The 64,727-nt window shown below is 53.1% G+C and overlaps 3 protein-coding genes across 4 annotated transcripts; 1 reads left to right on the top strand and 2 right to left on the bottom strand.

Annotated features, from left to right (window-relative positions):
- Positions 1 to 29,723: 29,723 nt before the first annotated feature.
- Positions 29,724 to 34,495, top strand: TMEM9 (transmembrane protein 9; the record flags this gene model as incomplete). Its single annotated transcript, XM_084275755.1, has 5 exons — positions 29,724 to 30,208; positions 31,259 to 31,350; positions 31,771 to 31,879; positions 32,341 to 32,472; positions 34,346 to 34,495. The coding sequence occupies exons 1-5, from the start codon at positions 30,116 to 30,118 to the stop codon at positions 34,493 to 34,495; spliced, it is 576 nt and encodes a 191-aa protein (XP_084131881.1). The 5' UTR covers positions 29,724 to 30,115.
- A 2,311-nt stretch (positions 34,496 to 36,806) lies between these two features.
- On the bottom strand, positions 36,807 to 39,879 carry LOC311201514 (alpha-1,6-mannosyl-glycoprotein 4-beta-N-acetylglucosaminyltransferase-like). The gene is made up of 4 exons (XM_084275906.1): positions 39,799 to 39,879; positions 39,163 to 39,285; positions 38,752 to 38,899; positions 36,807 to 38,001 (listed from the first exon to the last, which is right to left on the bottom strand). The coding sequence occupies exons 2-4, from the start codon at positions 39,274 to 39,276 to the stop codon at positions 36,857 to 36,859; spliced, it is 1,407 nt and encodes a 468-aa protein (XP_084132032.1). The 5' UTR covers positions 39,277 to 39,285; positions 39,799 to 39,879; the 3' UTR covers positions 36,807 to 36,856.
- A 7,462-nt stretch (positions 39,880 to 47,341) lies between these two features.
- TMEM183A (transmembrane protein 183A) lies at positions 47,342 to 62,802 on the bottom strand. 2 transcript variants are annotated; one of them, XM_084275867.1, is made up of 8 exons: positions 62,669 to 62,802; positions 61,965 to 62,054; positions 58,387 to 58,542; positions 54,966 to 55,125; positions 53,832 to 54,012; positions 50,523 to 50,603; positions 49,098 to 49,253; positions 47,342 to 47,662 (listed from the first exon to the last, which is right to left on the bottom strand). In XM_084275867.1, the coding sequence occupies exons 1-8, from the start codon at positions 62,763 to 62,765 to the stop codon at positions 47,477 to 47,479; spliced, it is 1,107 nt and encodes a 368-aa protein (XP_084131993.1). In that variant the 5' UTR covers positions 62,766 to 62,802; the 3' UTR covers positions 47,342 to 47,476. The 2 variants fall into 2 exon arrangements, with proteins under 2 accessions (XP_084131993.1, XP_084131994.1); XM_084275868.1 differs by having other exon boundaries at positions 61,965 to 62,048.
- Positions 62,803 to 64,727: the final 1,925 nt, after the last annotated feature.

Here is a 64,727-nt window from a genome sequence, read left to right as displayed (position 1 = left end):
TTGCATTATCTGTGTGATATTTGGGTTCAGCTAAGGGTAAAAGACAACCAAGGATTTGGATTTTTGCTGTATATCCTATGGATAGGCTGAAGAAAGTCCTAATTCACAGGATTTCTGGGTCAAATTCTGAACCAAAAGAAACCCTACTTTGTCTTTTCATTAATCAGCAGTTGCAAATAGGAAAACAGACATCTCCACACAACACATCACTGGCCCCACTGTTGACCTGAACACAGGGACATGGGGCTCTGCACACTATACGTCTTATAAATGATTGGTTACTTAGAAAATCATGCTGCTATCCTCACTGCCTGCAGTGGAAATGCATGTGAAACAACTGGAATGGGAAGCAGTACATGGGACTGGAACAACAGCCAAGTCCTCCTTTCTATCACCTGCCCGGTCTGGGGTCGGAGACATTTGTTGCTGTCCACCAAAACAAGAGGTTTCATTTCAGTGTTCCAGATTTTGTGTGTTGATATTCTGGCATATCCCAGAGTTACATCTGCAAACAACTGGTAGATGTGTTAAAAATGGCAAATTAAGGGAGTGAACAGCTTGTGGGAGGGAAAAGACACAAATCTGTAAGGAAAATAAGATGATTCCAGGCATTATGCCCTACACCAAGCAGGACATTGCACAGCAAATGGCAGAGGTTTTCAGAGACTCTTGATCACCCTCCTGTGATGGATTAAATTCATCCTCCAAATCACTGACCTGCATTAACAGCAAACATCATAATCCCCTATTGCCATTTGCGTTCTTGCATCTTCTTAAACACGTCACCACTTCTGGAGCTAAAATGCCTCATGCTTACAACTTTCAACAAGCACTAATCCTTGGCATGAGCTTGCAATAGCATTCCTGGGAGATCTTTTGATGTTACACTCACAGTTATCCTGCATTACTCCAGACTTCTCACCCCCACACTAAGCAATACTGACGAGCATCCGCGCTGACAAGGGAACATGCTCCAAACTGGCAGCTCTGAAGCCATCAAGAACTGGGTTGGTTTCTTATGTCACCAAATGCATCACGACCAGGAGCTGTCCCCAGCCAGTGGGACTGTGGATATAATTTAACATAATTATCTCTTCTGTGGAGAAGGACCTGGGGGTCCTGGTGGGTGACAGGGTGGCCATGAGCCAGCAGTGTGCCCTGGGGCTGAGAGAGACAATGGGATCCTGGGGGCATCAGAGGAGTGTGGGCAGCAGGTGACAGGAGGGGATCCTCCCCCTCTGCTCTGCCCTGCTCAGGCCACACCTGGAGTGTTGTGTCCAGTTCTGGGCTCCCTGGGATCAAACAGACAGGGATCTCCTGGAGAGAGTCCAGAGGAGGCTACAAAGATGATTAAGGGCCTGGAGTATCTCCCCTGTGAGGAAAGGCTGAGGGAGCTGGGGCTGTTCAGCCTGGAGAGAAGAAGACTAAGGGGGAACTTATTAATGGTTATCAATATCTTCAGTATGGGATGCAGGGGGAATGGGCAGCCCCTTTTCAGTGTCTGTGGGGACAGCACAAGGGGCAATGGCTGCAAGTTGGAGCACAGGGAGTTCCACACCAACCTGGGGAAGAACTTTTCCCCAGTGAGGGTGAGGGAGCCCTGGGACAGGCTGCCCAGGGTTGTGGAGTCTCCATCTCTGGAGAGATTCCAGCCCCGTCTGGACGCCGCCCTGTGCAATATGAGCTGGGGAGCTGCTTTGGCAGGGGGGTTGGACCCCAGGAGCTCTCCAGGTCCCTTCCAACCCCTCTGGTTCTGTGATAATTGTAACCTGAGTTCAAATCTAGTTGAAAACAACACAAATACTGACAATATTTGTACAGGCAGTGCCAGGCACCATGTATGCATCCTCTCAATGTACAATACACACTATGCACACTATGTGTAAACTGCTGAGTTTACAGGACCTGAAATATTTCAGAAATTCCCCTGGATTAGAGATAAGCTGCTGTGAGTCCTTAAACTCCCAGGGATTCTTGCCTTCTGGTGAGTGAGACAGAAGCATGTTAATGCCACACATTGATTGCACAGTTAAAATAATAGTACCAGGACATGCAAGAGAACAGTCCTTTAGCATAATTAATCCCATCACATTGCATCTCTGTGTTAAATAAGGACCAGAAAATGACACATCAGCTGGCAGAGAGTCATTCAGACCCTAAAATTTCTCTCCTTTGTTACGTGTTTTTGCTTTGGATTCAGTTCAATCCTAGAAAAAGAAATCACAGAACTTTTAAGAAATTAAAGACAACAAAAGCCTTTTAAAAATTGTCAGAGTGTAATTCATATCTTCTCTTACAGGTGGTTGATGCATAGGTGTCCACACTAAGCTGACCTCTGAGGCTGCTATTTATTCAAGGGAGGCAGACAAGTACTTCCAAAGGGCAATCTACCTGTCCCTAGCACCAACATCCCCAGGGCAACAGGGGCTAACACTGGAAGAAGCTCAACACACCCTCACTCTGAAAAGAAAACATCATCACAATGCATTAACCCTGTTCAGGCAATTCCTCATCCCAGGCAGAAGTGTTTCTGCTTTGCAGCTGTGGAGACATTCCCTTTGGAGCCAGCAGCAAAGCTTCCACAGCTTTGAATGCAGAGCAGGAGCAAGCCCTTGACTACTGACATTTTTAATCTAGCAAAATAAAGCAGATAGCTTGATGAGATGGGAAGTCTGCCCTTCATCTTGTTTATCCATCCATCTGTCTGGATAAGGCAGAGCAAGAGCCCATTCCCTTTTGCAGCCTGACTGGCCACTAGTGACAGGGACATACATCAGGGAAGGGAATAAGCAAAACATTTGGGAGTCACAGGGTTTGGAGGGTTGAGCGGTGTCACAAGTGGTTATTTATGAGGTTCAGACAGTGGAATGCACAGACAAGACGTGACATGATTGTTGGCAGGGAGTGGTGAGCAAAAGTAGCCAAACCTGTAGAGAAGTGACAGGCAACGAGTGGTTCACATAGGGGTGGTGGGTCCAGAGGCACGGGATGTACCACAGGCATTGGCATAAGCGCGGTAGACGTGGAGTACAAAGCCATCAGCAGAGACCAGAGCAGAAGGCTGGACTCATCCTTACAATAAATTAATCAGCAACAGATGCAGCATTCTATTTCTCTTTGCAATTCAGAAAAATCAGGACAGTCCTGACACAGTGAATGCTCTAAACACAACAGCAAATTGTTGTGTTCAGTGCTAGTCTCAGATTCTAGCTGTGCTCTGTACCAGAGAGCCAGGCACTCACTGAGAAGAAGGGAAAAGTCCCTTTTAGCTTTGGGTCAGCTGCCTTTGCTTATTTTTCAAACTTTAAGTAATATTTTGAGCTTGAGTCTTTCCCATTTGAGATGATTTTTAAAGGAAAATCTCAACCCCTTTGGTTAGAACACCCAGGCCTGAAGGCCAGCAACTGCAGAAGTCCAACTCTGTGAAAACTTCTGAGCAGGTCACAGAGGGGGAACGTCACAAGCACTCCAGTGATGAATGAAGGTCTTGTGTAGAGTGGGGAGGAATGCCCACAGATCAGGTTTTGTGTGACTTATCCCTTCTGTAAATCTATACTTGACTTGATCTTCTCTTCTGCCTCAGGGATTATGACTATAACACAAGCTCCTGCTGTCCATACCCCAGATACTCTATAGCTATTTATTTATCAAAGTGGCATTGCTACAAAATGCCACAGGGAGACACACACATCTATACTTTCTGAGTGAAGGAAAGCAATTAAGCCCTAACAGCAGTGAACAGGACAGTAAATTCCCATCAGTTAGATGGACAGGTATGGGATGGGCTGTCCATTTCCATATCCACAACATGCCCATTCATTCTTTCATAACAGACACACATTTTTATACTGTTACTAAACATAAAGCAAGTATGGCAGAGCAAACACAACAGAGCTTTACTAAAGAGGGAAAAAAGGACATATCCCTACTTACTGTCCCAAGAAACATGCATCCAAGATAAAATAAGGGTAGAAGCTGTAGTGCACCCGTGACACGAGTCCTGTGTTAGTTCCACAGGGCAGTTACAGGGGATCTTCAGCAGCCTGCCATCTCATCACAGAAATTAGCATGTGCTGTAGGACACCACTCCTCCAATTTTCCAATCTTCAGGCCTACAGGAACGTGGAGCAGTGTCTACCATGACAGTGAGGGCGACACATCGCACTCCCGGCTCGGTGTCACCCCCACACAACAGTGACATAGAATCAGAGAATGTACTGAGTTGGAAGGGACCTGTGAGGATCATCACCAGGTCCAACTCCTGACCAATCTCACTACCTTACAGGTGGAGCCTCTGAGATGATCCTGCTTGAAGTCAATACTGCATCTCCTGGAACCACAGTGGCTTTGTCCATTCACTTAGGCCACAGAGCTGTTCAACATGTCTCTGGTCACAGATACCAAGGACTGCTATGAAAGAAGCTGTGCCCCTCTATTAGTCTGTTGTAAATGTCACCAAGTAGCAAAAGAAATGACAAATTCTTGTCCCTCTCACACCACTTTCCTAAAAGCAAAGTCTGTGCTGAGTAAGTGTAGCCATAGTAGGGGCTCATTACACAGCCATGCTCCCCACAGCTCCTGGGGAGGTGCAGTTGAACCCCGAGCTTTGGCCAGCCTCAGACCAGGCAGTGGGCCAACTTGGTCAGATGTGACCATCAGTCAAGGCAAAACTGGGTTTCCAAGTGCCAGTTGGGTCAAGGCTTTGTGCCTCAAAGGAGGACAAACATTTGTGCCAAAGATGGCTTGTCCAAGGAAGGGACAAGCTGTACATCCAAGTTTTGTGGGGCACACCAGTTCTGAGAGGCCACGAGTCCCTAGGAGATCTCATGATTCCCTAGCAGAGAAGTAAAACCAGTGGATCACTGGACCATGGCCAGGCTTGGCCTTCACAAGTAGTCTTTCCACCTGTGCTATTCTGAGAGGTCTGAAAGAAACCCAGGTCCTCCTAAAGCACTGTTTCACTGCTCCAGCCACAGCAGACACCTCACTTTGCAGTCTTTTCTTCCAGCACAGCCACAGACTGATCCCTGTTCCCACGAGCAGCAACAAGGGCACTTATTTTTCTGGACAGGTTTACCCTAGAATTACAAGTGCAACATACTGTTCCCCAAAATATTTTGCTTCCAGCCTGCCCTTGTAAGTTTTAAACCTTCCTTCCTCTACTCAGAAAACTTACTTAGAAGCAAAGGTTCCTGATGTCAAGTCTGGGACCAAATACCATCTTATCTCAGCAGCACTACACACAGGCAACAAAACCTACTTTGAGTCTCCTTCCACTCCCTTCTAGCTGAGAGCATTCAATCTTTTTTCCTTTGAATTGCACACTGGATATTCATTTTGAATCCCCATCTTCAACTCTGCTGTGAAGGCCTGACTCCAGGAGTTCACAATGGAAGTATTTATATCATGGTGACCATGGTTCTCATGCTGTCTGGGTTGACAGAAACAGAACAAGGTTTTCCTCTGTTTTCCTATCAGGAGATTAGAGTTCTAAAATCTGTGGTTAATGGGGAAGGGAACATACAGCAAAAATCTGGTCCTGGGGCTAAGACTCAAGTAAGTTAGGATGAAGACAGGAGAACCTAGTGTTGGAAAGATGATCTTTGAGTAGAAAAGACACTGGTGTTAAGCAGAATGAACCATCAGCTGTTCTGATCTAGATGTCAAAGACATTTCCTTTCAAGGCTGGAGATCCCCACTTTAATCAGGAATTGAGAAGATAAATGTGAAAATGAAATTCTGGAGTAAATGTCTTCATTCCTTCTCTCTGTTTGACAGTTATTGCTGGTGATGGTACTTCTACCTTCCCAAGTGAGAAGAAAACATCATCAATAGAGGAAAAGGCAATTGTTCAAACTTGGGCTAAGATGATTCAGTTTGATATCCCTTGTTATGTTTGTGGTGATATAAAAGTAGAAGCCATTCCAAAGTCAAATATAAATAATTTGAAAGTTACCAAGAAGAGAAAATAAGATAAGAAGGGTTTTCCATCTGCTGCTAGAAAATCCTCTCAGTAGCAGGCACTCTTTTCTACCATTATCCTCATGGGTTTCCACAGCCCTTTCCTCCACCTGTTTTGGCCAGTGATGGTCCTGAGGATGCTTCCTTGAACATAAGTCTTACTGTTCCAGGACAGCAGTTATGTTACTTTGTTGATCAGATGCTGTAGCCTTAAGTACCTTTAATAAAACTCTCTAAAGACAGTAACACTTCATTACACCATGGGAACACTCCCAGAGGAAGCCTTTATTGGCTTCTACTGAAACCTGAATTCAGCTCTCACCAACTGCAGCTAGAGCCTTCCACTCAGCTGAGTTAGCCAGGCAAAGGACCTGAGCTAGCCTGAGCCCCGAGGCTGGCTGCTGATGCCCTGTCCGCGTACGCTCCCTTCCCAGTGCTTTGCTCTCCACTGAAAAGTGCACTGCTGATGACATTTAGTCTCAAATAGCATTTAGCTTTGGGATCTGATTGGATGACTGAGGAATTCCTAGCTGGACAGACTATTTGGTCTAGCGAGAATTTGCTCTAGGAAGTACCAGGAGAGGTACAAAACTCTGCCCTGGCCGGGCTTTGCCCTGTTTCCAGCCCCAGTTTTACTGTTTCCTGGGCAGGAGGGGGTGGGGAGGAATGGAGACCTCTCCTACAGAAGGACTGATAACTTAAAACCATCTGCAACAGAGCAAACTCCTCCAAGAGACTGACCTTCTTCCATTTCACAGCTTGGTTTCCATCCGCCCACCCCAAAGTCCTGTTAACCCCTGCACGCCAGTGGGTAAGCTGCTGCACAGCACTGAACACCTGCAGAATGTCATGATGAAGCCTGGTGTGTTCAGCAGCAGTCACTGGTCAGAGCCTTCACTGCAACAGGGGTGTGTTCTTCCCTGGAAGTAAGTTCAGCCTGGAGAAAAGAAGACTAAGGGGGAACCTTATTAATATCTATAAATATCTTAAGGATGGGGTGCAGGGGGAAATGGGCAGCCCCTTTTCCTGTCTGTGGGGACAGGACAAGGGGCAATGGCTGCAAGTTGGAGCACAGGGAGTTCCACACCAAGATGAGGAAGAACTTTTCCCCAGTGAGGGTGAGAGAGCCCTGGGACAGGCTGCCCAGGGGGTGTGGAGTCTCCATCTCTGGAGAGATTCCAGCCCCATCTGGACACTGACCTGTGTGCCCTGTCCTAGGGAGCTGCTTTGGCAGGGGGGTTGGACCCCATGAGCTCTCCAGGTCCCTCCCAACCCCTGTGACTCTGTGATTCATTCCCCTAACAAAGGGCAGTGAGGAAATGTCAAGAGGCATCAATGTCAGGACAGTTATTTCAGGACTGAATTTAAATTTATCTAGAAATGAGACTCTTCCAATCATCTGTTCTCCCTGTGATTCCCTGCTTCCTCAGCATTACCAGTATGAAACCCACCCACTCTGACTGGTGACTGTTGGCACACCTCTTCCTATAGACTGTCGGTGTCCACTGCAGGGCTCAGAGCAAGAAGAGAGGAAACAAGACTTGGTAGGGCCACAAAGCTGACTGAATCTTCCAGTGCATGAAGAGATGAGAAAGGTTGAAAGCTAGTCTCATACTTGAGTTACATGGCCAAGCATTCCCCTGCAGCATGGGTCAGTCCCTGTGCTGAAGGTCCAAGTGATGTCAGGGAGGCTTTTGGGCAGAAATATTCAGAGATATGGAATGGGTCAAGATATGCAAAGCTCAGTAGTCAGGTTCAAAGCAGAGAGCCCATAAACACTGAACAAACAGAAAGAGTTGTGTTCATTTAAGGACAGGCAAAGGCATGGAAAATGGAATAAAGGTCCAAATTCAGTGAATTCTACTAGTTACCTGCAGACCTACAACCACCCAACATGCTACAACAAATACAGTGACTCTGACAGTACTGATCTTGCTGGTCATGTATAAGTAAAGGGACATTCCCTGGTACAGATCAGGCCATGCACCTGGTGGGTCAAACAACTGTATTTTGTATTTACCAGCTGCTTGTCCTGCACCAGGATGAGGAAGAGTCACACTATGCATGTGGGTGCTTCAGATTAGTCCTCTGGACTCATAATAATATTACTAATATATAAATATTAGTAATATATATACATTAATAATATAAAGATATATTAATAAATTTAAATAAATGTGATGATGCACCAAATATTGAGCACTTGCAGCTCCATCTGATTTCAGGGGAAGATGCCCATGCTCAGCCCAGTCCCTCAACACAAGATCATCCATCCATGTTGTGTACTCTCCAGATGAAATCTAAGGGACTATTTTGAGGCTTGAAGCCATGGTTAATTTACCTCCCACACCTAGGATGCCAGTCTGCTCCTTTGTCACCAGCAAGCTGACATCTGTCATCACTGTTCACACAGAGCCAGGATTAGACCCACTGCAGTTACCTGGACTTTGACACACTGAGATGTAACTCAACATAAGGAAAATATTAGAATCAGGGTGATGAATTTGAGAGGCAGCAGTGCTCTGCTTTCACACTGCAGGGTAGTTCCCTCCTTCCCATGCTGCACAAAACTCCTTCTATTCCCTTGTTCAGGATTGATTTACTCTGTTTGCATCTCTGACCAGAGAGGTTTGCTAGCATGGTCCCTGATTTAGATGGAGCCTGGTTGCCTACAAACAGGACATTCCTACCTTCCCCTTGTGACAGCTGTTCTCCTGACTACCTTTCTTGCATGCTCCAATGCCTGGCTTGGCTAGTGTTGGAATTTACTTACCCTTTTCCATTCAGAAAAACAAATAATGGGCAACAGATGTTTAAGACAGACATTAAAAACATCAACATCACCATCCTACCAGACAGAGGGACATACAGAGTAAGGCATTCCTGCACCACTTTCATCTGACCCTATATGGCCATGGCACTTTGCCACATCTCTTCTGCTCCAGCTAAATTAACTAGGTATGTGTCAGCCACTTTGCATATGCCACTTTGCATGCCCTTGGACATGCAGGGGGTTAATCAAACTCCCTGCATGCAGTAAAATATTTGTGCTCTTTGGATGCCTCAAGGGATTCAAGTTATAAGGTTTCTTCTCATTTCTCTTGGCCCCTTCAAACTGGAGCACATAACAAATCCCCCAGTTTATTTATTGATTTGTTTTCCCATCCTGCCAGTAGCAACAGATGAAAAAAGCCCAGTCCTTGCCTGATGAGCTGTTTTACTGTTTCATGCCCTAATGTGCCAGGAAGTTTGACACTGAAACAAATAGTAAGAAAATGCATCTGAAACTCTAAGAGGCTGCAGCATGTGGCACCTTCCAACTTTCTTTTTGTGAGATGCCTGAATGTTATTTTCAACATTGTTCTAGTGCCTCCTGGCCTGGCCTGTGCCTGCACAAGTTAATGCCTGGCACCTCTCACCGCTGGGAATGTCACTCTGTTCCTTCAGAAGGTTGTCCTCTGTCAAGCTCTCATCTTACACAGCACTGAAATATCAGAATAAAATAAGGGAATAAAATAAATGTCACCTAGAGATGGAAAATTATGCCAGCATCCAATGGAGAATGACCAAACCAGAAATAATCAGGATGGGAAGAGAGGGCATCTCTCCCCTTTCACCCTACTTGCTCCTGGAATCCCACAGACTCACAAAAGTGTCTCAGTGTTCCCCTCTGTGCAGGGTCTGTCACTCCCCATCGGTCACCTTGTCTGCCTTGGGAAGGTGACCACAAAGAGCTCAAACACACCTTTAGCTCACAGCAAACACAGCTACTTATCTGAAACAGGTACACAGCACTCACCTGCCTCTGCTACCCCAAGTGCTGTCAAAGCTGCAGGTCACCCAAGTCCTTTCTGCAGTGGGTGCTCAGCCGTGGGATCAGCGCTGGGTCCCTGGGATCCTCTTCAGCTCCTCCCTCTGTCTTGCCTGCTGCCTCCCCTTCTCTCACTTCAACTCTCTCTCGCCCTCTCCCTCTGGTAGGTGAAGCCTGTCAGAGGGCTGTTAGCCTGTCAGACATCCAGATGATCTCTTTTATGGGAACCTGATGCACCTGCCTCCTATTCGTTAGTATTTTGGTCCATACCAGTAATGGTGCTGGACAAACTTGAGATTAACATAATTCTCCAACATTTCACAGGTCAGCTGGAGTGGTGCTTTTTCTGCAGATTGTGTTTCCCCTTCACAGTGACTCATTAAAAACGTGGATCCAAAGGAATGGCTCTACATGTTTTAAAGGACACTGCAGCTGAAGTGGTTTGAAACCTGTCTCAAGAATAATTAGGGTTACTAACGGATCAGATAAATTGAACTATGGTTAAAGGTGAGTGGCAAAGAACGTTTAAATATAAGGCTACTTCAAACACACTCTTATTTTAAATATCTCTTCAAAGAGTTTGTATGAATCTAAGGGATGAACAGGACTCTTCACAGAGTGCTTCAACCCAAAGCACAGGCTCCATACCGAACCAGGATGCAGCGTGGTGGCAGAGCATCTCCCTGAGAGGCCAGAGGTCTATTTTCATCAAGTCTGCCATCTCTAGCCTGGAAAAGAGAAGGCTGGGGGGGGACCTCACTGCAGCCTTCCTGTCCCTGAAGGGAGCAGAGGAACAGGAGGGGAATCAATGTTTTAAAAGGGTAGACAGTGTCAAGAAAAGGGGGATGGAGTGAAGCTGGAGGAGGGAAGAGTTGGATGAGATATTAGGGGGAAGTTCTTTGCAGAGAGAGTGGTGAGGGGCTGGAACAGGCTGCCCAGAGAGGGGGTGGGTGCCCCATCCCTGGGGGTGTTCAAGGCCAGGTTGGCTGGGGCCCTGGGCAACCTTGTGTAGCTCCAGGCCTGGAGGTTGGTGTCCCTGCCTGTGGCAGGGGGTTGGAGCTCTGTGATCCTTGGGGTCCCTTCCAACCCAGACCAGTCTGGGATTCTATGATTCTCTCAAGCATCCAGCCAGAACGATACATCACAGACCCTTTAGGCATCAGAGCCTGTACAGTTCATTATTGCCTCCAAAGGCCACACCACCTCAGGACTCACTGGAAGTCCTGCCTCTGGTGAGGCTGATCTCATGTAGATGGATTCCATGGAGAACCAACCCATTAGCTGAACGACCTAAGCAACAGCCAGGAGGTCGGCGTAGGTACCTGGACAGGAGGTGGAGGGTATGTGCCAAGACAGAAACTCTACCAGGGGAAATGCTGGGCACTGGGTTGAGAGTAAAGGGAATCCCCCCCTTTAGCTGTCCTGCAGCCTTCTGCCAAAGCAGAGCGCACCAGTGAGGGAGAGAAGACAAGGTACTGAAGCACTTAGAGCCTCCTAGAGGGTTCAGCTACAAGACAAATAAGGGCCATTGTCACCAGAGCTTCTTTTTCTACATGTCCCTTTGCCCCATCCCTCAGCCACACATGCCCATCTGATCAATAATTGTACCTTCAGAGTAGCAGCAGGACACAAGAATGCCCCAGGTATTGCCACGTAAGAGATGGGCCAAAACCTGAGCAGCAGTGATAACCAAACTGGGTTCCAGATTCCAGCCTCCTTCAGATGGAATCAGTAAGTGCCAAGGGAGATTCAACAGAACTCACCTGACCCAGTGGCCCTAGCAGAGAGGAGCCTGCCCTTGTAAGCTCTGACTGCTCTCTGAGTAACCTGACCTCCTGCCTGGGAGCACAAAACAGGCCAGATGACCCTAAGTGAGACAGTAAGTGCCTGGCCTTCTTGGGTCCAGGCCCAAAGCAGGTCTGATGTCAGTGTCACCCTGTCTTGGCTGCCAGTGGCAGGGTTCTTGATGGTCTTGTGAGGGCCTTTACCACATCATGAAGGCAGCTGAGCTTTTTTACCCCAAACACCCCATGGCAGCCAGTTTCCTCATTAGTTTTTCCATGTGACAGTGACCCAATGTGTGCCAGACACAGGCTGTTACTGCTCATTACCCATCACAAGACTGCTACCTGATGGAAAGGGCAGCCTCAGAAGAGGCAGGGCAAGGACCTGATATCTAATTTAAACCTCCCCTCCTTTAGCCATGGCCAGACCAGGAGCAAAGAGGAAAAGAGGAGTGGGTGTCAGAGGCAGATCCTGTGTCAGAACTGGTGATGGATGAGGGAGGACAGTCTTCAGCTGGGGCAGACAACACCAGTGCCAGGAGGAAACAAGACCCACACAAGTGGGTGATATTACTCAGTCTCACTCCAAACTGGCAGCAGAAGCAGAGTGGGATGTGACTGATGCAGGAGGGTCAATCCAGCACAGAAAACAAGATTCCTAGCAGCCCAGGGAGAGGAAAAAAAGAGAAAAGAGCTTTAAAAAGCAAGGGGCAATCAAATAAACCATTAACTGTTGCTGCTCCTCTTCTGCAAGACTATAAAGAGCAAATTTCTGGGCTTATTAACTCTTCATGCCCACTCTTGTACACGAAAATTTCAGCTTTTCCTTCCTGGTGTAGTATTTTCTTATCTATCCCTCACCTTCCAAGTGGCTGTCTGCTATTAGAGGTGCATTGCTTTCCCCTGGCCTCTCTCTTTATTTATCCTGTTGGACAATTTGTATCTTCCCTGTAGCTTCTGAACTGAACATCTCATTGATAAGAACATTGAGATCTGAGGTTTGTCTTCTCTGGAAGTGCTTTGGCCTCCTTCCTGACTCTCTAGGTATGCCTGCAAAAATAGAACATGTGCATTGTTGACTTATGACCATATCCTTGAGAAATAAACTTCCTTCAACAACAAGCCACAGCAGTCTGAGGCAGAAGCCAAGACACTCTGGCCTTGCCACATGCCACAAAGGTCAACAGACCCAAATTGCCAGAGCAGACAGGAGGACAGCATGCCAGCAGTAAAGAGCATGTAAATCTAATGACTGTCAGCTTAACTATGTCAGCTGACTTCTGAGCTCAACCAGAGGGTGAAAGGAGAAGGATGGTCCCACTTTACCTTTACAAGTCTCAATTAATTGAGACCTCTTTCAAACACAGGTAGTTAGAGCTGTTTAAACATTTTAACCAGGATTTGTTCTTTAATGCTCAGTTTTGTGGTGTATCAGGCAAACCATCCACAGTTCCCAGGCAGGTGGTCACACTGACCTGGTCAGGAGGTGGCAGGAAAGCTTTGAGACTCTACAGAGCAGCTGAGCCCTGGAGTGCTCTCTGATGTATGTGTTAAAAAGGACTTTTTCTTTGCCACATCACACTGTCCTAAGCATTGTTTCCAGAGGTACAAGGTCACAGCACTCAGACAAAACTCAGTGGAAAGAGACCTGCAGCTGGGTTGCTGATGGTTATTGAATCACAGAGGTGTCAGTCAAAGGGCATCTGGCTGTCCCCAGTCCAACCCCCCAATTCAGGGCAGGATTATCTTGAACACCAGACTGGAGCATGGCTTTTCCACTGAGTTTCAACAACCAACCTGTACTCTCCCCAAGAAGAGAGGTTGTCCCCTCTCTGATGGCCTGTCCCAGCTTCCCTGAGAAGAGTTTTCCTAGTGCTCAACCTAAACCTCCCAAGCTGCACCTTCTGGCCATTGTCAGTTATAATTTGGCACCACCAAGAAGCGTTTGGCCCGGTCACCTTTGTGATCAGCCCTTGCTCTGCTGGCCACACACCTTCCAATTTAGCCCAGGATACAGTTAGCTTTATGATGAGCAAACATAACCAGTTCATATTCAACTTGGCATCTACCATAACATCTGTGTCCTTTCCTTAAACACCTCCAGGTCCTTTTGCAGGCTGGTTGTTGTAGCAGCCCTGGTCTCTGCAGACCCTGAAATCATAGAATCCCAGACTGGTCTGGGTTGGGAGGGACCCCAAGGATCACAGAGCTCCAACCCCCTGCCACAGGCAGGGACACCAACCTCCAGGCCTGGAGCTACACAAGGTTGCCCAGGGCCCCAGCCAACCTGGCTTACATAATTCAAAACAAATCTGAGGAATGGGAAATTGGCTACTGGGGAGAGAAGCCTCTGAAGACATTGCCTCAGCCCTTTCCCCTTGGAGACATGAGTCTGCCTTGCAGAACCACCCTACAGGACACAGGATCCAGTGTATTTGGGATGGGAGCAGAGGCTGGGAGCTCCACTCATAAACCCCCATTGGAAGGGAACTGAGATGGTACTACCAAGTGTCAGCTGAGACAGGAAGGAGTAATACAACACTGCAAAGGCTGTGAAAACTCTAAGAGGTCTCAGGAAAGGTCCCCCACAGAAAGTCTCATAGTTCTCCTTGGGACAGAGCCTTTGGGATCCAAAAGCCATGAAAAGAAAGGCACAGCAAAGGATGAAGCTTTCTAATCAAACACAGATGGCAACTTGGGACCCTGAGCTCAGACCCTGAGAACAGCAGTGGAAAGGTGAGTTGCAGGTAGTGACACCTCATATCCTAAACTCCAAATCCAGGAGGAAAAACAAACCTGAAGTTAATGAATGTGTCAAAACAGTAATTATAGCAAGCAGAATGATTCTGCTAATTCCAATCAGTAATCAGGAGATGGTCAAACAATGTTTCTGTGTACAAGTACTAGGGAAAAACTACAGGAACTTTATTTGGGGTTTGGACTCAATGATCTCTTGAGGTCCCTTCCAACCCCTACAATTCTGTGATCTGTTAAAAAATGCAGAGATGGAGAAAGGGCTAACAGGAGGTAGCAATCATGAATGCAAAAGAGATCAAGATGAAGGCAGAGGGACAGTGCCTACCAGCACAGGCATGCCCATGAAGAAAAACAAAAGGGCAAGCATTGCAGAAAAGAGAAATTCTAACACTCAAAAGCCATCCTGACAAACCATCCCCCAGAAGGGGTGCTGCAGTGGGAGCTTCCAACCCCCAGCATGCCAGAGGCAAGGCTTTAAGATTCCTGGCAATGTTTCCCTCCTAATGGTTTTGCTTGCCATAAAGTCTGTCATTAAGGCTCTATGAGTAATTGCTGACATGCTGCAGGCTGATAGCAGTTATTATTAATAACTGGGAAGTCCTAGCTTATTAAAGGAGTCAATCTGTGCGTGCTCAGAGAGGATACAAGCTGCTTTCATCTGCCTTCAGTCAGGAAGAGACCTTGAATGATCAGGTTCCTTTGACCTTGCATAAGTGGTATGAAAACACAGCTCCTGCCAGGGCTGTTCCAGGCTCTTACTATGCTCAGGGCCCTGAGTAAACCCCAAATCTTGACCATAGGACAAAGCACATTTTAAGTGTGAGACAGCTATTCCATCCCTACATCAGGGCAGATTTTTATCTGTCTGGTCTTTGAAATCTGTTGGTTTCATTTCACACATTATGTTCCATAACTTTGAGACAGGTTCCAGTGGAAACACTCACAAATGAGACCCCCCAAGTGCAGGGACCTCCATGCTGAACACAGATGTAAACAAAATATTGGGGTTCTCTCTGCTATGACCTTAACTTCCCAGTGTACTCCCTTCACAGCTCCCATACCTGTGGATTCTGTCAGACTTTTTGTCCTGATGAGTTGGAGAAAGGGGGTTTGATTAGGTTTGTCTGACCTGGTATGTTTTCAAAATCAGCTGAGAACTGCCAAATATCAACCTAGATTGTACAAATTCTTTAGAACAGTGAAAAAATCCAGGAGGGAATATGGGGGAGATGAAAAGGGTTCACTCCACAGCATTGAGAAGGTGAGAATGTGGTGAAGCCTCAGTTTTAAGTAACAATGATGATCATAGAATCACAGAATCCCAGACTGGTCTGGGTTGGGAGGGACCCCAAGGGTCACAGAGCTCCAACCCCCTGCCACAGGCAGGGACATCAACCTCCAGCCCTGGAGCTACACAAGGTTGCCCAGGGCCCCATCCAACCTGGCCTTGAACACCCCCAGGGATGGGGCACCCACCCCCTCTCTGGGCAGCCTGTTCCAGCCCCTCAACACTCTCTCTGTACAAAACTTCCCCCTAATATCTAATTTAAACCTTCCATGATGATGGTGATGAAGACAAAGCTGACTTGAGAACAGGAGATACAGAAATGGGAGTTACTGAGAGCAGTGGAAGAAAAACTCCCAGTGCAATCCCAGTACAAGCTGATGAAGTATCTCTGTCAGAAAAACACCAGTGCCAGCTGGTTTTGATCTCAGCTTTTGAGGTCTCCACTGGAATGCAGTGAACACTGATCTTTGTATTCAAAAATTATTTGCTCAAGTACAAAGATGTATGGAGATGCTATCATGGGCTGCTCAAGTTAGAGTAAGTTGTATTAAAAGAGCCAGTAAGGTTAGTTTGTTCAGCACCCCCCCAAAAAAAAAGAAGAGATGGGGCAAAATAGCCTATTAAATGCCTTACAAAGGTAAATATCAAAAGGGAGGTACAAGGTGACAGAAAGGCAAATGGAAATAACTGGTCAGAAAGAGGAATATCAGGAGTTCTTTAGCTATCAGATCTGGCTAACACAGCCTCCTAGTTGGAATAATACAGTGGAATGTCTCAGAGAGTTAACACAGTTCTTTATCTTCTAATGGAAACTCTGAGGCACAGCTTTCTGCCACTCAAACCCAGAGGTCTTTTCTAAGGTCAGGAACGATGTCTGGGAGGACAAATGGCCAGGAGACACTGAACTCAGAAACTCTTGGCTGCAGTAAATGCCATTTGGGAGTGACTTGCTGTACAGTTATTTTGGCAATTTGTTGTCCCTACCCTTGGGCATTCTCAGTAGCCAAACTATAGTGAACTTTGTGCACTGCATGATAGGGCACCCATGTATCTGGCCAGCAGTAGGGCAATGGAGAAAGCTTTAAGTAAGTCAATGCACTCATGTAAACTCTTGAGGTAGCATTACACAAGACTGAAGAACTACCAACAGCCCTTCCAGTGAAGCCCTAAGAACAGGAGGTCCCATTTCTTACCTGCTAGCAAGACCTCCATGTCTGTTACACAGAAATCAGAGGTCAGTATTTCAACCAGAGAAAAACCACTTTAGTGTGTCTGTCTTCTCCTCTGCCAGTCATAGTGATGATCCTTCCATCACTTGGTGGGTACATGTCTATGTGAGAGCATTTTACCAGGCCCTGCTGAGTGCTTCAGAGCCTAAGAATCATCACAGTTGTCTTAGGGATAACGACCCTGCTGACTGGTGATCAAGAATGTGGGAAGCTGCATCCCAAAGGATATGTACCCACTCCACCTCCTTTGGCACCCAGCTGACAATTGAGCTCTCAGCAGAGCTAATGCTCCAGTGTGCTGTGTCTAGCAGGCTGAGTCCCTTGTTGCAGACTATAAATTACACCCAACCCATTTTAACACCTCTTCATATAGTTATGCATAAAGGCTTTCAGTCCCAGTGGCTCCTTAAGTGGTCAGAGCATTTCCCTGTCCAAATAGGTGTCAATAATAAGGAAATAGCCACCCCTGGTGAGAGGAATTTTAGAAGCTGTGAGGAGAGGTGGCAGTTGCAGGAAGGACAGTGTCAATGTGGCTGTATGCACCCACTGACACCCCTGGGCACTTGGCTCCAGGGGCAGGAGCTCTCTGCAAATAGATCTCCCTGGCAGAGGCCTGTGCCAAACACAACTGCTACAGCAACACCAGTACTTGTACTGTGACTGTTGGTTTGGAACATTTTGCTGGACCACAAACCCTCAGATTATCTCCCCAGGAGGTGGGAAATGCAGAGCTACTGTGAGCCTTCCCAAGGGAGCTACTAGAAAAAACTTTCTCCAGACTTTGGGACAAGACACTCAACACTTGACAGAACCATTCTACAGCCCACAGTCCCTTCCAGAGCTACAGGGGCTCTCTGATTCATTTCTCATGGTTGCTGTGAGGCACTGATCTGGTTGTGGATCAAAGGAATTGCTGTGCCACCCTCCAGAAAGGAGACAGGAGCCAGAGCACAAGAGTCTCTTCCTATCCATAAATCAGCTTTCCCTCCCACGCCAACATCCCCCAGAGGTGAAGAACTGCCTTGCTTTGACTAACCTGGATGGAGAGGGAGCAGCAGACACAAGGTGGGGTGGAGAAACCAGTGCCCTGCTATGCTGAGGGCTCTGGCAGCAGCCCCACTGCCAGCATCCCGCTGGAGCCCAGCCACGTGCCGCTGGCTCCCAGCGAGCAGGGGCTGGGCCAACCCCACGTTACCCCCCCAGTTCCCAGCACACACGTTCCTAATGAAATGTCCCAGCAGAGCATCTACCCCAGGCAGTGCCAGACCCAGCTCTCCCTGTCCCCCTGAGCCCTGTGTACCGTACACAGCAGGAAGGTGAACTGGCTCCTGACCAGGGCTGCTGGGCAGCACACGGCGTTCAGCTGGAGCACGAGCAGTCCTGAGGAGATGACACTCCTGCTCTGGGCTTTTTTGTCCCACTGACCCAGCCCTAGCATACTTCCCAGATCACCCAGCACAACCCCAGAAGATGGTGCAACTCCATGTTAAAGCTATTTCTGTGGCCCTGTAGAGGAAGAACCAGAGCTGGGAAGTTGTGATCCAGCTTTTCAGAACGTGCCACCAAAAACAGGTCCCTCTCTTACTCTGCCCTGCAGTCCATGTGGAGAACAGCTCCCTTGAACCATCAATTACAGCTCACAATCAGCTCCACTAAGCCAAAGTGTCACAGCACAGTCCTGGCAAACTGCCCTTCCTCCCACTTCTCCCTCATTAGGCTACTCCTTTCTTGCTAGGTCTTTAATTAGCTTGTCATCAGCAACTTGGCCTGGATTGAACACCCTGTGTTCTCCCAGATGAAACCATATTAAGACAGATGGGACACCAAAGGCAGCAGAAGAGGACGGTGAGAAGACATACAGAGCAATCAATATGTGTCCCTGCCAGGCTGGCCAGGGGCAGCAGTGAGGTTTCAGCTGGCTCAGACAAACTGGGGGTGTTCAGAATGCAGGTTGGCTGAGATATAGCAACCTCATATCAGCAAACCCACCACAGGGCCAGCAGAAGAGAGACACAAACCCCACCAAACTCAGCAGCCTTGAGCAATAACGCTCTTCATTGTGTCATTCAAATGAAGAGCCCAGACATGGGGTCAACTCACCAATTCAGCTTGGGACAAGTTCACAAGAAAGCTTTGTTTCCACCACACCTGGCTCCTTTGCTTTCAACTAATTCAGAAACCAAAACTTGGCCTCAAATCACCTCTTCCCTGAAATCTGTGGCAGGGCTGCATTGCCTCTGTGTGTCACCCACTGAGCTCAGCAGATGTTCCATGCTGCAAACCACTGAGCCAGGCCATGGTAGGAGGGGAGGACAGCCCATAACACACACACCTGTTGTCCAGCAGAAGCCAAGGCTTATGTCAGCCTCCTGCAGATAGTTTCCCTCCCACCTCGGTGACCTTTCCCCATCATACTTCATGAGGGAGAGTGCTCCCATTAAGTGCTACTTGATCCTCTGCTAATGCAGCAGTTATGAAAGGCCCACAGCACTTGTCATTAGGATAAACACCTCTGCAGTGGGAGAAGGCTGTGGAGAAGGGGAGCACACACCCACTCTCCCCTCTGCTTCCTCAGGTCCCTCTCCCTGCCCATCACCACTGCTACAGCCCCACGTTTGGATGAGGAACACTGAGCCTGGCTGAAGCACTAACCACACACAAAGAAAAGGGTCTGATTTTCCTATCAGTGCAACATTGATCTACAAGAGACCCAGTCCTGGGGTGCATCAGGAGGAGTGTGGGCAACAGGTCACAGGAGGGGATCCTCTCCCTCTGCTCTGCCCTGCTCAGGCCCCACCTGGAGTGTTGTGTCCAGTGCTGGGCTCCCTGGGATCAAACAGACAGGGATCTCCTGGAGAGAGTCCAGAGGAGGGACATGGAGATGCTGAAGGGCCTGGAGCATCTCCCCTGTGAGGAAAGGCTGAGGGAGCTGGGGCTGTTCAGCCTGGAGAGAAGAAGACTAAGGGGGGACCTTATTAATGGTTATAAATATCTTCAGTGTGGGATGCAGGGGGAAATGGGCAGCCCCTTTTCAGTGTCTGTGGGGACAGGACAAGGGGCAATGGCTGCAAGTTGGAGCACAGGGAGTTCCACACCAAGCTGGGGAAGAACTTTTCCCCAGTGAGGGTGAGGGAGCCCTGGGACAGGCTGCCCAGGGGGTGTGGAGTCTCCATCTCTGGAGAGATTCCAGCCCCGTCTGGACGCCGCCCTGTGCAATATGAGCTGGGGAGCTGCTTTGGCAGGGGGGTTGGACCCCAGGAGCTCTCCAGGTCCCTTCCAACCCCTGGGATTCTGTGATTCAGGATAAAACTCCAGGCCTACACTACACAGTGGTTTTACAGGACCACAGCATCAGTACGTGCTGGTTACTGTGGACACAACAGTCATGCTTCCCACCAGCACACCCTGCAGACCTGCCCACCTCTCCTATGGACTATCTGGCCATCCCCATCTTACTAAGCATGAATATTCCCCAACAAGGGAGGAGTCACCAAGACTGGGAAGGGACTGTGAAATCTGCCCATCACAGCAAGACTCCCTTCCAGGAGAACTCTCCCTGTTTCTGTTGTACTTGAGGTAGAAAACCTACAGAATCCCAGGGGGTCTCACAGCCCACCCAGGGGCTTCCTCCAAGGGTGTGAAGGGACCAAACACTGAACAGGAAGCAGAGAAGGTTCCTGCTGCTCAGCAGCTGCACATCACCAGCAGTAATTTTCTGTAGATAAAAGAAGGAATGGAGGCAACCATGAAACACTCCCCACTGGCTTTAGATCACCAGGAGAGAGAGCAACCCACCTCACATGCAGCTGAGTGCACAGAAATGACAAACACCACTGCTCTGGGAGACCAGACTGTTGAAGAACAACGAGAGTTGTTATCTCAGCCCTCAGGAGGGATTTCCTGGTGTGTGGCTGACAGAGGATTTGATAACTGGGTAGAATTTATTCAGGTAGAAATCCCTCTTCCCACTCTAACAATGTTTTGTTTGCTCTGTCCTAAAGACCAAGCCCACCCATGCCCTGGAAATGGTGACCCACAACACATGTGCAGAGTTCTTAATACTGTGCAGTGACAAGAAGTTTCATCAAGTCAGATAAATATCCCTGCCTGCCTGGTGACAGCCCCTCATACTTCAGCTGTCTCACTTCCCCTGTGTGCCAACATTTGAAATCTATAAATAGGGCCAACTGGGAGAGGAACAGGGGATGTATAATGCCACCCACCCAATACCTGTTTGGCATGGGCATGCCTTTGGAGGGAGCTAGTGGTAGTTAAACAACGTGGCAGTAGGCTGTAGAGCCCTGACCCTGCAAGGCTGGGGCAGTGTAGCAGTCTAGCCCACCCAGAGCTCCCTCCAAAGCAGACTCAATCCAAGAGTCTGCAGCTCTCCTGCCACCTCAGGAGCACAGATCTGCCCTGCTCCAACGGCGATGGCAAGGCTCCAGCCCAGACCTCACCTCCCTGCAGAGGGCTGTGCTGAGCCTGGGCTCAGCAGAGGACTGGGATGTGTGGTGCAGGACTCACTGACCTGGGTGTCAGCCTTTACCTCCCTGCCAGCGCATTCTAAAGCGTCACATCACCACCACCTTCCTACCAGCACCTTCCAGTAACCTACCAGCACCTTCCAGTGTTGCACCAAACACCTTCTGGCACAGCAGTCCCCACCCTACACCCTCTGCACAAAGGATGCTCTCAGTGGTTTGCCAGTCCCAGCAGTGAAGATTACCCATGTTTCAACAGAAAGGGCAAGTAGCTCCCTCCACAAGATGTTCTTTACAGCCAGCAGCTGAATCCTGCTCTGCATTACACAGCCCAATGGAGGGAAACAACTTTTGGCTCACTTCTACTGCTCACAGGACCATTTGTTCCACAGAAGCTCAGAACAATCCAGCACAGGTCTTAGATGTGGGAGTGTTTGATGGTGGCCACTCCTGTCAAAACATATCACTAGGAACCTACCCTTGAAAGAAGTCCTGACCAAGCAGAGAGCCACTGCAGCAGCAGTGCAGAGCAGGTTCTCTGCCCAGGCTCTCCCTTGTCTTCCCTTCCGAGCAGAAGACTCTTTGACAAGTACAGAACAAGCTGCTTTCCAGTCAGTGTCTACTTGCTGGTAAAAGCTGTTAATTGCCTTGTATACTCTTCTGTCAGCAACATTATCTCCTCTCCTCCTGCTGAGGGATTGTGCAGTTCTGTGGCTGCAGTGGTACGTGGAGAGGGGGAAGGTGAAATATAATATGAGACATAATACCCACGGCAGCAAGCAAGGCTAACCAAAAAGGCATGAGGGAAGCAGGATTCCAAGGAGAGAGGAATGCTGGGGGAGGAAAAGCAAGGAGTTCTCTTGACAAAGGTCCAGGATCATTTAAACAGGGTCAAGAAATCAGGTTTTTTTCAGTCTATTTTTAATAGAACCTACATGTGTGATGAGAGCACCCCCAGCCACACCACTGCCTTCCTACCTCCAAGATTAGCAACACAAAGATCAATTTAGACAGGATGGAATAGTTCCTAACAAAAGTGTCTGTGACTCATGAGGAATAAGTCTGACCCAAAAAGCTCACATCCAGGGAAATCCCACCCATCCAAAGGCAATCCCTCAGGGGTAGGAGTCCCCCAGCTGGAAATACAGCGGTTTAGGTTCATCTCAGCACAGGGTGACTGCTGCTGGCATCAGGCAACTGTCATCTGTCACTATCATTGATGGGAAATAGATGTACTGGGCAACAAAAGCTGCAGAGGCAACAGGGGCTCAGGCCTACTGTCCTCTGAGGAAAGCTCATCAGGCAGCTATTAAAAATGAGCCCCTGGTCTTTGGGTCAGGAAGTTGACAGTTGGACTCGTGGTGTTCAACACTGCCCAGCACCACAGCCTTGTCTCTAGATTTGAGAGATGGACCACTCTGGACAGATGGACCAGGGCTGGATGGTCACACTCAGAGTCGTGGTCAATGGCTCAGTGTCCATGTGGAGGCCTGTGACAGGTGGTGTCCCTCAGGGGTCAGTGCTGGGACTGGCACTGGTGAGCAGCTTGGTTGGTGACATGGACAGTGGGATCAACTGCACCCTCAGCAAGTTTGCTGATGACACCAGGCTGTGTGGTGTGCTGGAGGGAAGGAATGGCATCCAGAGGGACCTGGACAGGCTAGAGAGATGGGCCCATGTGAACTGCATGAAGTTCTACAAGGCCAAGTGCAAGGTCCTATGTGTGGGTCAGCACAATCCCAAGCACAGCTACAGGATGGGAGGAGAATGGATGGAGAGCAGCCCTGAGGAGAAGGTCTTGGGGGTGCTGATCGATGACAAGCTCAGCATGAGCCAGCAGCATGCACTGGCACTTCAGAAAGCCAACCATGTCCTGGGCTGCATCAAGAACAGCGTGGCCAAGGGAGGGGGTTGTGCCCCTCAGCTCTGCTCTGGTGAGATCCCACCAGGAGCACTGTGTCCAGCTCTGGGATCTCCAGTACAGGAAAGACATGGAGCTGTTGGAGTGAGTCCAGAGGAGGCCATGAAGATGATAAGGGGCTGGAGCACCTCTCCTGTGAAGACAGGCTAAGAGAGTTTGGCTTGCTCGGCCTGGAGAAGAGAAGGGTCCATGGACATCTGATTGCAGCCTACCAGTTAGAGGGGTTCTACAGGAAAGCAGGAGAGGGATTGTTCACCGGGGAGTGCAGTGATACAACAAGGGGAATGACTTCAAGCTGGAAGAGGGCAGGGTTAGGTTAGATGTTAGGAAGAAGCTCTTCACCACAAGGGTGCCCAGAGAGGTCAATCAAAATTCTTGGAAAAAACTTGGTTTTGGCTGAACCAGCTGTCACAGGAAATACCAATCTAGAGGCAGAATCAGCCCATGAAACAGTTAAATGGTGAAGGTGGTGAAGCTTGAGTCAAGCTCTTTGAGACATGTCTGGGTTGATTCCTGCTCACTACCCCAGAGACACCCTGCTGCCAGTGCTATGAGTCTCCTCACCATCCCACTTGAAGGTGCAAGTGAGAAACTCTGTGAGCCATGAGACCCAACACCTACTTCCACAGCCCAGATTCACCCTTCTATTGCAGCCTTCCAGTCCCTGAAGGGAGCTTATAAGCAGGAGGGGATTCAACTTTTTAAAAGAGCAGATAATGGCAGGACAAGGGGGAATGGACTAAAGCTGAAGGAGGGAAGGTTTAGATTAGATATTAGGGGGAAGTTCTTTACAGAAAGAGTGGTGAGGGGCTGGAACAGGCTGCCCAGAGAGGGGGTGGGTGCCCCATCCTTGGGGGTGTTCAAGGCCAGGTTGGATGGGGTCCTGGGCAACCTTGTGTAGCTCCAGGCCTGGAGGTTGGTGGCCCTGCCTGTGGCAGGGGGTTGGAGCTCTGTGACCCTTGGGGTCCCTTCCAACCCAGACCAGTCTATGATTCTATGATTCTGTTAATGGTTGTTCCCCACCCCGTTCAGCCCATGGGAGGTGACACCTGACAGAGGGTCCTGCACAACACCAGCCTGCCTGTGCACAACCAAAGGACATACTGACATTGTATCTCCCAGAGTCCCACATGCTGGGAAAGCCACCTCTGTCAACCCCCACGTGCACCCCAGCTGCTCCTGCCTGTGACTGACAATGGGTCTCTCTGAGACTTCTACATGTCTTCTGAAGATCCTGGGGTCCTGCACGTTGGGATCTCAACACCCTCTCACAAGCTGTCCTTGTGATCATCACGAGTTCTTCCTTCACCCACCCAGGAACCCTCTGTACCACTTGACTGAGAAACCCAGGCAGTCACCAGAGCCTGGGTTTCACTGTCATGTGACCTGACAGTGAAAGAGAGAAGAATTGCTATTCCTTTGTCTAAGCAACACCCAGCACAAGGAGGAGAGCTCACTGCCCAACACCCAAGCACCCCTCCATCCTCTCGTCCATTTGCCATTATTAAAGCATTTGGTGAGAAAACTTCTCCCCCTGCTTCATACAAACACCAGATCAATGAAGAGTCTCCTCCCTGAATGGCAGGACCCCTGTGTGGCAGGATGTATCTCCAGGCTATTTCCAAGTCAATGTGTTTGTTTACATTGAAACTGAATTGCCCTTCAAAGTGCCCTGCCAGCTGCTGTGACCCCATGGCTGGGCCAGAAGGTGGTTTATGGTGTGGCTGCTAACACCATTTTCCAGAGAGACCAAGGACAAGCTGGTCTTGTGTGTCCACTGGTTAAGAAAAATGCCACCTGTCCTTCAAAAGCTGACACCACAAATACCAGGAAGCACTAATTCATAGGTAAGGGGAGAATTCAGGACTTTCACTGCAACACCAGAGGCATTTCCCCTCTTTTACACATTGGTGTTTCTTTGTTTCCTATGCTGATCTCCAACTCCCTCTCCCTCCTTGCCAGATGATCTGCATTTCACTTTATTCCCAGGACACTGCCTGTGCAAAGCTCTTCTGAGGTGTCCCTCTCACCTGCCTGCTGCCAATGATGGGATCAGGAATGAACAGCCCCACCAAGTCACTGCTAATCCTGCAGTCTCCAGAGTAGGATGAAACCTTTGCCAGGCCTCTGGAAGCCACTTTCAGTGGCAACATCAACCCAAACTACTTTGAACCCAGGGCAAGATCTCTAAGCATTCAGGACCCACTACTGGAACTGCACTTTTGAAGGGACCTGCATTTAGCACACTGATACACTCAGGAAACAGGACCACATCTCTTGGACCTGCATAGTGATGCATTTATGAATGAGGACAAGGCTGAGAAACCAGCAGGGAGAAATAAAGCAGCAAAACCCTGCTCCCTCCAGCCAATCTCTCTCTTTTTCCACTGCTGCTGGGTTTTAAGCACAGGGACAAAGATGACATCCAAAAGATAACTGAGCCTGCTATGCCCAAGTTATCTGGGAGAGATAAAAAGGCTGATGGGCAGGGGGAAAGCCAGCAAGAAAGGGGGCAGAAAAGTCTCCTGGAAGTGTTGTGTATGAGACCCCTCCCATCCCTACAAAGGAAATGCACACAGAGTTAACCCTCCTTCCCAAGGAATCAGGAACCAATCTCCTAAAAAAGGGACTCAAAACTGAAATGCAACTTTGAAGCTCATCTTATATTTGGTGGGTCTGTCTTTGAGGCACTCACCTACAAGCCCTGATCCCTGCATTCAGTGTCTCAGCTGCCTGGGCTGTTCCTTGCTTTACTCCAGGATTGCTCAGCATCTTCTCACCAGTTCAGGCTGCTTCCTCCAGGTGTCTATCCAGCTTACTCCAGCCCCACAAGAAAGCAATGATGTGTACATTCAGGCTGCAAAAGAACACAGCAAATCAGATTGCTGTGACAACAAAATAGCTCCTCACCAGCTGTGCTGGGAAAAGTTGGTAACATAAAATCCCCACAGTCACTTGGCTTTTAAACCTGTAAAAACTCAGTCATTTCACACCACTGACAGGGTCCCCCAGCAAGGCCCAAGGTATCTGCTAGGAAGTGAGAGAGGCAGGTGAACACCACAGAGGTTCTTCCCCTCAGCAAACACAGGAGGAAGGAACTAGAAGTCTCTTGTGCATCTAATACCCAGAGTATCTCCTGGCATCAGTCCAGCTGACACAGTCCACGGTCCCACAACAGATTCCTGTTAAGAGTGGGGGGAACACAGCCATGGCAGAATCAGGATTTTACACATTGCAGCAATGGAGTGAGAAAATGCTTTTACATGGGTAATCCCCATCCCTGGGTGCACAGAGCAGCATGGGACATTTAATGGGCTAGCAGTCTCCAGTCAATACATTCTCCAAACCCTAAACCAAGCAGTCTCAATCAATTTATACCTTCTGAAATAGGAAAACTATGTTGGACAGACATCCCCTCCAATTTACAGATATTCCTGGCTGAATATACCTTACCTTAGTCCTCTCATTTTTATTTCCCTCTAAGAAGCAAACTCTGTCAGGACTGGAAACAACCTTCCCACGCTGGGCTGAGGCTGTGCACAGCATCTGTGGTTCCAAGAAGTTAAAACAAAGGGTTGAGGCTTCTCTTTTTCCTCCATCAATTGACTTTTTCTCCATCAACTGACCTTTTTTTACATGAAAGAGAATGAAATGAGTGAGCTGGGACTGGTCAACCTGGAGAAGACTAAGGGGGGACCTTGTTAATGTTTATCAATATCTTCAGTATGGGATGCAGGGGGAATGGGCAGCCCCTTTTCAGTGTCTGTGGGGACAGGACAAGGGGCAATGGCTGCAAGTTGGAGCACAGGGAGTTCCACACCAAGCTGGGGAAGAACTTTTCCCCAGTGAGGGTGAGGGAGCCCTGGGACAGGCTGCCCAGGGGGTGTGGAGTCTCCATCTCTGGAGAGATTCCAGCCCCGTCTGGACGCCGCCCTGTGCAATATGAGCTGGGGAGCTGCTTTGGCAGGGGGGTTGGACCCCAGGAGCTCTCCAGGTCCCTTCCAACCCCTGTTATCCTATGAAACCTTGACTTTCTCTGCCCCACAGAGCTCAGGCAAATCCTCCCAACGCCCGGAGGGGTTCAACCCACCTGGCTGCAGCGCGAGGCTCCTCCGGGAGCTGCCCCCGGCGCAGGCCCAAGGCCCGCGGTACCGCTGTGCTGAAGGCTGGGCCGCAGCTACACGGAGTGGGGCAGAAGGCGCCTCCAGAGCCAGCCCTCGGGAACAAACCCGAGACCCCACGGCCTCGCGCAGGGACAAGGCCCAGCTCGGCACAGCAACGGGGCGGAGACGGGCCGCGGTGCCCAAGCGACCGGGTCGCCTCAGGGCAGCCCCGGTGTAACCGCACACGGGGAAGCCGCGGGCAGCGCTGGGCTGCCCCTCCGGCCCAGCTCCTCGCCAGGGGAGTGGGGCGGGCAGGCAGAGCCGGCTGCTCCGAGGGAGAACGCGGCTCCCGCGGGGCTCTGACCCGCCCGACAAGGCGGCACTTGCTGCCCTAACACCGGCCGGGGCCTCGAACCGCCCCCGACCACCACCCGCCCCGCTCTGAGGGGCGCAGGAGACGCGTGCCCGCGCCTCAGGTGGAGACGAAGAAACCTGCCTCCCGATTGGCCGCGAGCAGTGCTTATCACTAGGCGTCACCCTCTGCAGCCAATAGGCGAGCAGAGAGCGGGGCGGGGGCGGGGCTTGCAGGGGCTGGGGGCGGTGAGCGTCTCTTGCCGGCGTCGCGCCTCAGGTAGGGCCGGGGGGGGGGGGGGGGGGGGGGGCGCGGGAGCCGGGCCCGGGCGGTCTGTCCCATCCCATCCCATCCCATCCCATCCCGTCCCTCCCCCGGGCTGTGAGGGGGTCTCGCCGGGGCGGGGGGAGCTCAGCGGCCGGCTGCTCGCTGGGTGGGGATGCTGCGGTGCCGGCGGTGGCCTGGATTGCTTGAGGCATCCCGGGGCCCGGCGGGGCGGGGCTGCGGCAGCCGCTGGAGGGACGGAGCCTCCCCGGCGGCACTCGGGGCGTCACGGCGGGGGGGTAGGGGAGCGGGTCGGGCCCGTGTCCGGGAGATTAGAGCCGGGGGCGGGGTGGGGAGCGCGGAGGCGGCGGGTTGGAGCTGTGGCCGCGGAGGGACCCCGGGTGATGCTGAGGGAGGGGAGCGGGATGGGGCTGTGGCTGTGCCCGCCGTGCTGCGGCCTCCTCTGGGGGCCACGGCCCTTTGCCGGGCCCCGTGTTCCACCTGAATGGGCTGGGCTCTGCTGAGGAGCTTTGGTTTTGTTGCTGGTGAATGTTGCTGAGGAGCTGGGCTGGGTCAGCCTGGAGAAGAGAAGAGAAGGCTGTGGGGGGACCTCATTGCAGCCTTCCAGTCCCTGAAGGGAGCAGAGGAACAGGAGGGGAATCAGCTTGTTAAAGGGCAGAGACTGGCAGGACAAGGGGGATGGAGTGAAGCTGGAGGAGGGAAGGGTGAGATGAGAGATTGGGGGGAAGTTCTTTCCAGGGAGAGTGGTGAGGGGCTGGAACAGGCTGCCCAGAGAGGGGGTGGGTGCCTCATCTCTGGGGGTGTTCAAGGCCAGGTTGGCTGGGGCCCTGGGCAACCTTGTGTAGCTCCAGGCCTGGAGGTTGGTGTCCCTGCCTGTGGCAGGGGGTTGGAGCTCTGTGACCCTTGGGGTCCCTTCCAACCCAGACCAGTCTGGGATTGAGCATTGTGTGGCTCAGACAGGTCATGTGAACCAGCCCTTCTGATGAAGAGAACCCTGATGTGCAAAGAAACAGCCACTGTTTGAGGTTGCTGCTGGCAGGGGGTGCAGAGGTTTAAGAAATCCTGATAGGACCAGACTGCACTTGAATGGGTTTTGGCAGGTTAGCTTGTTAGAAATGGCTGGTATTTTGTTTAGATAAGAGAGGAATTTAGTGTTGTGAATCTGTTAATTTTTTCAGTATTGACATAAGTTAAAGCAAAGGGTGACAGAATATTCCAGTGTCGTAAATACTAACAGCATTAGGCTGGGTAATAGAGTGTGAGTACCTGGAGTCAGCTGTGGGATTACATGTGCTGATTAATAAAGGTCTAATTACCTGCCCTGAATAAAACTGAGCTCAAGTGGCTTTGCCAAGCTCTGCTTGCCCTGCCTTCTGTCTCCAAGCACTCTGCCTTGGGAAGAAAACCCTTTGCTTTTGGCAGAGAAAGAAAGTGACCTCCTTTGGATCCTTTGGATTTGTGCTGCCAGCATCTCCAGAACATTGATCAGTGCTTACATGTCAGGAGGAATATGATGAATTTGCCAAGCCAGCAAGTTGAAATAATGTAAAGAATCAGGTCTCTGGCTGAGCAGATGCCTTGGAGTAAAGGACATTTGGAAATGGGTAAATATTCCAACCCCTTCGTGGCTCAGGAGAGAGGGAAAGGTGCTGCCCCCTTCAGAAGCAAAACTTTGAGTATCAGAACATGAATGAGTCAACATTTATTCTGCAGGACAGCAGGGAGGCCCCAGTGTCCTTCTGTAGGTCGCTCTTGGTCTGTGGCTTCCCTGGTTCTGTATCTTGTGCTGGGCAAAAGTGTCAGGAGCAGAACACCTGCTGCAGAGCTCTGCAGGGAGTAACAGGTTGTGTGGAGCTGCAGGAGTCCCTTTGTGAGGAACTGGGCAGTATTTCTGCAGGGCTGTGGCAGTTTGGCTGTGTGGCTTTCCATGGTAGAAGCTTCTTTTGAAAGGAGTTTTTCTTAGGGTCTGTGTAAAGTGTTTCAGGAGTTCCTGCCTGGCATCAGTCTTGATTCAGAGAGAAATTTCTATTCCCTGAGCAAAATAGAGGCAAGTGAGCCAAAGCTCAGGCTTAACCCATTCTGCTTGTGTTCAGGTGAGATCCTCTGGCCTGGATGTGAATCTTTGTCTCCTCAGGCTTCCACGATGTTTGCCCAGTGCACCCAGAGGGGTGCAAGCTCTGTGCTGCTGATCACACTGCTGTGCTGCATCCTTCCCCCTCCAGCACAAGCCAGCAAGGTGAGTGAACAGCTTCAGGCACCAGCACTGAACCATGTGTGGTGCAGCAGGAAAAAAAGGGCAGAGGAGGAGCTGGTTTTCTGTGGGAGTTTGCAGAGATACAGAGTGCTGTAGATGTGTGTTTATCATACACAGAGCTGTGATGGTGAGTGGCAGTGGCCTCTGCCCTGCCTTCTGCTGAGGTTGGGGTTTAGAATATGTTGAAGAGTACCTGATGGCTGGAGCAGAGGTGCTCAAGGCATTTTAAAACTGAAGCCATTGATGAGAAAGCAGCAGTGCAGGAATGGTGGATGAGAAACTTCCCCTGAGCCAGCAGTGGCTCTGGCAGCTGGGAAGGACGATGGGATCCTGGGCTCCATCAGCAGAGGGGTGGCAGCAGGGACAGGGAGGGGATTGTCCCTCTCTGCTCTGCCCCAGCTGGAGTCCTGTGTCCAGAGCTGGGGCCCCAGTACAAGAGAGATGTGGGGCTGGTGGAGAGGGGTCAGAGGAGCCACAAGGATGCTCAGAGGGCTGGAGCAGCTCCCCTATGGAGAGAGGCTGAGGGAGCTGGGCTGGGTCAGCCTGGAGAAGAGAAGGCTGTGGGGGGACCTCATTGCAGCCTTCCAGTCCCTGAAGGGAGCTTATAAGCAGGAGGGGATTCAACTTTTTAAAGGGATAGACAATGGCAGGACAAGGGGGATGGAGTGAAGCTTAGATGAGATATCAGGGGTAAGTTCTTTGCAGAGAGAGTGGTGAGGGGCTGGAAGGGGCTGCCCAGAGAGGGGGTGGGTGCCCCATCCCTGGAGGTGTTCAAGGCCAGGTTGGATGGGGCCCTGGGCAACCTTGTGTAGCTCCAGGCCTGGAGGTTGGTGGCCCTGCCTGTGGCAGGGGGTTGGAGCTCTGTGATCCTTGGGGTCCCTTCCAGCCCAGCCCAGTCTGGGATTCTATGAAGAGGAGACCTGGTGTGAATCCCTCTCCCTCTTAGTGAACGTTTTGCCTTGTCCCACACCCTGGGTGCTGAGGGCAGCAGAACTGCCCCCTCACCAGTGCCATCTCCTCTGGCTTCTGCAGAGCTCAGAGGACATCCGCTGCAAGTGCATCTGCCCCCCCTACCGGAACATCAGCGGGCACATCTACAACAAGAATGTGTCTCAGAAGGACTGGTGAGTGCTGGGCTGAGGCCTGGGGGATCAGGCCCTGAAAGCTCTGGGGTTTGAGAAAGTAATTCCCTGCCTGTGTGTTTGCAGAGGAAGCTGGTTTGGTAGGTGATGCTCCACCCAAGTGATGGGTGTTCTTTGAGCAGAGGTTTGAGGAATCTGGGAGGCATGATTTCTTAAGCCATGGCTCTCAGCAGCTGTGGGGTGACTGTCCAAGTCCCTTTCACCCACACCAGATCCCTGCCCTTGGACAGTCTATTGCAGGAGCTTTGGGCTAGTGGAGCTGTGAGGGGGATTCTTAAAACCACATCAGTGTTACTGGCCTGACAGGAAAGCTGGAGCAAAGAAAAAATCACCCCAGCATCCTTCCAGAGAGCATTGCTTTCACCCTGTCCTCTTGCTGATTGTGGTTTCTTTGTGTCCTAGCAACTGCCTGCATGTTGTGGAGCCCATGCCAGTGCCAGGGAACGACGTGGAGGCCTACTGCCTGCTGTGTGAGTGCAAGTACGAGGAGCGCAGCACCACGACCATCAAGGTAACTGTGGGTCTGCTCCCTGGGGCTGGCTCCTGCTCCCTGCCAGGCCATCCCAGGCATGACTGGTGGGGAAGAACCCTGAAAAGGAAGCTAAAACTGTCACAGGTACTGCTCAGTGGTAGTGTCAGGGGCACTGTGACGGAGCCAGCAGTGAGGAGCAGGCTGTGGAGGAGCCCAGGCTCCTTGCTGAGGATGTGTGACAGTGCCAGGCACCTCTGATGGGTCCCATCTTGTTGATCTCTTTACACATGCAGTACACACCCAGTGCAGAGAAGGTCAGCACAGTTTATGCAGTGATGGCACTTAGGTGTCACCTGCCTTTCTGGTAGTGCAAGAGACTTTCTAGTGAGCAAAATCAGAAGAAAGGAAGAGATCAAACATCAGAGGCAGCTGTGAAAGGAGCTTCCTGGCCTCTTACCTGCACCACTGATGCTTTTCCACTGCACTGTCCTTAACTGCAGGTGATCATCATCATTTACTTGTCCGTGGTGGGGGCACTGCTGCTCTACATGGCTTTCCTCGTGCTGGTGGACCCTCTGATCCGGAAGCCAGATGCTTACACCCAGCCCTTGCACAATGAGGAGGAGAATGAGGTGAGGCTGTGCTGCTGGGTGCACGGGCTGGCTGTGCTCACGGTGGACACAGGGTGGTGGGATGACAGGAGAATGGCTGACAGGGACAGGGTGACTTTGTGCGTGTCCCCTCTCATCCAGTGTGGGACTGGTGCTGTTCCTTTTTGGGCACTTCCCACAGGTAAACAAACATTCAGGCTCAAGTCTGGGTGGGTCATGCTGAAGCACAAGGAGATACTCCAAGTGTGAGTTCCATGTGATGAGCCCAAGATGAGACCTGTCTGCAGCAGGTGGCTTTTACTGAACTCAGTGTGCCACCCTGGATGGAAAGCCAAATGGTTCCTGTTTGTGCAGTGTCCTAGGTGGAGCTGCCAGGGAAGGATGGGTTTAATTATTTGCTGCAATATGGGGCTGGCTTCTCTTTTCTTGAGGCTTAAAAGAGCAGTCTCTGAGGTGCTGTGGCTGTTGCTTGGCTCTGTGCTGGGGCTGGGCCTTCTTGCATCCAGGTCCTTTTCACTCAGATCCCACCTTTTTGGGTGACATTGGCATATGACATTGGACAAGAAGATTAGGACCCAGCAACCAAAGAGAGAGCCTCTCTCTGTGTGTCCCTCAGATTTCAGGGGTGGACAAACTTCTTGCTGTCTACTTCAGCATCCAGTGTACAACATCCTTCCCCTTGGGAGAGAGGCGGCGCTTGAGGGGGAACGATGGGACCTGATGCCAAGGGGCATTTCAGAGCAAGAGCACCCTGACTTGAACATCTTTTCTTCTTCCCCTGAGGCTTCCCTTCTCTTGTAAGGGAATCCAGGAGGGGATGGCATCTCAGAGAGGAAGTGCTGGAGGCAGAGCTGATGGATAGGACACAGAGGTGGTGGAGTGGGGATACTGCACCTGTAGCTCCTGCTCTCTGTGAGAGCTGCCCAGGGGTTGGGGCTTGGTAGGGAAGCACGTGGCTCTGTGACACAGCTTTCCCTGTGGCCTGCTGAGGTTCAGCAGGGGGTAGCACTAGGCAGAGCTCACCCCTGCAGCAGAGTTCCTGGCCTTGGTGTAGTCCCAGGGTTGTGCTTGAGCATCGCCCCAGCTGCTGCTCCAGGCCCCAGGGGAGGGGAGAAGCATTCCCTAGGGAATGTCATGCTTTGGGAAGGGAGGCTGCCATGCTGGAACACGCTCTCCTTTCTCACTGAGAACACCACTAGATTGGACTCTCTGGTTTATTCTTTGTTCTAAGTCCTGTGGTGTGATTCTGAGTTCCCCTGGTCTGATTTTTTGGCACACTGATGCACTGGAGGAGTAGCTGCTCGGAAGTGCACACTCTATCCACTGCCTCCCTCTGGTGAGGAAAGGAGGTTCTGCAGCAGGAGTTGACCTCAGAGTGCACGTTGGCTGCTCCACAGGACTAATTCAGATTCAGATCTAGGTGAGAAAAGGAGGTTCTGCAGCAGGGGTTGACCTCAGAGTGCACATTGGCTGCTCCACAGGACTAATTCAGATTCAGATCTAGGTGAGAAAAGGAGGTCCTGCAGCAGGGGTTGACCTCAGAGTGCACATTGGCTGCTCCACAGGACTAATTCAGATTCAGATCTAGGTGCATGCTGTAGATGCCTGACACTAGGTGAGGTGTGCTGGACTGGAAACTATTTGGGAGTTTGTGCAAGTTCCTCTCCTGGGGACGTTTTCTTTGGGGCCTCTGGCTTTACCACAGGTGGTCCCTGAGGGCAAGCTTTCCATCTGGAGCTGGGGGGCTGGTGTTGAGGAGCTCTGCAAACCAGGTGGTTCATCAGGACAGCTGAAGCCTTGAATTGCTCTTTCAGTTAAAATTCCTCCCAGAGATCAAGCTGTTCCCAAGGCTGGAGGTGCCTTGACCTCACTCACCCTTTCTCTCCCATCGCAGGACACTCGCTCCTTGGCCGCAGCCCCCACCCCATCTGGAGCCAGAGCCAACACAGTGCTGGAGAGGGTGGAGGGGGCCCAGCAGCGCTGGAAGCGCCAGGTGCAGGAACAGAGGAAGACGGTTTTCGACCGCCACAAGATGCTGAGCTAGGGCTGTGCTGAGCTGCACACCGCTCCACACCACCCCAACCACTCCCCACGAGACAGGGCAGCGGCGCTGGGCGAGACGAGCAGCGAGTCACCCTTCAGGGCACCCTGGTGTTTGACTGGACCTCTCTGATTCACCGTCGTCTTCATAGAGAGCAGCAGACCAAAGCGCTTGCCTCTGGTTTTGTCCCCTTTCCCTTTCCCTCTCCAGCCCAGAGGCTCCTTATCCCCTGCCTGGCTGAGACCTGTGCTGATCATTAGCCCCCTGGCTGCATGTAAATGGTCGGACGGACAGACGGACGCTGCTGCCCTGGTTCCTGGGCCAGCTGGAGCAGGGGCTGCAGCTCCAGTGCACTGTGCTTGGCTGGACCCTGCAGGCATCGCTGGGGACTGAAGTCTCCACCAGCCCACCCCCCCATCAGAGACAGGGGACTCTGTACAGAGTGCTGGCAGCTGGCTGAGCCTTCCTGAGATAAAAATAGTGGCATTGTTTTTATGTAGGATAAATGATGTGGGACTACTCCAGGACAAAGAAACTTCCTCCTCCTCCTCCTCTGGTTTGCACCAATGTTAATTGGGTGGCAGGATGTTGCTACAAGAGGATGGGGATCCCCACCCAGCTGCTGCCTGCACCCCCCATGGTGTAAGCTGAGCGGGGTTCCGCTTTACTCAGCGGAGTCTGGCCAGGGCTACACCAGCATAACTCAAACTGGGGCTCGTTTCCATGTAGGTGAATATCCCAGAACAGGCACAAGTAAGAGACCAACAGCCAAAAGGTGATTTACATTTATATCTCTTCCTGCTCCATCAGCAGATAAAAACATACTGGGGAGAAACCTGTCTGTCTGTACCTGTGCTAGTAACCCTTGACACTCTCACAGTGCGTTTGTGTCCAGGAGAACTGGGGCAACAGCTTTACCAGAGCACTGTGAGCACTTGTCCAGGTGTTGGGGCCTTGGAAAGGGGACACTCGTGCTACTCAGAATGCTGCAAGAGCCCTGACAGTACTCAGGCCACATGGAGGAAACCAAAGTGATCCCACAGTGTGTATATTGATCCCACTGAGAACATTGATAATGTCAGGAAGGTGCTGGAGTTTATCATGTAGCATCTCTGTATTAAATGCAGACAAAGATCTCTTATGTGGCTGCTTTTTTCTCAGGGAGGAGTCCCATCACACCAGGCCTGGGGCTCCCAGCAGCTCTCAGGTTATCTTCCAGTGTCCAGCACACGAGCTGACTCAGGACCTCGAGACCAGGCTGTGGCACTTGGGTGTCTGGGCACTGCAGGTGGGTTCCCTGGAACTCTTTTATGACTGTCCTGGTCCAGAAGAGCTGGGATTAGAACCCCAGCAAGCCAGAGCAAGTCTGTGCCATGCTGCTGAGCTGCCACACAGGAGGGCCCAGCAGATCAGAATTCTTCCTTGTTTGTTGGAAGCTGAGCAATCCTTGGTGGAAGCCCAAGTGGGAGAGGGGCCGGTCACTGCCTCGCAGGCTGGTGCCAGCAGCTGTGGGTGGAGCTGCTCTGCAGCCCTCCAACTGACCCAGCCAGAGAAACCCAAACAGCTTCTTGGAGGCTCTGTGCCCGCAGCAAGCATGTGCCCGTTACCAGTCAGCACCTCACTGTGCTCATCTGTTGGACCTTCCTTCTCCTAGAATTCCTGTCTTCCCCATCCTTTGGGAATTGCAGCCCCGGAGAGGGGGCAGATGAGCTGAAGGATCGGAGCTGACAGCCACGCAGGGTCTGAGCTGGTGCGATGGGTCCATCTGCTGGCCAGTGTCCCTCTGCTCAGCACCCAGCCATCAGTGGTGAGGGTGCAGCACCCAGCAGTGGTGGGGGTCCTCCAGCAACCAGCCCCCTGGGCCCCGGCCCTGGAGGATGAGTGGTGGGGTGAAGAGGTGTGTTTCTTCCCCTGGACCAGCTGGAAAAGGGGACAGGAGATGTGAAAACCTGCAGGGTAGAAATTAGGAGCCAGAGGGTTCCAAAGCTTGGATGGGGAAGAAGGGTGGTGTGAGGAGAGTGTGGAAGATGCCACTGCCTGATGAATTCCCAACTGGAAAGCTGTGCCACTGCCTGATGAATTCCCAACTGGAAAGCTGTGCCCATCCTCCTGTGGAGGAAGGTTTTGTGCTGCCCAGCCTGCAATGCTTGAGCTGCTGCTTTTCCCCACACTCCCTGTATTCTTCACTGGGGTGTCCCCCAAGCTGGCCTGGCGTGTCCTGCTCCTGCCCCATCCACACCCCACAGCAGCACCCACCGTGCCCCTCGTGGCAGCGCCAACAGGACTCAATAATTTAATTCCTTACCAAGAGGGAGTGAGGAAAGTGCAGGGATTCCAAGTACAAAACCCACCATCCCGACCTGCTCAGGTGCCTGACAGCGTCCAGACATCAATGCTCTGGATGATGAGCCACTCGCTCTGGTCCCGCGTCACCCGGATCCTCACGCACTCCACGGGGCCCCCCATGACCTTCTCCAGCCCCCGCTGCTCGAAGGTCCCCTTCTCAAAGCTGCCCACGGTGACGTAGCCAGAGCAGTCCCGGCCGTCAGCGCGGCGCCGCCGGCCCAGCTCCAGCACCCCAGCGTGCAGGAAGTCGCCCCGGCGCTCCTCAGAGCCTGTGCGCACCCGGACGCGGGTGATGTGGGCTGGGTGCTGGAAGACAATGGAGAAGATGCTGCCAGCTGCTGGGTCCTTCCCCCAGAAGTACCCCTTGGCTGCGCTGTAAGCCTTGAGGGGCTCGTAGTGCTCAAAGACAGACATGCTGGTGAATAAGGCTGCTGGGGGGTTATCTGGAAGGCCAAGGGCATCGGCCTCAAACTCATCATCCTCCAGCCGGTTGACGGTGCCCTGGAAGGAGGAGTAGAGGCCCATGTGCTGGAAGAGGGAGGGCTTGAAGCGGATGACGTCCTTCTGGGTGAGCAGGAGGCGGAAGTGGACCAGCAGCCAGTCGCAGGGCATCTCCTGGTAGAAGAGGAGGAGGAAGCGAGCGAGGCGAGGGAGCTCACTGGAGCGGTAGAGCTTACCAATGTAGCCCAGCTTGGAGAACTCCAGGGTGGCCCAGTTGGAGCCTTCCTGGGAAACCAGTGCCTTGCGGATGGACGTCAGGAAGGACTTGGCGCACCACACGTCATCCTCAATCATCAAGTAGTAGGAGGAGAGGTTGGCAGCGAAGGCGAGCAGGAAGGCGTAGTCCACGTTCTGCTTGGACCTGAACTTCACCCGCTCCTCTGGGTCATTGTAGTTCCTCTTGAGGCCTTCCAGGCTGGGGTAGAACTCGCGGGGAGCGTGGATGAGCAGGAGCCGGCCCAGCAGGATGTGGTGAGCGAACTTGCGGGCGATGTCGGCAGCCACGCGCGCGTTCCACCCGGGATCCGTGTCGGCCAGGTGCACCACCACCACCATCTCCTCCAGCTCCTTCTCCGTCGACTGGTCGAAGACCGACTGGAGGGTGGCAGGGAGGTAGTAGCCACGCGGCCGCCGCACCGACGCCAACCCCACCGCCAAGAACTCTGTAAGGCAAAGGAGAAGCCTCAGCAGGCTGGGGGGTGACCCCGGATGCAGCATGGTGAGGGATTTTTCCCCTGCAAGCCCCAAGGATGGGGCTCTAGAAAGCTCTCTGCGTGGCCCCAGTGTCTCAGGAGGTGCCCAAAACTGGTCAAAGGGCAAGGAGAGGCCAAGTGAGAAGTTGAGGGCTGCTCTGAAGAACATTTGGGGAAATCACCTTTAAAACAAAGCATTACATTTGGGGAAGGAACAGCACAGACGTGGCTTTATGGCATGACCACACATCCTGGAGACGTGTCTTCACCCTACTGTGAACCTTGTGGAGATGCAACCACGCTGGGGTGAGAGGTTCCTCTGCCCTCCCCACAGGCCAGCTGTTCCTTGCTGCAGCTCCTCTTAGCACTGGTGTGTGGACCTGTGTGTTCAGCATGGGCTTGTGTGGAGCTGCCCCGAGCTCCTTCCTGTGCTGTCTGAACGTGTTGCTCTTTAGACACCCATGCAGGAGCCTGATTCCCATCTCCCACTCTGTCCCAGTGATCCAGCCCCACCTTCTCTTCCTGGAGAGCAGGAAACTCAGCCCCAGGGAGGTGGGATCTCAGCCACCCTCCCCACAGAGATCTGGGAAACCCAAAATGTCTACAGTCACCCCATTCCCAAAGTACAGGAGCATGAACCACACTTGGAGCACACTGAGCCTCCTCCACCCTCCCTCCAACCCAGAGCCCTGCCCAGTCCATGATCCCAGAGCCACTCACTTTTGTGGGGTGATGGGGTGCCAGCAAGGAGGTGGTAGGACACATTGAGGAGTGCAGAGAGGTCATCCATGTCCCTGAGGGTGTGCAGGGCTCTTTCTGGCTGCATCATCTTCAGGACCATGTCTGGGGCTAAGCCCCGAAGCTCCACCTGTATGAGAGCCACAGGCAGCCTGGTCAGACCCCAGAGGACCAGGGACACGTGTGAGCAAGGGGGAAACCCAGAACTGGGAGCGGGTGGGGGCTGTTCTGCCCTCCCAGCTCCTGGACTGGGGAGAGATAACGCAGAGCTGGGCCCTGGGGGTGATATGGGGCAGGGAAGGAAGCAGAGCTGGGGGCTATGTGGGGTGGGCAGGGATGGAGGATGCTCCAGTGGCCCCTCCAGCAGGACATCATTGCCAGCAAGGAACTCACCTCAGGGGGCTCCTGTTCCTGCTGGCTACCCCCATGGAGGAGGAGGAGGAGGAGGAGGAGGAGGAAGGCAGCTGCAAGCACAGTGGTAAGGGAGCGCTTCAGGGAGCATCGCATAGCAGGGGCCTGTGGGAGGAAGGGACACATCAGGGCACAGCCTGGGGACCACCTCCATCCCCTGGACAGGAGGGCACCTGAGCACCCAGGGGTGTGTACCCAGGGCTGCTGCAGGGCAGCACAAGGCACCAGCCCCCCATCTCCTTTGGGCAGGGGCAGCACACCCCAACCTGGGCAGGGAAAAATAAAAGCCCAGCAGCAGTGCCACCCCCACCTCGGGCTGCCCCCCAACCCCCTGTGCAGCACCCTGGGGCTGGAAGCAGAACAAACGTGGGTGACACACCATGAGGAAAGCTTTCAGGTTGGGGTGGCACCCCAGGAGCACCCACCAAGACCTCAGGACTTGGCACCAAGCTCTGGGAAATAAAGGTCTTACCAAAGCCCAGGTGGCTCTTCCAGCATCTCAAGGACGAAGCTGCTTCCCCCACCCCTCCTGCCCCCCAAACTGCCTCCAGGCAGCCACCAGCAGCCACACGTGCCCCGTAGGACGGTAAAGCCATCCCTGAAGGAGGAGAGTGTCACCTTCAAGGAATCCAAACTGCCCTTGAGATACTGGGCCTTGCAGCAGAGGCGTGGCAGGAGGCTCAAAGGCTCCTGTGTTCTCCTGGGGTTTTTCCATTATAAATACAGCCGGGTCTGCCCTGGGAGAGGAGAAACTGGAGAGCGAGCGAGTGCCCGGCCTGGCAGGACACACAGAGTCAGCCCCATCCCAGCCACTCACAGCTGCTTCTGGCCAAAGCGCCTTTGAATGTGAACAGGGAGGAAAAGGCCTCCTGAGCTGTGCAGTGGAACTCCAAGAAAACTCCTGGAAGGCTGGGTTTCACCCAGTACTTCCCCTCAAACACATCACTGCATCAGCTGCCGCTGTGCAGCGGATGCTCCCAGAGCACCCAGGGTCCCCAAAGGGCAGAGGCTGGTGCAGCACCGACCTCTGCTGCCCCAGAGCACAGGCTGGGTTATTTTAAGGAGAAACCCCCCCGTTTTCCTGCCCAAAAAGTCCCATCTCAAGGTGCCAGTGCAGCAGGCAGTGCCGTCCCTGCCACGCTGACCTCACCCAGGAATAATGCTCGTTACTCAGAGATAAGCAATTAAAACAGATCGAGCTGCTCTCTCCCAGGAGGGCTGGGCTGAGCCCTGGCACTGCCAGGACCCGTCTCTGCCAAGGAGCAGAGGAGCCACCCCCCCCCAGCAGCTGAGCTCTGCAGGTCACTCTCTTCAAAGAGAGAGGGACAACCAGCCTTGGAGTGACTGAAGATCCCTGTCCAGGTCACAGCAGAGAGTGGAGAGAATTGGGGGTGCCCCCCTTGAGGGCTGGCCCTACAGCCAGCTCCCACCAGCCTCTCCTTGCCCCGCAGCGATGGGGGCACAGGCAGCTTGTTGGCTTGGGTGGGGAGCAGCTGTAGGGACCTGTCACAGCCCGTGGGGATGTCACATCCTGCAGCCACTCTGGAGGTGGATTTCCAAGCCTGGAGCTCCAGGATTGTGCAACACTGAGGCCACAGGGCGAGCTGGGCGGGGACAAGAGCGGGTGGGATGGGTTGGCCCTATTTATAGGCCAGGTGGGCAAAGGTTTTCCTGGTTGCTAGCAGCATGTCCTGGATGGACAACAAGGTGCCACCCAGCTCCCACAGCAGCAGTTTTATCCATGGAGCTGGTGAGGAACAGGTCACACACACCTCCCCCTCCGGCTGCATCCCAGGCTTAACGGAACAGGAGGTAATGAACACTGCCCCGTAATTAGTTCCCTAATTGGGCTCTGGATTTTTGCCTCCATGTTGAAACAAAGCAGCCCAAGGTAGGTGGGCACAGCCAGGGGCCACATCGCAGTGGGCACATCCCTGGGATGCAGCATCCTCCCAGCTCCTGGTGCCCCCATGGAGCATCCCTGTCCCTGCGCCTTCCCCACAGCTCAGCACCTTGCTGGGCTTCTCCACAAAAGCCACCCCCCTCTGAGGCTGTTGGTCCAGTGGCCAGGAGCAGCCGAGAGCCACTCGGCTGGAGCCAGGCAAATTTCTCCCCTTCGTTAGGAGGCTCCCGGACAAACGGCAGCCGTGAGTCATCCCAGCAGCAGAGGGGAAGGGGAACAAGTAAATACCCGGCCTTGGTCCCACAGGGAAGGGGCCGGATGCTCCCCAGGCACAGGCAGCTCCAGCTGCTTCCTCCAGCACTGGGGAGAGTTTGCTGTTTGCAGGGGGGGGAACAGTCAGGGCTCATGGGGGAAACAATCAGCTCCCATGCTGAGGGAAACTGAGGCACAGGAAAAGGTTGTGGATCACACGGGGGGGGGGGGGGGGAGCACCCGGCCTCCTGCATCATAGGTCAGCGTCTGTCACTTCCCTGTGGGTGTCCCTTGGGTGGAGAGAGGAAGGGTGGAACCCAGCACCCAAACCCGCTGCTCGCTGGAGCGGAGGACACGGCCCATCCTGGCAGCACCGGGGCCCCACCAGGCAGCTCGGGGCTGCTGGGAGCTGTATGGGGTGAGGTGCTCCTGGGCCCCTGGGAGCAGCGCAGGGTCTGGCCCCACACTCCACAGGTCTCCCAGCTCCAGGGGTTACCCCACAGCGCCGAGGAAGGGAAAAGCCATTTCCCAGAGCGCAGGACTCAGAGCCAAAGCTTCAGGCCAGCCCAGGTGTCCTACAGCCCACAGCACAGGGGGCTCCACAGGCAAGGGGATGCTGACAGCACGGGGACCCCCAAACCACCACCCCCCACTCACCCCCATCCCCCTGGTCACCCCCTTCCCGTGCAGCCCTGACACCAGCGAGATGGCCCATGCCCAGCACCACTCCCCATGCGCCCAGCGAGGCGGCCAGAGACTTACAGGGTGCGCTGGGGCGGCAGCAGCCGGGCTGAGTCTCCGTCTCACCTTCCCCAGAGCTCGCTGGACTCTGGTTTCGCACTTGGCAAAGCCCCACCCCGAATCCTCGCCTGCCTCCCACAGAGGAGGAGCGTTGGCCAACGGCCTCTGCCCCACAGCAGGAGCGCTCAGCAAACCCGCCGGGCTGGTGGGGAGCCTGGGTGGGCTGGGGGAAAGGGCCCCCCCAGCCCCGCTGCGAGGGTTAGGGCAGCCTTAGCCTGTCCCTGGACAATTGCACTGGCTGCCTCCCACCCACCCCTTCCCCTGGCAGCCCCAGGCCCCTGAGCAGGATCAGACCCCCGGGGGGTCTCACCAGGCCCCAGCACTCTGAACTCCCCTGGAAACTCGCTGCTTGGGTGGCACCGGGGTGAATCTGTGCTGGGTGCTGAGCCAGAGCCCAGAGCTGTGGAGCCTTTGGGTCTCTTCACTTCTGTTTCTTTTTCAGCCCTGGTGCTGGGACAGCAAAACCCTCCGGAGCTGCTGAGCCCAACCTGAGCCCCCAGCACCCCCCAGCACCCCGGGCCAGAGCAGAGCTGGCTGCCCCAATCCCACCCAGGACGTGCCCCACGGGGCCACCACGGTTCCCCTCACTGCAGCGTTGGGCATCCTGGCTGGGGACAAAGCCCCTTCCAGACCCACGAGCCAACGTGGGTCATGTGGGGCCCTTCCCGTAGCAGGTCTGTCCCCGGCTCCTCCACCCTCCAAGCTTCATTTCTCTCCCCACTTTCCTCCTCCAGTCCCACAGTGGGAAGGCAGCCCTGGAGCACCCACAACAAATCACCCAACAGCATCACCCCCAGCTCAGAGCCAGATGCTCCTCACTTCCTCCCAACACGGAACTTGCCTGCAGCATCCAAACTGAGGGAGACCCTCCCCTTCCCCTCCATCCCAGCCCCCCAGTTATCCCCACAGAAGCACAGATCCCATTTCCCTCCTCTCCTCACTGGCTCAGACCTCTCCTACCTTCAGAAAGGCCCCAATGTCCCTTCCCAGGCTGTGTCTTCTACAAGCTCATGGTGATGCCTTCCAGCACCTTCCAGCTGCTGCTGTGGGGTCAGATGGAGCTGCAGCCCACGAGGACAGAGGTGGCTGAGCAGGGGATGGTGCTGGAGAGACGCTCACAGGCTTTTGCTTTTCCTTAAATTCCCATCATGGAATGCTGGTGGCTTTGTCCTGGGGGGTCCTGAGGTGCTCAGAGGGTTCACCCTGCCTGCATCTGAGTGGGATCAGCTTGTTTACAGCCAGGCAGCAGCTGGAAGGTGCCGGAAGGACCAAAGGAACAAGGATGGTGCAACCCAGCAGACACTTCTGTTGGGTGAGGATGTGGGGCCCAGTGCCTCACGTGGGATGTCAAAGCAGCCAGCAGCAGCTGCAGGGGGGAGGGCTTTTCTTGCTGAGACACCCCACAACCCACAGGAAGGAATTGGGGCTCGGTCCTTCCTGCCCTTAGAGAAAGGAAGGGGAGGGTGAGGGGCCGCAGTGCCTGGCGCAGCCCTGGGGTTCTGCACGCCACCCACAGACCTCCTTCAGCCCTGAAACCGGGTACTCTGCACCCACTGAACCATTCCTTTGCCAGGGGAATGGAGAGGTCGCTGAAATGGGGATGAAAGGGGCGTTTCTGCTTGTTTGGGAACAAACCAGAGGAGAGGGAGAAGCCCCTGAGGCACTGGCTGTTGGAGCGGGCACAGGCCTGGCCAAGGAAGACCAGTGTTCCCAGCTTGTGCTGGAGCCGAGCACTGGGGTGGGACTGGCACAAGGGCACACACCACTGGTACTGCCCCGGTCCCCCAGCACCCTGCCAGGGCTCAGTTCCCATCCAACACCTGATCAGTGGAGGAGAAGGGCAGGGTGAGGCCAGGGGGGTGGCCCAGCCTCCACATCTTCCCTGGGGAAACTGGAGAGCGGGGCTGGATCCCCTTACAGCCCATCCATTATTCAGGAGCAGAGGCCAAAGGGCCCCACACAGCAGGGAGAACATCAGGGCTCCAGCCATTGTGATCCCAGTCTGGGGCTCCACTTCCACACCACTGGGCTCTTTTTTGGCATGGAACCTTCAAGAGAGGCTGGGCTTGGGGGATGGGGGATGGGAAACCCCCCTGCTTGGGACTGGGGTCTGGCCAGGGGTGGCTGGTGTCACTGAGCAAACCTCAGCGTGGGGTTTCTGTGCTCTGGGTAAGGGAGGGAGGGAGAGACATGGTGCCCCACAGCTCTACACACAGGCAAGCTGAGTCCAACCTTGGCAGCATCACCTCTGCCTCCCCCCTGTCCCCACACAGACCACAGCAGGTGCCCCCCATCCCTGCTGGCACTGCCACATGGCTCAGCTCCATCACTGGAGCCAACAGAACCTTCACTCCTTGCAAAGGAAAAGACCTAATAATCCTTCTTCTGCATTTGACAGGTGTCAGCCTTGAGAAGGGGTGGCCCAGGAGAGGCACCTCTCTGGGTGAGGAGCATCCCTGCAGATTTAACATCCTTCTTCTGGGGATAGGAAGCATCCCAGCGCCTGCTTCTTGCCCTGACAGCCTGTTCCACCCCCCCTGCTCGAGCCCCAGGGAGTTACAGGGCTGGAAGCCACTGGCAGTGCTGCTGGAGGACCTCTGCCCCAGAGCTTTAAGAGCATCCCAGACATGCCACACGCCTGCTTGGAGCCTGTTCCTGCTCTCCCAGGAGTCAGAAAGACACAGGCCAAAGGTTGGTCCTGTGTTTCTTCACAGAGGCCAAAGCAAGGTGCAGGGTGCTGCTCCCGTCACCGCCCAGCCAGAGCCGCTCTGGGCAGGGAAGGGCAGAGCTTTAGGCAGGGCTCAGCTTTAGGCAGGGCTCAGCTTCAGGCAGGGCTCAGCCCACTGCTTCCTCCTGACCCCCAGCCTGAGCTGGGAACTGAACACCTCTGCCCCCACCCTCCCTATCCTGTGCAGGGCACAAGCAGCAGTCACCCTGGCACCACCGTGCCAAGCTGTTTTCAGGGCAGGTAAGAGGGGGGAGCACAGGCTGCCAAGCACCTCAGCTCACACACACACCATGCTCTAACTGAGCAGACACTTCCCCATGGGAGTGGGTGCCAGCCAAGGAGCCCTGGCCTGGAGTCAGCATCCCACTGCCAGGCCACCAGCCAGCCCACAGGACTTGTCTCCCAGTGCAGCCATAGGTCACCCCAGCCCAAGGAGAGGGTTTAGTCACCCAGCACCCCAGAGCAGCTTCCTCCTGAGTGGGCACAACACCCAGAAAGGTGTGCTGCCCTTTGCCACACCACAGGTCCAACCACAACACAGACCAGGCTCCACAGGAACCAGCTTCCTTGTTGAGGTTGCAGCACATGTTCCTTGCCCTGTTATCTCCCAATTTCCACTAATCCAGCTTCACAGTTTGGCCAGTGGCATCACCACATGTTGGGCTGCAGTGAGGAAGGGGAGCTGTGCAGCAGGATTCCCAAACACCTTTGTTTGAAGCCAACATCAGAGAGCCTCTACTGCAGATCCAGGGTGGGGGTAGGTGTCCTCAGTGGTGATTTAGAGTGGCAGAGGCACACAGGAGAAACTCCTTGCAGGCTCCTGGGGTATTTGCATATCAAATTCAAACTGGCCCAGCTCCTTCTCCTCCCAGGAGCTCCACTCAACACTATACAAGGAGAAGTGCTCAGCTACTCCTGCCTGAGACAAGATCTGATGGGAAACAGGAGTGAGGAGCTCATCCACAGGCAGCAAATCTCAGCCCAAGGTTGCTATCTCACAGAATGATGGGCTTTGGCAGGGACCTCTGGAGATCACCCAGTCCCAGCCTCCAGGGCAGGATCCCCTCAATCAGGCTGCACAGGGCAGCACCCAGGATCACAGGGTTGGGATGTCTCCAGAGATGGAGACTCCCCAGCCTCTCTGGGCAGCCTGGCCCAGGGCTCTGCCACCCTCCCAGGAGAGAAGTTCCTCCTCAGGGTCAGGTGGAAATTCCTGTGCTCCAGTTTGTGCCCATGGCCCCTTGTCCTGTCCCTGGGCACCCTAAACACAGACTGACCCATCCTCCTGAGCCCACCCCTCAAGGATTTATCACCATTGATGCGCTCCTCCCTCAGCCTTCTCCAGGCCTAACAGTCCCAAGTCCCTCAGCATCTCTCTGCAAGAGGGATGTTCTGGTCCCCTCAGCACCTCCCTGGCCTTTGCTGTCCCCTCTCCAGCAGCTCCCTGTCCTTCTTGCCCAGCCCCACACACACTATTCCCAATGAGGCCTCCCCAGGGCTGAGCAGAGGGGCAGGAGAACCTCCCTGACCTGCTGCCAACACTTCCCTTGATAGATCCCAGGATGCTGTTGGCTTCCTTGGCCATGAGGACACATCACTAGCCCATGGTTAACCAGGGTTGATCCCACTGCCCTACCAGGCCCCAGCTGCCAGCAGGACGCTGCCCACTCACCTACTGACCAAGGCTCCAGCCCATTCCTCCTGGAGGTGACACACAGCCCAGCCCCATGTCCCTCTCCAACCCAGAGCCACAGAAAATTTCAGGGCTGCTTCTTCCTTGCAGAAACCAGTCTGTTGAACCAAGAACTGCATCACCAGCTGCTTCTGGGCCTTCCACTGTCAAGAGGCCAGCACTGCTCCCCTGCTCTCAGAACAGACACAGACTTGAGCTCTCCACCACTGCTTCAGTTATTTCCATTTCTCCCCTCCATCTCCTCTCCCTCATTTTACCTCCTCTGACAAGCACCTTCTGGTTTTAAAGCTTCAGATCTTCTTTTCAAAGAGGAAACATCCATGTGAGAACGTGAAGGATCGTTACATTAAGAGAGGCTTTTCCCTTACAAATCCTCCCTGAAGGATTCCTTTGATCCTTCCTGCTTTTGTCTTTCTTTAAACTCTGACCTGGGTGATTCTGCATGGCTGGTGCTGCTGCTCTGCTTACTGTTCCTCAGACACCCATGTCCCATGCTCTGCTCCAGTGCTGTCGTGCTGCAGTACAACAAACAGGAGTTATTTTGGTTTTCTCTGTGTAAAGGGTCATTTTCCCAGCTGGAAAGCAAAACCTCCTGCTTTTTGCCCAACAGAAAACAGGACCACTCATTAGCACCAAAAGGTTTTTTAAATGAACAGTTCCAGGGAGCTCCTTTCAAATCATAAAAGGTGAATTTTTACATAAAAGTTGTGTTTTTACAAATAGTTTCTGCTTTACACTCAGCTCTGCCCATCCCTGACCAGAAGCTATATACATACAGACCAGCTCAGCAGCTTCAGCCACCTGTGCAAGGAGACTGTGGGGTTTATTTCAGAAATAAAAACTGGATTTTCCTGGTTGCTGGGAATTCTCTTCAGCTTGATTCAGTCACCTGCCAGCTCCCACAGACTAGGGGAGAGGGCTAAGCCTTTGGAGAGAAGGGGTACTGTGGGTGCCACCAGTCCAGGAGGCGCACGCTGTGCACGGGGTCCAGCACAACCTGCACCCCTTGGTCCAGCCGGGGCTTCTTCCCGTTGCCAACTGGGGTGTCCTGGAAGACCAGGCGCACGCGGTGGTGCCTCATGTCTGTGCTCACGTTGATGGTGAACTGCAAGGAGAGACAAGGAGCCACCTCAGAAACACCAGAGCCGTGGAGAGAGACAGCAGAAAGGCTTTTAGATGGGTTTCTGGTTTAATTCTTCTAAAGCAGGCTGGGGAAGGGGCTGGAGGGTAAATCCTCTGAGGAGCGGCTGAGGGAGCTGGGGGTGTTGAGCCTGGAGAAGAGGAGGCTGAGGGGAGACCTTCTCACCCCTCCCCTGCCCTGCCAGGAGGGTGCAGAGAGGTGGGCGATGGTCTCTTCAGCCAGGGGACAGGAGCTGGGACAAGGGGCAATGGGCTCAAGCTGCCCCAGGGCAGGGTCAGAGCAGATGGGAGGGAAAAGTTCTTCCCTGGCAGAGTTGTCAGGGCCTGGCACAGGCTGCCCAGGGAGGGGGCTGAGTCCCCACCCCTGGGGGTGTTTAACAGGTGGGTAGATGAGGTGCTGAGGGATCTTAGGACGGGAATGGTTGGACTTGATGATCTTAAAGGGCTTTTCCAACCTGGGGATTCTGTACACTGACAAGTCTAAGGCGTTTCAGGTGCTGGCAGGTACACCCTGGCTATTCAGCCCTGGATTCAAACCCGTTCTCTCTCTGGCTGGCAACCCCAAGGAGTAACAACAGAAGTGTCTTCCATCAGCAGAGGGGTGGCCAGAAGGGACAGGGAGAGGATTGTCCCTCTCTGCTCTGCCCTCATGAAGCCCCATCTAGAGTCTTGTGTCCAGAGCTGGGGCCCCAGGACAAGAAAGGTGTGGGACTGGTGGAGAGGGTTCAAAAGAGGCCACAGAAATAATCAGAGGGCTGGAGCAGCTCCCCTATGGAGAGAGGCTGAGGGAGCTGGGGTGGTTCAGCCTGGAGAAGAGAAGGCTGTGGGGGGACCTCATTGCAGCCTTCCAGTCCCTGAAGGGAGCAGAGGAACAGGAGGGGAATGGGCTTGTTAAAGGGCAGAGACTGGCAGGACAAGGGGGATGGAGTGAAGCTGAAGGAGGGAAGGGTGAGAGGAGATATTAGGGGGAAGTTCTTTGCAGAGAGAGTGGTGAGGGGCTGGAACAGGCTGCCCAGAGAGGGAGTGGGTGCCCCATCCCTGGGGGTGTCCAAGGCCAGGTTGGCTGGGGCCCTGGGCAACCTTGTGTAGCTCCAGGCCTGGAGGTTGGTGTCCCTGCCTGTGGCAGGGGGTTGGAGCTTTGTGATCCTTGGGGTCCCTTCCAACCCAGACCAGTCTGGGATTCTATCATTCTATGAAGTGAACCAAATAGCCACAAGCTGATGGAAACGCAGAAGCTAAACTGAGATGCTCAGCATTTCCTCTCATGGTTAACTTTAGGACTCAGAACAGGTTTGCTGATGCAGCAGTGTGGTTCAGACACCACCAAAGAGCTGTCCTCTTCACCTCCTTACAGACACCACACAGGCAAAGTCTGTCTGGCACGTTTCCTACCCACTTACCAAGGTAAACGTCATGCCCATGACGATTGGCACGAAGATGAAGTTGAAGGTGGTGATCTGCAGCAGACAGCAATCCTGATCCGGATTTGTATGGACTTCTTCATACTGAATCGGTGGCTGAAGACCTTTGCAACACTTGCTCTTAAATCTGGGAGACTTGAAAGAAAGAGAGACTTATTTAGCTAAGGAAGAACCCACAGGGACTGGTGCTGCCTGGCCAGTTCTCCTCACATTCCTACACAGGTGGGTAGAGTGTTACACACACAACATGCAGGCACCTCTCAGGACAGGGATTGTGCAGGACCATTTCCTTGGAGGGGAAGGCCACAGAATTCCCAAGGTTGCCTGAAACCCCTTGCTCCTCCTGAGACCCATTACTGGAGGTGTTCACTGGCAGTGGTGGCTTTCCTCACTCCTCTGGGAAATCTTCCCAATGGTGAAACAAGAAGTTTCAAAATTTTGGCCACTTTGACCACTGAAGGCCAATAGTCTGTTTTTTGGGGAGTAATCAGAGAATCCCCAGGTTGGAAAAGACCTTTAAGATCATGGAGTCCAACTGTCCCTGTCCTGTGCTGACCCAGATCCCTCAGTACCTCATCTCCCCGCCTGTTAAACACCCCCAGGGGTGGGGACTCAGCCCCCTCCCTGGGCAGCCTGTGCCAGGCCCTGACAACTCTGCCAGGGAAGAACTTTTCCTTCCCATCTGCTCTGACCCTGCCCTGGGGCAGCTTGAGCCCATTGCCCCTTGTCCCAGCTCCTGTCCCCTGGCTGAAGAGACCATCGCCCACCTCTCTGCACCCTCCTGGCAGGGCAGGGGAGGGCTGAGAAGGTCTCCCCTCAGCCTCCTCTTCTCCAGGCTCAACACCCCCAGCTCCCTCAGCTGCTCCTCTGAGGATTTGCCCTCCAGCCCCTTCCCCAGCCTGGTTGCCCTTCTCTGGACTCGCTCCAGGACCTCCATGTCCTTCTGATGGTGAGGAGCCCAGAACTGGACCCAGCACTCGAGGTGCAGCCTCCCCAGTGCCCAGTACAGGGGCACAATCCCCTTCCCAGACTTACTGGCCACACTATTCCTGACACAAGCCAGGATGCTGTTGGCCTCCCTGGACAACCTGGGCACACTGCTGGCTCATATTCAGTGTACATATAATCCATAGTGATGACCCAAGGACTGGATTATCTGGGGTACCAGATAAGCCAAATCTTACAGTGGAGAAAGGTTATCAAATGAGGAAATAGTAAAGTAGGACTTGGGAATACAAACCAAAACCTGGCTGTAGTTTCAGAATGTGCTTTAGCTTATTAGGGGAGGCAAGAGTTTCTATTCATTGTCTGAATGCTTAATAAAAAAAGAAAACTAAAAAAAGATACAACCACTCTGGTTATTCTTTCACATCTGTTCTCTCTCATACCTGTTCTCTCTCATACCTGTTTTTTGAACTTGAAGTTGAATTCCCACATTGCTTCTTGTCTGTTCCCTTCAATCTTTTTGCACCAGAACAGCAGACACTGAGGTGGAAGAAAAGAAAACCACACACAAGTTTACGAAACCCTCAGAGGCACCACTTTAAATAAGTTTTAGCAGAGCAAAAAGGCTTCCAATTATACAATTACATAGAGGCAGTTAGGAGCCATTTATTCAAATTAATTATGTTGGAAGAACACACTCAGCAGTTCAGGTCTCCTGGTTTCAGGCTGCCCGGAGTCACCGCCGTGCTGAGCAGAGAGTCCTGGTGTGCAGTTTGTCCTGTCCATAAGGCAGGGCCCAGCAGTGCAGATTCACCCACTTCCCCCAGCCAAAAACCCCCATTAAACTGGGCTCAAAAGACTAAAGTGAGGAACAACTGGAAGCAGAGGAAGGATCAAGTAGGAGAGAATCCTGAGGGAAACGCAAAGACCAAATGTGAGCTGTGAGGTGAAGGATAAAGGAGCTTCTAAGCCACTGTGGTGCAAAGGAAGTCTTGACATCACTAGACACTGCCTGCCATGCTTCAGAGTATAAAAACCACTGTCAGGGGAGCAGAGTCTGGTCAACCTGCTGTCCCTTTCTGAAAGAAAGTGAGAAAAGGGCCTCAGCCAGGCTCAGAGGTAACCAGCACTGCCCTCCCACGCAGACAGACACCAGGAGTCCTCCAACTTAACCCTGTTATCACTGTGTGGTCCAAAGGATCTAGCCCAGCATGCAGCACTTGCTCTAGAGCAGGAGTTTCAGCAGAACTCCTGTATTAAACAGAGTAGGAGGCAATCCCCTGCCTGCCAGAATAAAAGCAACAAGCCTTCAACAGCCAAGAAGGAAATGTGGCAAGTCAGTCCAGCCATCACTCCAAGTGTTTCCACACCGCAGATGCCAACCTACCTATCACAGCTGGTCTTATCTGTAACAGTGTCAGCAGGGAAAGAAAGAGTAATTTGGGTAAAGACAGCTGCCCTACAGAGTCTCTCCCATGCCAAGAGGAGGCCTGGGTTGCAAGAGAAGACCTGGGTTGCAGGGCCAAGTACACATGTAAATTCATTCCAGGAGAGCGTGACCCCAAATGAAACAAAGCCAGAGGCAGCCACCACCATGGGGGCTCTGTAATGGGAAACTTCAGGTGATACAAGACCCTCTACTTCAACTCTGAGTCATGTCCACAGACAACAGTCCTTAAAGGACCTTAACCTCAACAATGTTCACGAGGTGAACAACAAAGCTGTGTGGAGTCAAGCTCAGAAACATGTGGCAAGTAACCTCCCCCTGGGAGGAGGTGGCCCTCAGGTTTTTTTCCCCCCCCAAGAGAAATGTTCTCCAGATCTTTAACTCAGGTGAGTTGAACTCCACTGTCAGTGCCATTTGTAGTTCACCTGCAGAGACAGTCTGGTCTAGCAACTGGTTTGGTCATGGCAAGTAGTGAAGCACAAAATGGTCAGTACCTCCTAAGGGGCAGAGGATGTTGTCCACGGGTCAGCCGTCCTGCCCTTCAGACGCGCCGTATGGCCTGCTGCTCCACCAAAAATAATGGGGGTGTCTTTAAAGGGCAAACACTTCTGCTGACACCATAACGGCTCCAGTGTCCCACACAAGCTAGGCTAGGGAAAGAAAAAAGGAAATTAAAGAGGAAAAGCTAAATTGGATAACACCCGGGTCTGGGGTCTCCTCGTGCCACATGCAGTTTAAGTAGGCTACTTTCAACGACCCATAAAGGTATAACCAAAGCCCAGGAAAGCAAGAACGTGGGGAGGCAACAGCAGATCCTCCTCTGTTCCCACTGTGCAGAGGCTACAGCAGCAGAGGTGGAGCTCTGAGTCTTGCAATGCAGTAGTAAAGCAAGACCAGACTCAGGCTGGCTCCTGCGCCCCCGGGGGTTAGGTGACACCTCCACTGTCCTAACAAAGCCTCCTCACCATTTAATTTCCTTTTTTAAAAAGCTGGGTGATAAAGGACTGCACCTCAAACCATTAGTACAGCAGAAGCACTAGCAGTGGGCACCAAAGCCGTTATGATGTCAACATGAATGCTTCCAAAACACTGACCCCACCAGCATCACCTGAGGGGTTCTGGCTGTCCAACAGCCAGGCTACCAGACGCGAGCGGCGGTGGGAAGTCAAGACTCAGAATGACTCAGGTTAAGGTGGGATTTCCTGGAAATGTTTTGCTTTTTATGTTTTTTAAAAAAAAAGATGATACCCAGACTGGGGATTTGGGGAGCAAAGGAAGACGTCTGGATGCAGAGATAAGGCTACAGACAGTGTGTGCTTTCCTCCTGCTCGGCAGCACCACCTGCCTGTGGTACTGCTGGATGCTCCCTAAGTGGTTCAGAAAGTTTTTCCCAGCATCCACACAGGAAGAGGAAGGAAGAAAGGAGGGATGTCACATACAGATAGATGAGGTTGCTCTATTTTTGCCTGGAAAAGTACAACTGCTGAACCAAAACCACCTCAGTTTGGCTCCAAAAACATCATTCAACAGGTTTTTGACTTTGGATCTGGAGGGTGGATAATTCACGTTGGTGCTTAAGCTGCTCACAGAGTATCAGCCAGTTGCAGGTTAAAACCAAACAAGAGACACATTGAGAGTTAATGGTCAACAGCAATTAAAGAGGAAGGGATATGCAAGTGCTCCAAGCTGGGACAGCAAAGGGAACTGCCTGCCAACACCAGAGACAACCCCAGCTGCAACCCCAGGCCCAAAGCAGACACGTGCTCTGCGTGTTTGCCATGCTGACAACCTCACTCCCCTCCCTCACCTCGACACCAAAGTCAATGGATGACCTACAGGGACGTGGTATGAAGTGACTCCCTCTCAATGTCACTTCTGATACCTCTCCAGATGCCTGCTATGGAGAAAGAGATGTGTTCTGGCAGGCAGTGTCAGAGTCAAGGAGAAGATACAAAAGCTGATCCTACTGCAGCCTCCTTTCAGCAGCAAAGGAGGGGAGAGCTGCAAACACCCCAGCAGTACTGCCATCCAGGGAAGCAAGTGCCTTTTGGCTGAATACAGATGTGTCATGATAGGACTTCAGTAAAGTTACCCAGAAGAGTAACTAGAATTCTCTGTAGCAGCAACTATACAGACACAATTGACCAACATATTTTGTTTAAATCACTATTTAGAGTTAGCAACCCTCCTACACCCCAGCTTCACTGCTGATCATCTACATGAGAACGACTTTTCTTCCAGAAAGAAGAAAGAAAACCAGAAAGAAAAACCAGAAAGAGCAATGTCTCAGACACATCCAACTTCCTTAGTGATCCACTTACTCTGGAATTTTTTAAAGTGCTGGGAGTACTGTCTGGAATAGCTGGATTCCTGGAGACTCGGGAGGCGAAAGGTTCATACATGTGGTACAGGGACCGGATGACACAGGCACGGAGACAGTGCAGCTTCTCCATGGACTCCGGCCGCAAGCGGAGGGGCAGGTAGGCGTCCAGACTGTAGTGCCTGAAAAGCCAACGACAAACCCAACACCTGCTGGAGGGTGAGAAGGCCAGAGACGTGCACAAGAGAGCTATATGAAGAGATCAACATTGAGAGGAAACAGAACATCTGACTGACCAGAGGAGCTCTAGTCAAGTCTGAGTGCTTCAAGGGTGTTGTACTCCTCCACAGGAGTCTCACAGCCTTGACCTGCATCAGGCAGATCTCCAGCACACACGTTAAGGTGTCCATGCTACAGCTCCCCAGTGAGTCACTGCAGACAGGCTGCCCAGGGAGACCAGCTGGGGCTGCAGGGTGCACAAAGGCACACAGAGCCCTGCAGCTTCACCAGGACTCACTCTAGCTCGATTCAACTCCACGTTTGCAGGCAACTGCCTGAGCTCAGGAGCCATTTCTTCATCAGATGCCAAAGGACCTGATGTGAGCTGGGACTGTTCAGCCTGGAGAAAAGAAGACTAAGGGGGAACCTTATTAATGTCTATAAATATCTTAAGGATGGGGTGCAGGGGGAAATGGGCAGCCTCTTCTCAGTGTCTGTGGGGACAGGACAAGGGGCAATGGCTGCAAGTTGGAGCACAGGGAGTTCCACACCAAGATGGGGAAGAACTTTTCCCCAGTGAGGGTGAGGGAGCCCTGGGACAGGCTGCCCAGGGGGTGTGGAGTCTCCTTCTCTGGAGATTCCAGCTCCATCTGGACACTGACCTGTGTAACCTGTCCTAGGGACCCTGCTTTGGCAGGGGGTTGGACCCCATGAGCTCTGGGGGTCCCTTCCAACCCCTGTGATTCTGTGAATATACCACAGCCCCTTGCCAAACAAGGTCCACACCACTGCGTCACATACAAACACTTCAGGTCTCTGGCCTACAGAGAAATATTCCCTCATTTGCAGCTCTCCGGAGAGCTGGTCACTGCTGAAGCCCCCTAGAAGCAGTTTAAACAATCCCCTTGAGTCTCACCTCCTGTAGAGCCTGGTCCAAAAGGCAGCAGTGCAGGTAACTGTCCAGGCTTTCTTGCAAATCAGAGAAAACCGGACAATGTCTTCAGGGCGAATGTAGGAAGCCAACAACAGCCAGATATCAATGGGGTACTCTTCTCCACCACCCCCATCGGGGTTTTCTAGGTGCAATGAAGGTATGTTAGTGTAGGCAATAACCTTGTCACCAGAGAGGTGTGTGCTTTACTACTGGCAGCACAGGGTAAGAAGCTGAAATCTGTACAGACACCATATGCAATGAAATAAGTATGTCAGCCAAGCAAGCCCAAGTCATACAACTTCATCAGTGTGCACTTGCCTGTCCACACAGCCATCACTTATGTTAAGTATGGGCTCCAGGGGGAAATGGGCAGCCCCTTTTCAGTGTCTGTGGGGACAGGACAAGGGGCAATGGCTGCAAGTTGGAGCACAGGGAGTTCCACACCAACATGGGGAAGAACTTTTCCCCAGTGAGGGTGAGGGAGCCCTGGGACAGGCTGCCCAGGGGGTGTGGAGTCTCCTTCTCTGGAGAGATTCCAGCCCCGTCTGGACGCCGCCCTGTGCAATATGAGCTGGGGAGCTGCTTTGGCAGGGGGGTTGGACCCCATGAGCTATGGGGGGTCCTTTCCAACCCCTGTGATTCTGTGATCACACTTTCCCTCTGCAGGATATACATCACTGATTGTCCCTGCTGCTGTGCTGTTTGGACACGGGTACAAAGCAGCCAGTCCAGAGACGTGGGCTGAAAGGGTCTCTGGAGGCCTCTGGTCCAAACAGCCCAGCTCAAAGCAGGCTGGATTAGATTGCTTTGTTAAAGGTCCAGCCCAGTTCTGACTGTACCCAAAGATGGAAACCTCACAGCCTTTCTGGACATTTTTTTCAACCCTTTCACAGTTAAAATACACCATGTAAGCAGAGAAACACAGATTGGATGGACAGAGAGGGAGCTTTACATAAAGGCAGGCCAAGCTCATGCATTTTTGTCCAAACTGTTCATTTAACAAGTCATCCAAACACAGTTTACACTGGAGGTTCCTGAACATTTAAGACATTGTCAAGCTTGCCAGTTCTTTGTTCAAGTGGTCACAACGGGAGCTTTTCTAGGGAAAGCAGGCATTTCTCTTCTGCAGCTCCTCTAATGGCTAATCAGCTGCTTTCCTTAAATCAGCAATTTAATCATAGACTCATAGACTGGTCTGGGTTGGGAGAGACCCCAAGGATCACAGAGCTCCAACCCCCTGCCACAGGCAGGGACACCAACCTCCAGGCCTGGAACTACACAAGGTTGCCCAGGGCCCCATCCAATTCCCAGATGAACAGAATGGTCTGTTCTTCCTCACAGGTGTCAGAGCTGTTCAACCAGAACTGAAGATTGAGAAGCTCCTTCCACTCCTGCAGTGTTAACTCCACATGTTTTTCCATAGCTGTTGCTCCAAGGAGTAAGAGAAGGTTGTGGAAGAACAGAATACTGCCTTTCCAAACTCATCACACTCCCATAACTCTAGCTGCTCATATATATTCTTCTTTTCCCCTGATTCCAAAGGATGTCTTAATAAATGAGATTAAACTCCTGCCCCAGGGGAGCGCTGTGGAGCTGCAGTCAGTGGAGATGCTGAGGTGTTACATACACTCCTATCCACATTAGTAAAGTTTTCCTTAAGCTCAGAAAATGTTCTAACTTGCTTTTGTTTCTCAACCTAAAAGCCACCTGCGATTAAAAGGACATGGAGGTCCTGGAGTGAGTCCAGAGAAGGGCAACCAGGCTGGGGAAGGGGCTGGAGGGCAAATCCTCTGAGGAGCAGCTGAGGGAGCTGGGAGTGTTCAGCCTGGAGAAGAGGAGGCTGAGGGGAGACCTTCTCACCCCTCCCCTGCCCTGCCAGGAGGGTGCAGAGAGGTGGGCGATGGTCTCTTCAGCCAGGGGACAGGAGATGGGACAAGGGGCAATGGGCTCAAGCTGCCCCAGGGCAGGGTCAGAGCAGATGGGAGGGAAAAGTTCTTCCCTGGCAGAGTTGTCAGGGCCTGGCACAGGCTGCCCTGGGTGTGTTTAACAGGTGGGTAGATGAGGTGCTGAGGGATATGAGTCAGCACAGGACAGGGACTATTGGACTGCAGGATCTCAAAGGTCTTTTCCAACCCTGTGACTCCACAGTTCAGCAGCACAGTTGGTTGCAGGCTGCACTGCCCATCGCTCTCCCGAGTTACACGAAGGGCTGATGCTGAAGCCCACATCTCCTCAGGATTAACTAATTATGACACTAATTAAAGCCAAATTCACTCACTTGCTGGAAATAGAGCCCTTTACACCATCTGTAACAAGCCACAGCCTTGGAAACATCCTGAAAACAGAGCTGGATTTTGAAAACAAACTCATCACAGGCAGCAGCACTGGGTTTCCCCCCCACACTCTGCTTTCACCACCATGTGCTCAGTGAAGTAACCTGCTTGGGGCAGGGTGGCTGGGAAGTTGTACAGAGGAAAAGGACCTGCAGGTGCTGGTTGACACTCACCTGAACGTGAGCCAGCAGTGTACCCAGGTGGCCAAGAAGGCCAACAGTATCCTGGCTTGTGTCAGACACAGTGTGGCCAGCAGAAGCAGGGAGGTGACTTTCCCCCTGTACTCCGCTCTGGTGAGGCTGCAGCTTGAATACCGGGCTCAGTTTTGGGCCCCTCACTACAAGACAGACATCAGAGTCCTGGAGCGAGTCCAGAAAAGGGCAACCAGGCTGGGGAAGGGGCTGGAGGGCAAATCCTCTGAGGAGCAGCTGAGGTAACTGGGATGGTTTAGCCTGGAGAGGCTCAGGGGAGACCTTACTGCTCTCTCCAACTCCCTGGAAGGAGGTTGTGGGGAGCTGTGGAGCCTCTTCTCGCAGATAACCAGGGACAGGACCAGAGGGGATGGCTGCCAGTTGTACCAGGGGACGTTCAGGTTAGAAACGAGTAGACATTTCTTCTCAGGAAGAGCAGTTGGGCATCAGAAGGGGCTGCCCAGGGAGATGGTGGGGTCACCGTCCCTCGGGGTGTGCAAGGAGAGGTGGATGTGGTACTCAGGGACACAGGTTAGTGAGTAATACAGGTGGTAAGGGGATGGTTGGACTAGATGATGTTGGAGGTCTTCTCAAACCTTAATGATTCTGTGATTCTATGTCCAGTGGCAAAGATTCTTTCAAAAAACAGCACTGAAAGAAGTTTACTGAAAGCCACCAGCTCTCAGGCCTTGATTTCATGCCCAAGGCTCTGCCTTTGTGCACAGACACCACCTCTGACAATAGTCCCAGCAGGTTTAAGAGCGATTTAACCCACAGCATCTCTCTGTGCACATACAAGTGAAGAGCTGCACAGTCAGTACCATCAGAGACAGGGAAGCAGCAGCACACAGAGCCCCCAGGAGAGGCTGGTGGCCATACCTTTGTGCCTTTTGCTCTTCTTTTTCCTAGAGGCAGCTCGCCCGGTGGCGCTTTCCTTTGTATCCATCTCATCGCTGCTGTCGCAGGACTCTCCCGATACGGAGAGAACTTCCTCAGCAGGAACACAAGAAGCTTCCAAGCCACAGAGGGACTTCACTAGAAGGACAAGAGCAACAGTAAGGACAGCAGCAGAGCTCAGAAGGTGACACAAGTTCAGGACTTACTTCAGTGGAACCACTGCTGGAGCCACTTCTAAGGGACACAGGCACTACAGCTGGTGAGCGCCAGGCACCAGTAACCCCTGAGCCTGAGGATTAACTTGTCAGAGAAAGGTCACAGCAGGGGTGAGTGAACTGGAAATGTCATTATACAACCTCTGGTTTTAAAGACTGAACAATGAGGATGATTACCAGCACATTATGCAGATGATCCCACTGGTTTAGCTGAAGCTGTTTACAACTGTGAGTAAAACAACAAGGCTCTTTCTGTGGTGCTAACTGGTTCCCCTGCATACCAGAGCTTCCTTGCATGACCACTGCTCAGCCTGCCAGAGCCAGCACCTACTCTGCAATTGTTCTGTGAACACAGAGAAGATAATATTCCCTCCTCAGCAGGATAGAGAGATCCTGTGGCTGATGACACACAATCCATGAGGATGTAAGTCAGTGCCAAGCACACAGGAGCTCCACTTACCCTAGAATTTAGGGGAGTGGAAGACGCTGGCCCAGTGAGGAAGAGAGTGAGTCTGGTCAGATGGGTTTAAGGGGTTTTTTGCTGCCTCTGGGTAGATGTTTAGACACATCCTAGTTAGGAAATATTATTTTTAAACTTCATGTGTAAACTGAGGGTTTGTGAGGGCAGAACGTGAGGTAGAAATGAGTCTTGGAAAAGGTGTGATCCTGTGTTAGAGCTGTGTGAGGCACTGTCACTGTCAGCACTGCTACAGTGGCACAGACACTCTGCAACCAGTCTGTGTCCACAGCTGGGGTCCCCAGTACAAGAAAGGTGTGGGACTGGTGGAGAGGGGTCAGAGGAGCCACAAGGATGCTCAGAGGGCTGGAGCAGCTTCCCTATGGAGAGAGGCTGAGGGAGCTGGGCTGGTTCAGCCTGGAGAAGAGAAGGCTGTGGGGGGACCTCATTGCAGCCTCCCAGTCCCTGAAGGGAGCAGAGGAACAGGAGGGGAATGGGCTTGTTAAAGGGCAGAGACTGGCAGGACAAGGGGGATGGAGTGAAGCTGAAGGGAGGAAGGGTGAGATGAGATATTAGGGGGAAGTTCTTTGCAGAGAGAGTGGTGAGGGGCTGGAACAGGCTGCCCAGAGAGGGGGTGGGTGCCCCATCCCTGGGGGTGTTCAAGGCCAGGTTGGCTGGGGCCCTGGGCAACCTTGTGTAGCTCCAGGCCTGGAGGTTGGTGGCCCTGCCTGTGGCAGAGGGTTGGAGCTCTGTGTCCTTTCCAACCCAGCCCAGTCTGGGATCCTGTGATTCAGTCTGTGCAGTTCACTCAAGAAAGCTGAATTTAGAATCAGAAAACAGAATCATAGAATGTAGCAGGTTTGAAGGGACCTTTAAAGCTCATCTAGCACAACACCACCCCCCTGCAAAATTTCTACCTAATGTGCTTGGATGAAAAAAGGACTTCTACCAAGAGACACCTGAGCACACCAGAGGATGCCTGCACTGCTCAAGCTGTTCTAAACTAGCACAAAGTGAACCCCAGGAAAGTTCTGTTCATCAGTTAAAGTCACCAGAGCCACCAGAGAGCAAGAGGTGCTGTGTGACAAAGGGACAGAGCGGCAGAGGGGAAATAATAATAAAACCATCAATAAATCCAGGCAAGATGTTCTCAGTGCTAACCACAGAACAAGGCTCTGAAATGGTAATACAGCAGATGGAAAGACAGCCCTGGGACAGAGCCTGACTGTACCTGCTGCCTCTCAGTCACTACAACGTTTCTGCCTTGCTGTGTGAGTTCCCCCTGCAAGCTGCAGCATCCACCACAGCAGGGTCCTGTGCTGTAATCCTGCTGCCCTCTCGACAGGAGAGAGAGATGGGAGTGTTAATGGCAGGGAGTTATGATACCAAACACAGCCAGGAAGAGAAGCCAACAACTGCTGGAGCCCCATCACACTCTGCAAAGGGCAGATCAAGTCCACTCACACACCAAATCACACTGCACTGCAATCCTGCAGAGAGGCACCCACTGTTCAGCTCCCAGCAGCGACCCCCACCCCAGCCCTGGGCTTAGGACAGGGTGGAAAAAAGCCCAGGATAATTCCACCTGGCCTTTGCTCCCCTCTCCATGCTGCTCCCTGCTTGCTGGCAGCCACCCCAGCCTGAGGTTTACTTGGAGCCAGGAGGTGAGTGAGGCCAAAGTGCCCTGGCCAGAGACTGCTGACTCCTCCCAGCTCCTGCTGTCCCCACGTGTGGCACACTGCACCAGATAAGGCTGTCCCAGGTCATGAACACACCAGATAAGGCTGTGGCACAGCCCTGGGGCTGCAGAGGAGTGATCCTGAAGATCCCTGACTGAAGCAGGAAAGCCTCAGTGACTCTGCACTGCCCAGACCAGAGAAAGGGGTGGGCAGGGAACTGCTGTGACCTGGAGTCATGTAGACAAGAGTGGAGGTGAGCCAGAGCAGGGCTCTGGGAGAGGGGTGAAGCTGGACAAAGCAGGAGATGCTGGATGCAAGGACTTGGGGTGGGGCAGGGAGAAAGACAACAGTTTGGCAGGCATGGTGCTGAACTGCAAAAGACAGGGAATATAGAAGGGTGAACAGGAGAGGAAAATCCCCAGCATATTACAAAAGAGGAGCTGCCCTGATCTTAAAACCTGGAGGAGTTTTTCACCAGCTATACACCAGCATCCCCAGCAGCCTCCCATGCAAAGGGCATACTTTTAACCATGTACAACCTCAGCAACATAAACCTTTATATATAAAGGGTTCAGTCATCACTGTCAACAGAATGACATTCACCTCCAACCCCTGGGCAGCAATATTTAAGAGTCAGGGCCTCAACATTGACATTTCTCAAGCAAACAGGGTGTGTTAATCCAGCAGCTGAAAACCAAGGAGGAAGTAGAGAACAAAATCTTGCAACACCCTTCCAGGAAACTGCTCATTTATGCAGCTGACCAAGGAAACAGCAACACCCCAAAAATACCTCTTTGCAGCTCGCAGCGCAGAGGGGGATGCATCTGCCCCAACTATCATAACCTCACACCCACTGCAAAGAATTCTACCTGCTAATAAAGTTGTCTACAGTTTTATATGAGATAATAAAGCAATAAATATCCCTATCATGTTATTTCCTGATCCAAGCAGGAGGTAACGCCCAACAGTCACAGAACTTCAGACATTAACAAAGACTCAGCAATTCTTACTGGACTTCCAAGAGGCTTTCTGCAAAACCTCTCACCTAAAACCCTCCACAGCTGACTCTGCAGAGGAACACAGGCTCATTCTGAGGCATTACCAGGCAGATTTTTCTCAGGCCTTGGGAAGGGGAGTCTCTACATCATGCAGAAGCCAGCAAAACACGGAGGAAGCCTGGGGAAGCCAGGCTCCCCAGGGCAGACTCACCTTCCTGCTGGACTGCATTGGCCACAGCTTTCTTCACCCGTCCAGATTTGACCACAGCTGGGTCTGAGTTAGCATAATCTGCCACTGTCACTGCAGAGGAGTGGGGAGACAGAGTGTCAGGGGGATTATGGATTACAGGGGAGGGGAGAGAAGCTCCAGGAGGCACCATCCCTCAAGGGAACACTCCCCACAGGCACAGAGGCCGAGCAGAACGTACACAAGCAGGAAAAGGAGCCCCAGCATAGAGGTGCAGGCCAGAACCCCCCAGCAGGCCGCTAGCCCAGCCCATGAGGACACCACCAGGCCCAGGGGACCCAGCCCGCTTCCCCCTCCGCCCCCAGACCCCACACCCCGCTCACACACAGGCAAACTGGCTCCCGGCTGACCCCGAGGCCCAGGCGCCTCCTCCACGTCCCCACTCCCCCCCCCCCCCAGGCCGCATCCCTCCGGCTCCACCGGCGGGCAGCGCTCTCCCTCCACAAGCCCCCGTGCGCCCGGCTCCGCCCCCCTGCCCAGCTCCCCTCCCCGCAGCCCGGGGCCCTCAGCGAGGCCACTTCATCCCTCAGGCCCGGCCCGTCCCCACAGGCCGCCTTCCCCCGGGTTGAGTCGGGCCGAGCCCGGGCGCGGCCCCGCTGCCCTCGACCCCCCCCCCCCATCCCCCGCCCCGCTCCCCTCAGGCCGCCGCCCCCCATCCCGGCGCTCACCGCGCTCGGAGCACACGTCGTCCGCGCGGAACTTGAGGCGCTTGCGGGCGCCTCTCTTGGGCATGGCGGCGGCGCCGGGGCGGCCGCGCGGGGCCATGTCCCGCCCGGGCCGCAGCGGGGCCGCGGGGACAGCGCCGGCCCCGCCCGCCCCGCGCGAGACCATGACGTCACCCGCCCGCGACCCGCCCGGCGCGCCGCTTTCTGGCGTAACGGCAGCAGGGGCGGGGGGAGCCGCTCGCTGACGTCATGGCGGCCGGCGCGGAGGGGCCGCCCACGGGGGCTGGGGGGCTGCGGGCGTTGTGCCCGCCCCGCGCTGGTGGCTGGGGGCGCCCCCTGCTGGCGGGGAGCTCTGCAGAGAAGGACCTGGGGGTCCTGGTGGGTGACAGGGTGGCCATGAGCCAGCAGTGTGCCCTGGGGCTGAGAGAGACAATGGGATCCTGGGGGCATCAGGAGGAGTGTGGGCAGCAGGTGACAGGAGGGGATCCTCCCCCTCTGCTCTGCCCTGCTCAGGCCCCAGCTGGAGTGTTGTGTCCAGTTCTGGGCTCCCTGGGATCAAACAGACAGGGATCTCCTGGAGAGAGTCCAGAGGAGGGACAGAGATGCTGAAGGGCCTGGAGCATCTCCCCTGTGAGGAAAGGCTGAGGGAGCTGGGGCTGTTCAGCCTGGAGAGAAGAAGACTAAGGGGGGACCTTATTAATGGTTATAAATATCTTCAGTATGGGATGCAGGGGGAATGGGCAGCCCCTTTTCAGTGTCTGTGGGGACAGGACAAGGGGCAATGGCTGCAAGTTGGAGCACAGGGAGTTCCACACCAACCTGGGGAAGAACTTTTCCCCAGTGAGGGTGAGGGAGCCCTGGGACAGGCTGCCCAGGGGGTGTGGAGTCTCCATCTCTGGAGAGATTCCAGCCCCATCTGGACGCCAACCTGTGTGACCTGTCCTAGGGACCCTGCTTTGGCAGGGGGGTTGGACCCGATGAGCTCTGGGGCTCCCTTCCAACCCCTAAAGATTCTGTGATTTCCCCCTCCAGCTCTTCCAGTAAGAGGGGCTCTGAGCTCGCTGCCCCCCAGGCCTCCCACCATTAAGTGCCTCTGAGCCAGTTTCTGCCCTGACCAGCCTCCCAGTAACAAGGGCCTCTGAAAGAACAAGCTTCCATACATGAAGGGTTCAGTTGTACCTTCCTAACCCCACCAGTAACAGTGGCCTCTGAGGTAGCTACATGCCCCCAGTACTCTCAGTGAGGGGAACTTTGGTGGTGCTGGCAGCACCTCCCAGTGAGCAGGGGCTCCGGGACAAGTGTCCCTCCCAGTAATGAGTCTCTTGCCCCCTCAGCCCCCAGCCCATAGCACTTCCCAGGCGCTTGTGGCTGTGTGATCCCCCTCCTGCCACCCCTGAGCCCCCAGCTCCAGCCACACCCTGACCCTGGGTGTCTGTCCCACCACCACCACCCTACAGACAACCACTGGCCAGTGACTGGGAGCACAGCCCACACCACAGACCCCCAAAGCCACCTTGCACCTCCATGGTGGGGGACACCTCACCTGAGGGTGCAGTGGTGGGTGGCTGCAAGCTGTTTGCTGGACTTACTGATTTTCTAAGGGCTAAATTGGGTGCTTGGTGCTTGTTCAAAAAGGGATGCCAGCTCCCAGGGGAGGAATCACTCCAAGAGGATCCACAAAGGGAGAAGGGGGGTGGTAAGCCCAGAATCTGATGACAATTTTGAGGTGTGAGCCCCCCTGAACCCTTTTGCCACACTGAAATAGGGAGCTGGGTGCTGCCAGGAGTGGTTGGGATGCCCAGAAAGTCCTGGGGATGAGCAAACTGTGAGGCTGGTGGGGTCCTGCTCCCCTCCTGTGGGATCTACACAACAGCAGAAGGGCACAAGGCCTGTCCCGCCCTCCCTCCCTCCCCAGGCCTGGGGCCTGCTGCACTTCCCGCCTCTGCTCCTTCACTACAGGACCACAGGAGACGATGTGGCTCTCAGGAGCTTTCAGAGCTGTGGGTTCCACACTGGCCACCTCAGAGTGAGGTGATGTGGGGTGCAGAGAAACCCACGTTTC

This window comes from Gallinula chloropus (assembly GCF_964237585.1).
Source record: "Gallinula chloropus genome assembly, chromosome: 27".
NCBI lineage: Eukaryota > Metazoa > Chordata > Aves > Gruiformes > Rallidae > Gallinula > Gallinula chloropus.
Note: the sequence above shows the minus strand (reverse complement) of the source record. Positions and strands in the feature narration are given on the sequence as shown.

Excerpts from the sequence above, each read along its gene's own strand:
- LOC311201514 (XM_084275906.1), bottom strand. The coding sequence starts at position 39,276 with ATGCGATGCTCCCTGAAGCGCTCCCTTACCACTGTGCTTGCAGCTGCC. Across the intron at positions 38,900-39,162 it reads AGGAACAGGAGCCCCCTGAG|GTGGAGCTTCGGGGCTTAGC; the intron begins GTGAGTTCCTTG and ends GCTCTCATACAG. Across the intron at positions 38,002-38,751 it reads CACCCCATCACCCCACAAAA|AGTTCTTGGCGGTGGGGTTG; the intron begins GTGAGTGGCTCT and ends TTTGCCTTACAG.
- TMEM183A (XM_084275867.1), bottom strand. The coding sequence starts at position 62,765 with ATGGCCCCGCGCGGCCGCCCCGGCGCCGCCGCCATGCCCAAGAGAGGC. Across the intron at positions 58,543-61,964 it reads CAATGCAGTCCAGCAGGAAG|TGAAGTCCCTCTGTGGCTTG; the intron begins GTGAGTCTGCCC and ends TTGTCCTTCTAG. Across the intron at positions 50,604-53,831 it reads GCACTTTAAAAAATTCCAGA|TGTCTGCTGTTCTGGTGCAA; the intron begins GTAAGTGGATCA and ends CTTCCACCTCAG.